This window comes from Benincasa hispida, chromosome 8 (assembly GCF_027475165.1).
Source record: "Benincasa hispida cultivar pf3 chromosome 8, pf3_genome.v1.1, whole genome shotgun sequence".
In the NCBI taxonomy this organism is placed as follows: Eukaryota; Viridiplantae; Streptophyta; class Magnoliopsida; order Cucurbitales; family Cucurbitaceae; genus Benincasa; species Benincasa hispida.
This window is the reverse complement of record NC_143485.1, coordinates 54,274,978-54,347,066: the sequence shown is the minus strand read 5'-3', so window position 1 is coordinate 54,347,066 and position 72,089 is coordinate 54,274,978. Positions and strand designations below refer to the sequence as shown.

Here is a 72,089-nt window from a genome sequence, read left to right as displayed (position 1 = left end):
TCTATTAAAAATAATTTTTAAATATTACAAAATGTCATTGTTTATCAATCATAAACACTGATAGACATATATCAATGTATATCACTATTTATCATCGATAGAAAGTGACATTTTACTATAATTGTAAATAAATTAGCTCATTTTTATATATTTCAAAACAACCCAATAAAACCTTATTATTAGTAGTAGTATTTTAAATGAATCACTTATTAAGGAAAAAAGAGAGAATTTGTTGACTATTTAATTTTTGTTATGAAAAACATTCATCAAAGTATAATTTCATTAGTTAATACATCTCTTTTAAATGAAGTAACACAACACTCAAAAGTGAATCCAATTATAACTTATTTGATTTTATTAATTTAAGGAAAGTTAAAAATAATTTTAATGCACCTGTTAATTATAGCCATAAATTTGTACAATTGAGAGCAAAGACAAGAAAATTTATATTACAAAATAAAAGGAAAAAGAGAATCAATATGATATAATTAATCACATTGCGATTTTTGAAATTTAAATTAGGAAGATTATTATATTCTGGTCACTCTTTTCATATTTTTTTCCCCTAAATTTCTCAAATCTTCTCTTTATATCTCCTACAATGTTATTTATTTTCATGTTTTTCTCACTCACTTCAACCTACTCTCTTCTATTTTTGTCTATGCTTTCACTGATTTAGAGGAAAAAACTCTAAATTTATAGGAGAATAACCCTTTTTTTATAATATTTTTTTTCTAAATATCACTTTTATTAGAGTAGGAGGAGAAGAACAAGAAAAAAAAAGGAAAAAGAAAAAGAAGAAAGAAGAAAGAAGAAAGAAAGAAAAACTCACACATGAAAGATGAGAGGATAATGAATATATAATTAATGGACAATAAGATTTTGGGAAATGAAGGAGATGAACGGTTGTGATATTAAACTAGGAAAAATTTTAAATGGATGAAATATCCTTATTTCCTAACTCCTTCCTCTATATCTCTTTCTTCTCACATTTTTTCAAATTCTTCCTCTACATCTCCCTCTTGCCTCTTCTTTATTGTCTCTCCATTCCCTTTTCAGTAGTTGAATTTAATATGAAGTATTCCTTAATTTGGCCAAATATATATATATAACAAAAATAAGCACTAACAATATTTTATTAGAAAATGCTTTTTCTAAAGAAGTTATTAGTAAAAGTGCCAGAGGTTAGAATTATGAGTTAAGAACTAAAAACACACTCACATATCGTGAGGGTTTTGATATGTGAGTTTAAATGTCTAACAATTAATTTAAGTCAAGGACATGATAGACATATAATTGATAGTAAGGAGCAAAATGAAAAGATAAAGATTCTCCTAATTTTACTCTTTTTAGATATGGTATGTAGATATAGATTTTTAAGCTACTTCTTTTTCTCTTTCTTCATCATCTTGCCACCGAAGGCACCTTTTTTACAGCTCTGAAACTTATTTATTTTTATCTTCATTCAAGGACTTCTTAATTCTTCCTGTTTCTTAACTAGCACCAACTCCACTCTTTCCCTTTTCAGGTTCTTTTTTCTTTTTAAAAGGAAAGCCTCCTAGTTTGTGGAGATACCGGAGGCGGAGTAGCCATAACAAAACTTTGATTTGGTACAACAATTGGCCGCCAGTATGATGGTATCAAACCACAAATGCTGATGATTCTTAGTAGCGCCATTGAAAACCTTGTTGTTTCTTTCCAACTATATGGACCAAAATAAAGCACCCATAATATTTTTCCTCAGCACATGATCTGAACTCTTTTCAGTTAGATCAAATATGAAGAGCCCAATCAAATCGTCCATTGATGTAGGTAGGTTCACATACTTGGATAATAGATTCATCCAGATCCTTGTCGTGTATGAGCATTGAAGAAAGATATGATCGACGAATTTCCCTTTTCAGTTCTTAAACACTGTGTTCTTTTAGTTTAGTTCCAGAAAGTTGCAGAGAATGAATAAAAAGTTTTTGAGTAAAGGCTTGCCGAATTTAACTTAGAAAAGATTTCTTTGAAGAAGCAGCCGAAGTGGAGGAGAGCATTGCATCCATGGTTAATTATCATACCATCAACATAAAGGAGTAAAAGAACAATATCCGAAGGAGTCTGACGGGTGAATAGTGATGTATCTTAGGGACTTGAAGCAAACCCAAATTGAGTGATAGTGAAGCTGAATGTGGCGAACTATGCTTGTGGAGCTTGTTTCAGATCATATAAGGCTCGATGAAGAAGACGCTTTTTAGGGTGGAGGAAAAGTGTCAAGGAGAGGTTTCATATACACCTCCTCAGATAAAGTGCCATTAAGAAAGGCATTTTTAACATCCATCTATAAAAGAGGTCACTGTTTGGCAGTTGCAACAACTAAAAGACTACGAACAGATATCAATTGAACTACTAGAGTAAATCTCTTTTCGTAGTCAATACCGTATTCCTAATAATAACCTTTTGCAACAAGACAAACTTTATATCATTCAATAGACCCATCAGAGTGCGTTTTAATTTTATAAATTCACTAGGACTTTTATCAAGAGACAAATCCACATAGTCCCATTCATGAGTCTTTTTTAGAGCATGAAGTTTTCTTCATTCATTGTTTGCTTCCAAAGAGTGTTAGTACTAGTTTCATGATAATATGAGGGTTCAAGTAAAGATATAATAATGGAGAAATAATAGTAATATTGGAGATGATGAGAAGGTTCTCTTACCCAAGTGGAGTGACGAATAGTTGCATGTTCAGGTTCAACACTAGAGAAAGATGTCGGATCTGTGGGAGTAGATACAGATTGATTGATCAAGCTTATGAATATGTAAAGAATTAATTGATTTGAGGTTAAAGTTGGGTCTCAGAGAATAGAGTTAGGGGTTGGATCATCAGACGCACGGATTGATTAAAGGTCAATCATTGGAAAAGGATCACTTGAAAGACCAGTTAAGAATGATTGGGAAATAGTGACAGATGCATGAAACGGGGAGAGACTAGAGAGCATACTATGTTCTTAAAAGGTAACATGACGATTGATTTGTAATCTTTTTTAGATAGGATCCCAACAACGATAACCCTTATATTCTATGCCATAGTCGAGAAAGTAGCATAGGCGAGCACATCGTTCAAGTTTGGTGAGCTTATGAGGTTGGAGTAGGACAAAGCAAACAAATCCAAATACTTTCAAGTGAGAGTAAGAAGGAGAAGTACCATATAGGGATTTAAAGGGAGAAATGTTCTGAAGAACGGGGGAAGAAAGGTGATTGATGACATAAATAGATGTGAGAGCAACCTCATTACAAAAATTTCCTGGACAGGATGCAGAGAGAAGTTAGGCATGAACAAAATCTAAGATATGACGATGTTTGCATTCTGCTTGTCCATTTTGTTGGGAGGTGTGAGGGTAAAAGCGTCGAAGAAGGGTGCCCTACTAAGCGAGAAATGAGATAAGGCTCGAATTCTTATACTTTATAGCATTATCTATGTGAAGATGTTTAATAGTTCGAGAAAATTGTATTCGAACCATATTGGCAAAGTCAATGTAGACTTGAACAAGGCAGAATGAAATTTAAGAAAATAGATCCAAGTAAAGCGAGAATAGTCATCAATGAATAAGAAAAAATAATGATAATCATTGATAGTTGGATAGGAGGAAGACCCCATATATCATAATGAATTAAGCCAAAAAGGTGTATCACAAGAAGATGATGAATGAGGAAAAGACAAGGCAGGTTGTTTCCCAAGTTTAAAATGAAAACAATCAAATGAGTCAAATTTTGAAATATTATTTAAATTTCCAAAAGGAACTAACTTGCGAATTTTCTCAAAAGAAGCATGACCAAGTTGAAGATGCCATTGATATATGGTAGAAGATATGTGAGCTCAAACAATTGCCCTGCTCTACGACCCGTACCTACATTCTTTCCTGTGTGTGGATCTTAAACCTTGAAGGGATGCTCTACGACTCGTACCTACGATCTTTGCTGTGTGTGGATCTTAAACCTTGAAGGGAATTGAATCCTAACAAAAGCGTGTGATGGCATTATTTGATTTCTTGAATGAATTAAAAACACAAACAATAAAAAAAAAGGTTAAGCAAAATACCTTTGTGTATCCAAAATTGCAACAAAATCTCTTTCTCGAACTGGTAGTCTTCTTCTTGAAATTCTTCTAATTCCATGAGATTTTCCTTGCTATGACTCTAGTAAGGATCCATCTTGTGGGAACCATTTCTTGAAAGAATAAAGGGAATAAATGTCACACCCCTTCTAGATCACATTTTTAACCTGGGAAGAAGTGTGAAGAAAGCAGATGCAGACTCTCTTATGACACGTACTGCCTGAACTCTCTCCTGAAACCTGTCTCCAAGGCATCTGTTGTACCTGAGATACAACTAATATTCATACATTCATTCAGATTCTCCAATATATAACAATGGCAAACACAAATGCACACACCATATATACATAAGCTAGAATAATTTACATAACTTTACATAATAGTGGTCCCATCTAGGGTTCTACCCTTGACACCTAATAAAAAATATGATGGGCCACCTAAACTTCTTCAACTTCTTTGGAATCTTCATGGATGTGGCAAACTGGCAGATCAACTAGACTCTGGGGAATTGACTGCTACCTGAGGGGAAAAAACATTTAGAAAATGTGAGCTAATTATGCCTAGTGAGTGACTTCCTTTAAAACTTGCATATGCTAAAAGCGTAATATAAAAATATAGTTACTGAATAAACATGCATTTCTAAGTCTCAGGGTTAAGAAATAGTTATAAAACATAAAGAATATAGATCTTTGTAAATACTTTCAAGACCCTGGAAAACTCAATGTTATCAAACCATTGAAAAAATCATCATCCTCTTACCTTAGTTGAGGGAGAGCTCTTTTGCTCGATCGCTCAATATCGATAACCTTAGCTGATGTAGAGTAATCTCTATACAATCAGCGTCAATATTACTATTACTATATGCATTTGGATGTGCCTCAAAGGCTAGTATAGTACGTTTACCCTAGATACCGTCATCCCTTAGGTATCAGGGGACTCAGATACCTTCATCTCCGATTTTCTCAATATAAACTTTGGAAAACTTGGTTTAAATTTAAAACTCATCACACTAAGCATTAAGCATTCTAGTATAAAACACATCATAGTAATGGAGGTCATGAGAAATAACTTAACTCAAGGAATGCTAACTAGTACATGGTTTTATTATGAAAACTCAAGTATGCTCATAAAACTCTTCTCATGGTTTGCCATGCTTTAGGCTTAAAACTTACTTTGAAAGTAAGGAAAAGATACTTAAATATCTTAGCATAAAGCTTACTAAAAACACGCCTCATCTTACTTCCAACACTAGCTTAAAAAAACAAAAAAGGAATCATGCGTCCACATGTAAGCTTACCCAAGCTTAGGCATACCTTTAGGAAATCACTTAGTAAAATCATGTTCTAGAAACACTTTGTACTTCAAAGATTCATGCATTGGAAACTTCATAAAGCATATGCCAAACTCATGGAAATCAAGTCAAGATAAACTTTTTATGGAAACTAGTCATTCATTGTCTTGTGCTACTCCCCCAAGGGTTATAAGCTTCTCTTACTTGCATTTGCCTTGTAACATGGAGAAGTACCCTAGGTTAACATTATTGGTTCCTTTATGAGTTCAACTTTAGTATCAAGCTTAACATCACACTTAGAAATTCCTACAACTCATCAATGCCTGGTCAATCCCAATGCATCACCATACATAGCCATTTACCTTACAACTCGGTTGGTTGGGCGTCAGCACTGGCACATAGGCACTTTGATAGGCGTTGGGACACACTTACCATTTTTAGGCGTTGGACGCTTGCACGCTCGACTCATGACACCTTCCACCACACAGCCTCATGCCACACCTCACACGCACACCATGGTTGACGCCTCACCATGCCAATGGTTATATGTGCTCACCTCGGCCAACTGCTTGCTTATCCCTTAGTTGCAGCTACTTGTTTATTCATCAAACTTCCATATTCAACTTCAAGCCTTAAAAACTCAAGTTCCAAATATTATCTCACAAAATTTCCTTCTAAGAACTTGTTCTTCAGCATCATAATTCTCTTACCATAAAATTTGAGCATCTAATTATTCTTGGTGAACTTAGAATCTTCCAGTCTTTCCAGCCTGCTCGAGTAATCCAGAAACTTGGAACACTTATCAAATTCTTCAAACTTCAGATCCAATTCATTGGAATGTCTTCTTGGTAGCACAAGACTACCTTAAGCACTATTTGAACTTTAGATTGGCAACAACTTCTCCCCTTTGGCACGAGTAAAATGGGAAAACTGAACTTCTTCACAACTTACTTTTATATTAAGTTGTGCATGATCAAGAGGCTTAATTGAGTGACACTTAGGCCACTAATCATTGTTTAATTCCCTTAATCATATCACTTAGCACACTAACTGAGTGATTAAGCTAAGTGCTTTAGCTTCACTCTAATGTATAGAGTTGACGTCCATTCAACCCTTCTTTTGGCCAATGCTTGCTACTAGCCAACGCCCATCACCTTGCCTCTGGCACTCTCCTTCAACCTTGCCCGTTTATCCTCGCCTTAATTAACCTCCATAGCAACACTTTACCGCTCCTCCAAGGCAATACCGCTCACCCATGCCAACGTCCAAGCCCTTCGGGTAGCCCCATTTTAACCTTTAATCTCCTCGGCCAACACACACCTCACAGCCTATCCTAGTTCCTTGTCTTGGCTCCCTTGAGCACTCACCTTGGCAAACTTGGCTACTCAAACGCTGTCCGCTTTGGCCTTTACTAACCTCTAGAGAGGCTAATGCATGCCCCTTCTATACTTAGCCAATTTTCCCTTTTGAGTCCTTGGACGCATGGCATGACAAGACTTCAATTCCCAAAGATCTACTATTTTTCTTCTAAGTAGTGTGTCTTCTTATTCCACCCGAGAGCCTTAAGTTTCATACTTAGAGAATTTCCTTCATTCTTTGGCCTAACTCTACACCTAACTTTCTTTTTGTCTACATCTCTTAAAATTTTGCTAAGCGTGGGATACCTCTTTATACTACCTGAGAGCATCCTTGCCTAACACTTAGAGAATTTTCTCCTTCTTAACACTTCGATGCATTCACATTACTCACAACATAATATGCAACTAGGTTCACAAACATAGACATTTATAACAAATAAACTTAAGCATAATTACTTAGTAAAGTAGGTTCTAGGGTTTACAATAGAGAAGACGATTTTTCTTAGAACTATCTAAGAAATTTTGGAGAATTTCTAGAGGGAGAGTTTCAAAGTAATCGTAGAGATTATTTTTGTAGAGAGTGTAGAGAGTGTGTTCTATGAGGGCTCCAATTAGCACTCTAAAAGTACTAATTTTCTCAACTTAATTCGAGGTTGTTATGGGAATTAATGTGTTTGTTATGCTGTTTTGGAGATAATTGAGCAACTAAGAGACAATATGGACCATCGGAGCCAAAACGAGATGAAAACGAGCCAAAATGGAGCTTCAAAACATCAACCGTGAAGAAAGAAAGAGAAATTACCAAAACACCCATGGACAGAGACAGAGCGTTACAATGCTAGCTTTATGCTTTGCCTTATGCTTGAAGGTAGAATCAACACATGGCAAGAGCAACGGAGGTTGCAACACTCTGGATGTTGACGAATATATCAGAGATGCGCGCGACTGGACAACATAGTAGTGAACATTGCAATGCTTGAGGTCTACACTTTGATAGCAGCACTGTGACACTATTCTCAGCATTGCAACATTCGATACTTTATATAAATTAATATTTGCCCGATTTAGGTCATTCTATGCTTGATTTTCTAAACGGAAGCCTCCATTCTCTCTGTATTTTCTTCCCAAAATTAAATTCTTTGTATTTTTCATTTATTTTGGAGATTGTAACTCGTATTGCCACATTATGAGTGCCTAAGGTATGCTATTTCTAGCTTAGAGGTAGGATCAAACTCATTTATTTTGGTTGAGAGACTTGTTTATGTTAAATTCATATTGGATTTTATTGATTCTTGAGACAATTTAATGCTCTATGCTTGAAATTTATGCTTGGCTTGATCAACCATGATATTTTCTTTGTTTTGCTAGAGATAGATGTGACTATTCATGTTAATCTCAATTAGGACTTGAATTTGTGGCTTGCTTATAATTAAGTTCTAAATTGCCTGAAGCAATTTCTTTTGTAGTATTCAAAGTCATGCTTCAAGAATCTAATCGATTGGTACTTTAGGCTATCCAAATTGCTATTTACTTAATTTATTTCCCTAGACTTAATGCGTCTTTAATTCATTAGGCTGCTAGAAACTAGTTAATTGAACACCTATATATATATATATATATATATATATATATATATGAGTCCAGTTTAGATTTCATCCAACCATATATCACTTGAGTACTGCTCAAATGTGTTAATGTTTACTCCCTTATGAGAGTAGGTATGATTGTTATATTCCCTCCTTTGTAAGGTAAATTACTAGTCGGAGGGAAAATAATTTGATTTATATCTCTAAATTTTAAATTACGACCATAAGAGAGTTTGGTGTTGTTGTGATTGAAATGAATTTAAATAGCATAAAATTAGATGCGCAATTTAAAAAAAATTAAATTAAACTAAAGGGACCTAGTTTAGGGAATTAGGATTTCGCTCATGCTCTTAATTGTTGATTGAACTCTAACGATCAATTGCATGCAAGATTTTATTATTGGTTGGTTAGTATGGAAGACCATAGCCTTAATGCACTAATTAATTAGCTAATTAGTCTAGATTTGTTTGTATATAAACTCACCAAACAGGTTGGTACATAAAAACTAAAATAATAACAATATTTTATTTACAAGTAATGATAATGATAGCCAAGGGAAATTTGTAATTGGGAAATAGTTAAAGGAAAAATATTTAGTGTTGGTAGTTGAAAACAATAGCAGCGTCTTTATCACCACGCCCACTGCAATTAACTACCACCTTGGAGCCGTCTGGCAGAGTGGGGCAAAGCTTATGAAGATAAGCAAAGGCATGAGAAGCCTCCAACGATGGGAATATGCCTTCCAACTTGCAAAGCCGTTTGTAAGCTTCTACCGCCTCCGTGTCGGACGCCGTGTGGAATTCAGCTCTCCCACTTTCTTTCAGAAAGCTCAGTTCCGGCCCTACTCCTGGATATTCCAGCCTGCGCGTTCAATTTCAATACCACCATCGATCAAATTACTTTTCCTAACTTGTTAAAATCTTGATAAGCCTAATTATCTCCATTTAATGCGAAATTGAGCACACCTCAATTAATTCTAATTAATGTGTATTCAAAGACGATATCCCTCACCTAAATGTAATTAAGAATGTTCCAGAAATGAATCTCAGTTTTTGTTTCGAAAATCTACTAATTAGGCTCAATTTGATAATTAATTATTTGTTATTTGAAATTTAAATTCTATAGTCAATACTAGTTTCATTTGCTCCTTTCTAAATTTTGTTGTCTGCATAGCTTTGAAAATATGCACCATTTCTAAAAACTAAAACTAAAAAAACCAAATAGTTATATAATCAAATGATGCTAGTTAAGTATGTCTTCAAATTTTAAATTTAAATCCTGCCCATTCTAGAGGAGCATTTTTTCTATATAAAAATATGATGTGACATCACTTCATATTTCAAATCAATCCTTTTGAAATGATAACAAACAACAAAATTCAATAGAAGATTTACAAAATCCAGAACAGTATATTATAAATTTTGGAATTTATTGGTAATATATAAGTTTTCATTTTCATTTATTAAAGAAGGAAAAAAATGCAAAAGATATTACTTTTAGGGTTAATTAAAAAGTGCATATCAATATTTTGAAAGAATTAATCATAAATGATATAGTAAATTAGTGTATCTTACTAATAATAAACTCTTATTAGTGATATATATAGTCTATTCAAGATAGATTTCAAATGTTGAATCTAAATTTTGCTATATTTTTTAAGAGTGGTGTTTTTTTCTTACCCTACACCAACGGAATGAGGGTTCAAAATCTGGCCTTCATCATCTTGCAAAAGGTAGCTCAAAGCACCATGGTAAACCCCAACATGACCTTTAGATAAAGTTGCAGAGTGCTTTCCACTGTCCAACCCAAAGCCGGCGGCCTCGACTCCGATCAGCCTCACATCTTGTTCTTTGATGAAGTCATGGAAGAGACCCAAGGCATTTGAGCCACTCCCAATGCAAGCCAAAAGCACATCTGGTTTGCCCCCCCATTTGTCCATGGCTTGTCTCCTCGTCTCTTTCCCAATCACGGACTGAAACTCCCTAACCATAACTGGACATGGATGCGGCCCTACCACTGTGCCCGTCAAATAATAGCTCATTTCCAAGTTCCCCACCCACTTTCTTATCGCTTCTGATGTTGCGTTCTTGAAATTTCCCTCCACAGATTTCACCTGACCCAAGGTGGATATCATATCACCCTTTAATAATTTAAAAACACACTTATTTTAAATTCAAAATCCATTGAATATGCACGGTTTTATCTCAAAGTCTAGAGGTTACGACGTTTCTCTTTATCTTTCAAACGTCAGATCCTCAACAAAATTCTTCAATTTCGTCATCTTTGACCTGTTCCGTAGAGATGTATCTCTACATCGTTAACCACCCCATCGACTAAATAGGGGACAAATCCATGAATTTTTTGTTACAAGTTTAACCCTTCAACTTTTTAGTTTGTACTTTTTATTTTTTTTTTAGAAAAGAAACTGTACTTATAAAGATAAGGTTTGAACTTTAAAATTGTTAAGTGGACTTTCAACTTTAAATTTTGTACGTAATAACTTATTTTAAATATACAATGAAATTGAAAGTATAAGATTTATTCGACAGTTCTCAATGTACGATAACTAAATATCTATAAAATTGTCGGTTCAGTACTAAACTAATTGTAGTTTAACCTTCACGTTTGTCTTTCTATATATTGTAACATGTTTGTGTACCAAATGAAATGTTATCTTTTAGGAGATTCTGAATTTGGTCGACAATCATTTAAACATTTTAATATTACTACTAATCTGTTGAAAATTCTCAATTAGATGTAGTGGTGGACATGTTTCTATCTTTCATCTACAAAAGAATAGTTTAAAAATTAGAAGTACCTGAGCACCCAGCAATTTGATTAAAAGGACGTTTGAAGATTGCTTCTTGATATCTTCAGAGCCCATGAAAATGGTGCAGTCTAAATCATTTTTGGCGCAGGCAGCTGCCGTGGCAACGCCGTGCTGGCCAGCCCCAGTGGCCGCTACCACGCTCTTCCGCCCCATGCGCTTCGCAATCATAACCTGTGCGATCGCATTGTTCATCTTATGCGCACCACAATGGTTCAGATCTTCTCTTTTTATGTATATTTCAGGCCCCTTTCCCTCTTCGTTTTTGTAGTGCTTTGTTAGCCTCTCCGCGTAATATAGCGGCGTCTCTCGCCCAACAAAATCCCTCAACGCAACCTCCAACTCCTCCTGCACACACACACACACACCCCACCATATACTTCAATTAACTTCTATATTTTGGAGATAAATTTGATAGATTACCCTCAAAAGTTTGGACCAACATGTTATTTCATATAAACAAAAAATATTTTACATATGGGTTTCACTCATTTTTGTGAAATTTGCACGTGACAAATTTTTTTTTTTAAAAAAAATATTTTTAAGGATAATTACAAATATAGCATTCAAGATCAAAATATTAACAGATATAACAAAATGAAAAAGAATTTGCGGTATAGCAAAATTTAGATCTAACTCTTAGAGGTTATTAATGATAGACATATTGGATCATGATTTGTCACTAATAGAAGTCTATTAACGATAAAGTCTAACACTAATAAATTTTTTATGTTTACAATTATTTTAAAATGTTACTATACACTTAATTATAATCTGTAAAAGTGTTGCTCATTGTAATTACTCTTTTTTTAATATCTATTTTTTAAAACTTTTTTTTAATATTTCTCTCTCTCATTTTTTATTCTAATTTTCTCTTTAAAACTCCCTCTCCTAGTTTTCCTCCTATCTTCTTTCTCGTTCACTTTTATGTGTTTCACCTAACAATGGGCAAAGTTGAGAGTGTAAGACAGCGAGGGAGATGAAGTTGTGCAAAAAAAAAATTGAGGAAGAGCAAGAAAAGGGCCAGAAAAGGAGAAAAAAAAAACTATTCCAAAAAAAAAATTGTTATGCCATGAAATATACAAGAAGTTGAGGGATCAAGAGGTGAAATACTTATAACACCTTCATCATGTCCCAAGCTAGAAGCGATTACGCCAAGAAAGGTTAGAAGACTTTGTTTTGAAAAAATTATTTAAATTTTGTTTTTTTTTTGAAAAAAAAAGGAATAAGTATAGTACAAAAGTTGTGTATTATTGTATTCAACAAAAAGAAAGGGAAAAAAAAAAATTAATTTTGGGACCTGAAATTTGGAATCGTTTAAAACCAAGTTGAACTCAGCTTCCAATTTGCCCAAGCAGGTGATTAGAGACTCGGGCACAAACTTGCCACCAAATTTCCCAAATTTTCCCAATTCCCCAATTGATAATTTTTGGGACTTATTTTTGGGGTCATCAGTTAGAAGCTGCATCTTTATTGTTGGCATATTCTTCTTTGTTGTTGCCAAAATGGCTGACCCAATTCCTAATTTCCCAAGCTTTACATGTGATCTGGCTATGCCTCTGGCTGCCTCTACTTGGTTAGTAAGCGCAGCATTCTTTACCAAATTGCATGCCATTATTTCTTGGCGATTTTTTTTCTTACTCTAAGAATATTGAGAGAAACAGAGAGAAGGGGATTTGAATTATGTGTTAAATGAGGGACATGGAGATTGTTTATATAGACCAGAATTTTACCGAGTCCCAAATTAATTTTTGTGGCACGTGTCGATGTATGGCAAGTTGAAAGAGGATAAAATAATATGTCGAAAGGGAACAGTAGTAACCAATGAGGGTCAACATTTAAATGAATCGGCCACGTGATAAATGGGATTGTTTGATCTCATGTATTTGGCTTAGTTAGACTTGGCTCCTTATACAGTATAGACGCGCGTTATTAGCTCTTATGCTTATGACCTTTTTATATGTATATATTTTAATTAGACGAGTGTACGAGGTTACTTTTCAAAATCAATTGACATAAAAAAAGATTAATCCAAGTTGAAGTTCATTGAGATATATGAAACATAACGAGCAACAAAACATTCAAGGAGTCACTCTCCTAATCGTAAGTTTTAACTGTAATATTGTATATACAATAAAACTCTAATGTTATATATAATAATAATAGTCAAAATCTTTGAACTAGATAGTTTTCATAATAACATGAGTTAAAATAACATATCTTCGTCATTATATTGGATCTAGTAAGAGATTGTGTTTCTCTGCCTTAGGTTTCATTTAGAACTTGATTAGGTTTCTAGATAGAAATAAAATATAACTACTTGATGTGGTAAAGAGAGAATTATTCCCGATGGTATTTAATTAAGTAAATTACTTTTTACTTAACTCAATAAAATAATAAAACTATAGATAATGTATTAATAACAAGATTAAATTTAAACTTAAATTTACTTCTAAACACAATTATTAATAACTCCTCTTTCTAAAGATTTTCCGAAATAGTGCATATCCTAACAAGCCATAAATTCGATCATTTTCGGAAAAAAGGCGGATTCAACAGAGGATGAACTTTTTTATATCATATCACTTTCATCTTCCTTAAAATAATCAATTTGATTTTTTTTTTCTTTGAGGTCAATTTTAACACATGGTGTGTACTCATTTAACACGTGAGAATGCAAAATAGTTAACATTATATGGATGTGGCCATGTTTGATTCACGGAATAGATGAGGGAGAAAAGTGAAACCCATTGAAAAAAGAAAAAGAAATCTAATGGAAAGTTTTTTTTTTTTTAAAAAAAAAAAACATTTTTCTTGAAAAAAATCCATTCTTTAAAAAAGAAAAAAATTAAAGGTTAGGATGTCTTACTAGTTCTGAGGCCTGGCCCGAGATAGAAATTTCTTGTTAATGTCAATAGAAATTGTCTATCAATTTTGGGACATGGAAGAGAAATACATTTTGGTGACTATCTCAAATTTCTGGGGCATGGATTAATTTAAATAATTATACTTTTAGTCTGGATAAATTTAATTATTATGAGGACGTTTGGGACAAGAAGTTGATTATTTTAAGTACATTTAGGACAAGAATGATAGATTATTAGAATATAATAGTATATGTTTGAGGTGTGAACTATTTTAATTTGAGAAGAAAATAGTAAATACTATATCAAATAATTAAAAAAATTATAAATATAAAATAGTAAATTGGGCTTTTTATTGTAGCTAATTAGAGACTACAAAAAGTATTTACCATAACAAGAGAGTTATTATAGTTTTAGGATAACCTTGTTCCAAATGCCTCATCTGAAATTTGTTTTTAGTAGTACTTTTGATTCTTTAGTTAGTATATATCAAAATAAAGTTGTAGAGGTTAAAAATATAGGGCTTGTTTGATACCCATCTCAAATTATAAACTACAAAACTAAAACTATTACTAATTAATTTATGAACTTGTTTTATATTAATTTTTTTTTGTATATTTATTTTTTTAATATCATATGATATAGTATATATTATACAATATATTTTAATTTTAAAAAAATAATTGAGTTTATAATATAAAATATTATATTTATTATTGTTTTTATTTTTTCTAATATAATTTTTTATTTTAAAATTTTGAATTCAAAATCTAAATATACTGAGAATATAAATTATTATTTTCAGAACTTCTACTGATTTGATGATAAAATTCGATAAACAGTTATCAACAACCAAATTCCCATCAAAGACATTAGCTAATCTGAAAATATTAAACAAACTCAAATGTAACCTAAACTAAATCTTATAGGTGAAAATTAAAGTGTACTTTTTTCTATTTTTATTTTTTGGAGCAAATTGTTAATGAAAGATGGTAGATATTTTCAAAAGGAATATTAACATTATGAGATATTTTTATTGATATATATTATTTAATTATTTCTATTCTTAAAAATAATTGAAAATTTTCCAATGGTGACGAAGAAAGAGAGAGGGCATCATCCTTCCATGACCCTGCCCCGTCCCAGTCCTCCTCACGCTACCCCTTAGCTAGGATTAAAATAATAAAGTTATGAAATAATGAGTTTTTATAACAAAAATATTTAAATGAAATCAATGACATTTTAAAACCGGATCTTTTATTTGAATATTGTTGTTTTGAAAACTAATTAGGAAAATATGGTTGTTTTCATCCGCAATCAATAAACCTGTATTTATTTGATCAATATTTTTTTTTTCTTTTTTAGTTTCTAGTCTATGAACTTTAAATAGTGTTTATTATAAAAATGACTTTAAATAATGGGCTTAAGTCTTAAATTTTTGTCCAATAAAATTATGAATTTTTAATTTTATATTTAATAGGATAATAGGTAATTAGCTATTCCATATTTTTAAAAATTTATTGATCTATTAAATACAAAATTAAATATTTAATTTCATTAAACATAAATGCAATTATAGAGAAAAAGGGTAAAAAGTTAGAAGAAAAGTTTGAGTTGAAAGCTTGACTCTTGGGTAAAGCTTGGAAAATTGGCTAAGTGTAACCCATGCGTTGGAGACTAGAAAATTGGCTAAGTGTTAGTGCCATGCGTTGGCCTTGCTTATTTGAGAGGTTATTTGGGCATTGAAGGAAGCTAAGGTATGACGAAGAGAAAAGTTATGCGTGGGAAAGCATGTGACAACCAAAGTCTTGAGAGGTTAGCAAGCATACGGCAGCCTTAAGTGTGCGCGAGCGTGGGCGCTGGGCGCTGGGCGTTGGAGTTGCGTGCGCTGGACAATTGTATAGCAAATGTGCGAAGCTAAGCGATGAGGTAGGCGATCGTGCGGCAAGGTGTGGCGCTAGACAATGCAAAGAGTCGTGCTAGACAATAGCGCTATGCGATGGACGATAGCGTTAAGCGATGGAGCGTTAGCACTCCGCGATCGGCATCAACATTAGACGATGAAGTTGGGCGATGGCGCTATGCGATGGGCATGGGCGCTAGAAGATAGCCATGATGTGCTAGATGATGGGCGTCAGCGCTACACGACGAGCATCAACGAGATCTGCACGATGAGCGAGAGTTGTGCTGTAGGTTGTGAGCTGAACTAAATAATTGGACTTATGTTGAATGGTATTAACCACTAATTAAAAACATTAGATGTCCTTAGCACCATATTTAACTCCATGAAAACTAAAGGTGTCATGCTATGCTTTAATGAGAAGCGGTGGAAAGCAGTATAAAAAGGGGGGAGGTCAAACTTCAAACGATCAGTTTGATCATTTCCTCTATGCAAATTTAGAGTTCTTGGTGTCATTTGAAAGTTTCGAGAGTCTACTTTCAGAGGTGACACTGCTGGAAGAAGTCTTCATCGGATTAAGGTTGGAGAAGGAGAAAAAGGACCATCATTAAAGAATTAAATCTCTAGGACAGACCACAAGGAGTTTGAAGTTGAAATTTTGAGGAGAGCTTACAGTGGAGTCCTGGACGCATAAGCAGCCTTGTGGATGACCATATGCAACTGTAAGAACACTTGGAGAAAACTGTTGGTTGCAGAAATGGTGTTACGTTTGTGAAGAGCGGTTGGAAGCTTTGCTTGACTGAAAGAAATTCCTAAGTGTTAAGATATATAGTAAGGTGTGTTGAGTGAAAGTCTTCAAAAGGGAAGGCTAAACACAAAGCTTACTTAAGGGTTAGTCTCAAGAGGGAGACTTATGCTAGTAGCTAATATATGCTTTTATGTCCACAGGATTGACACCAGTGATGGAAGCATATCGACCCTTGAGGAATAGTTCTAAAAGTTGTGAGTGACTAAATGTTTATAATGTTTTGAAGAAACCATGTTTTAAAGAAAGATTATTCTCATGCTAGCTAGTTTTACAAAGTAATTTCCAAGCAAACTATGAGTTATGTTTTGTACGCATGCCATGTATGAAATTTTATTGAAAAACTATTTATGTGTATTTAATTACACAAAGCATGCGTTAGTATCTTTAAAGACATGTTTTCTATGCGTATTGCTTTACATGCTTTAAAGAGTAAGTCATAGTATGACTAGTTTTACTTGAAGCTCGATACTGAGGAACATTTGAGAAAGTATCCGAGCAGCTCGATACAAAGGGACATTTTGAGAAGGTATCTAAGCAGCAGTACCTAAGGTATGACAGTACTTAGTTATGGCCACGTGCACGTTGGTAGTTAAAGTTAGAGATTGAGCAAAAGGGTTCTCTCTTGACTAAGTAGTTGACGTTGGGATTTAACCATAGCAGGGTTATTCTCAACTAAGGAATAGTTTAATGTTTTATGATGAAAAAAGCTTTATATGCTTTATGCTTGGAAAATGTTTATATTACAGTACAAGGTTACTGTAGAAATTTACATTTCAGATTGATCTCTTTATTGAGTATTTTGCATGAGAATCAGTTTTCTTTCTTAAGTCCTTCACTGGGCTAGCAAGCTCACCCCATTTTCAAATGTTTTTCTTTCCCCCAAGTAGCGGTGAAATCCTCAGGAGATAGCTCTGCATCTGCTTTGCCACTCAAGGACAAAGTTATCGTAATTTGTCTGTTAGGTGGTTATTGTAAATATTGTACACATATTACAGTTGTTCATATAGGGATTAAGTTTTGGGTATTGGGACTTGTGAAACTAGTAATGTAATCGCTGTAAATGGTTTGTGTTTAACACTTAATGTTTTTAGCCATAGAGGCATCCACTATGTGTGAGATTGCATGTTTGTATTAGAGTTATTTCCGCTAGAGTTATTAGGCAGTAAGTGTCAGCAAAAGGATTGATAACTATTGCAGTCATGTCCTTTCTTAGGCTCAGGGAGTAGTCTGGGAGAGGGTGTGACAATGAGTCTGTCACATTTATTGTCACCTTTACCTTTATCATTATCGTTACTATCAGAGTGAAGTAGTAATGCAGTAACGATAACAGTAATAATAAAATGTGATAGATTCATATTTCTAGGTACACTACAAGAAAAAAAAATTCTCTTCCGTCAGGAGTCTTGTAGTTCAATTTTGATAAGAGCCTTGTAATTCATAAGTATCCACCACACGTTGAAGATATGAAACTTGTGGAGCTATTTGTAAAGCAACAGAGGTTAGGGGCCGGCCGCAACGAGGATGACGTGACCAACAAAAATACGTACAAACACAAACCAATTGTGAAATTACACGTAAATGTTTTATTTTTAGTTTTATAGGAAGAAATATATATGTTTTTTTTTTTTTTTCCTTATAAATATATATATGTTTGTTATTGCAGGGAATCGCACATTTTAAATGCAAAATATTACGCGTCAAAGTTCGAAGACCGAAGCTTTCAACATCCATGTCAACGTTAATGCGCTAAAGATATTAAATGTGATGCCCGATGTATGTGCTTCTTTTAGGTTATGATTTTAATGTTTATAAAGTTTGACTTTTATTCTCAATATTTTCTTATCCTTATTGTTTAACACACACACATATATATATATATATATTTTGAGAATGAGAATGAGAAATAATTAAAAGCTAAAATTTAAACCACATGAATACAAGGTAAAATAATAACGATCAAGGATATTGAAAAAATATTGAAAAGAAAAATCAGGGAAACACTCTATATGAAAATTAAATAACTTTTATGAATCAATTATGATAAATTAATTTAATACTAATCAACATGGCTGCCTCATAGAGTAAAAAAATCCGTTTTTTTTAAATGTTTTTTTAAACTATGATGTTCTCTAACCTCTCATTTTTTCGCTTCACATTTATTGTTTGGTTTGACTTTTTTAACCGTCATTTTTTCGCTTTCATAATCAAAGATACTGAAAAGAATTGGAAAGAAAAAGAGAAAAAGAATGGAAATTTTGACAAAGACTATTTTGTAAATCAACTTTGATAAATTAACACATAATTTTATAGCTCTCAAGTGTGATTTATAAAAATTAGGATTGTTTTCTCATTATTTCTTAATTAAACTCTGTTTTGATAATTTGATTTAAAATTCAAATGTTGTCTTTTTTTTTTTTTTTACAATTTTCAAAAATCAAAATTGTTATCAAACGATATCTAAATTTTAAATTTTTAATGTAATAATTCTCTAACATATTCAACATCTTTTTATGATTAACAGATCTATTAAAGACAAGATTTAGTCATTTTTTGTCCAATAAAATATTAAAATTTTATTTTGTATTCGATAGACTTTTGAATGGTAAAGAATTAATTATCATCATGGATCAATTAGATATTAGATATATTAAAATCTTAAAAATTTATTAGACATAAATTCGAAAGTTAATGAGATTTAATAATCGTTTTTTTAGTACTTAATTATACATATTTCACATAAACTTGATAGTTCAACATTTCTATTGATGTTTTTATGTCTATGGTTCACAACTATGTAAGAGAAGAATTAAAGTTTTAATTCAATCGCTAAAAAAACAATTAAACTTTTTAAGAAAAATAGCAATCTAATATCACTAATTTTGAACATCTATTTATAGATTGCCCTTATGCTATTTTTATTTGGTCCCAACTTACAATTTTTCTCCTCCGTGGCTGCATATACTTCATTGGACAGCCTTGTTCACTCACTAATGCACACTAAGGTCCTTTCGTGCAATTCTATTAAAACTAGGGGTGTTCAAATAATCCAACAATTCAAACAACCCGAATTTTCCAATCCAAAATATAAGGGTTGGATTCGGTTAGTTTTGTTCTTGGGTTGAGTTTGGTTGAATTTTTCTATTTTTATTGGATTGGGTTGGGTTGTGGATTGGCTAAAAACTTTTTGGGTTGATCCAACCCAACCCAAATTTTGTATATATATTCCTCCTTGTTTAAAGTTTGATTTCTTTGTATTGATTAATTTCTTTTAAAATTGTTATGATATTTGTCTTTGTTTAAAATTTACAATAAATATCATAGATATTTTGTATTTAGTATCTTAGTTTTATGAGATTTTAGTTATTAGTTATGTGTTGTATATAAATTTACATATTTTTCATTAAAAATAAAAAAGTTATAACCCGACAACCCAACCCGAATTTTAAGGGTTGGGTTGGAAAGTCATTTGGGTTGCCAATTAAACCAACCCGAATTTTCGGGTTGGTCCAAAAAATACTCTCAACACAACCCAACCCAACCCATGTACACCCCTAATTAGAACTTCTCTTTGGTGCTTGTGGTCGGAAAGAAACAACAGAACATTTTACGATTTTAGACCTCAATTTTATGGGACAATCATTATTTTCGTTGTCCTTTGGTGTACTAAAGCTTCTCTTTTTTTTAATTATACCACTTTATCTATTGCTCTGAATTGGAAGACTTTTCTTTTAGTCTCTTTTGATGTTCTTGTTGGTTTTATCTTGTTGAGCACATTTCTTGCTCTCTGTATCTATCACAAACTCTTCTTGTACTTTTGGATATTAATAACATTTTATGGGAGTATGACGAGGATGCTAAGAATACATAAACCTAATTATGATATTTGGGTCCACCTCCTGATTCCTCCCATATTTTCAGTTAATAAAAACACTAATGTAAACCTACGAAGCCTTTTTAACGTGTAATGTGATAATTTCTTTACTTATATGTTTTCAATTTCTTTATTATTGTTGTTTTGTTTTTTGGTAAAGAATTTAAAATTATATATGTTTTATAATCTTTACAAGGAAACCCTATAATATTGAGATTTATAAACCTTGATTATCACATGCATTGCAAACACCATGAAATCGTTTTTTTCCCCCCTTTTTTAAGCAAATCTTGAAATAAAATTGGTTGGTAATAGAAGGGGCATTCTATTATTTCGTCGAGTGAGCATTATCTTAATATTATAAATTTGTTAAATTATAGGTAGGGTAGACGTCCATTATTAGTGTCCATTGGTCATTCTTTGTGATTTTATTTACTTTTTTTGTTATTTATTTTATTATATTTATTTTAATATTTATTTATTTTATTATATATAATTATCATATTATATTTTCTCCATATCCGTGTTCTCGTTGTGCGTCGTTGTGGTCCTCAAATTCACAACATGTTGTTAGCACGAGCTCCTATCATTTTTCTCGTTAAAGATAGGTCCTAAAGGTACGTTGATTTTTCTTTCTTCATTATAATTAATTAATTTAATGTTATTTTGCATATTTAACTATATTAAATTTCTAATATAAATACAATATTTTATGATAGTGTTACCATGACAAATCTCACAAAATTAGACTTTGTCACCCTTGATATTAACGACAGTAATTACTTGTCATCGGGAGTCATTCACGAACTCCCAACGCTGGATATAGTGCGTCGGGAGTTATGCGAATTTTTGTCGGGCAATGTACGTCGTCAGGAGTTCCACTAACTCCCGATTGCCTCTTCTATGCATCGGTATTTGATGCCAAAATCTACCTAGATGCTATGAATCTTTGAAAGACTATTCAAGAAGAAAATACGACATCCAGTCAAGACAAAGAAAAAACTATGATTTTTCTTCGTCATCATCTCCACGAGAGATTAAAAATAGTGTATCTTACAATAAAAGATCCTTATATCTTGCGAAAATTTTTGAAAAAAATGTATGATCATAAAAAAAATAGTTATTCTTCCTAAAGCTTGTTATGTGTGGATGCACTTGAGGTTACAAGATTTCAAATCAGTAAGTGATTATAACTCTGCATTATTTAAAATTACTTCGAAATTGTTGCTATGCATAGAGGAAATTACTGATACTGATATGTTAGAGAAAACATTTTCTACATTTCATGTCTCGAATATGCTCCTACAAGAGTAATATCGAGAGAAAGATTTTAAACAATATTCTCAACTAATTTCATGTCTTCTCGTGGCCGAACAAAATAACGAGTTATTAATGAAAAATCATGAATCTCGACCAATCGGGACGACATCATTCCCTGAAGGGAATGCTATGAATTTTAATAATAATTGTGTCGAGGTTGTGGTTGTGGTCGAGGTCATGATTGTAGTGGAGGAAGAAATAATTATTATTTTCATGGTGGTCATTCTAATCATTCAAATTTTAAAAGAACCACACAAATTGATGATTACAAAGGAAAAGCTCCACAAGATAAGAGTTAAAAAAATGTTGAAAATAAATGCTTCTGATGCGAAATGATTGGGCAGTAGTCACATACCTGTCGTACATCAAAACATTTAGTTGAACTCTATCAAGAATCCTTAAAGGAAAAAGAGAAAAATGTGGAAGCAAATTTTGCATACCATGATAATGACATCTTAGACCCATCTCATATGACAAATTTGGATGTGATAGACTTCTTTGAATCTCTTGAAGAGAAAATCGACATAATTGATGGAACTTCAAGTGTTTCCTTTTACTTTAAAAATATCTAAACTTAATTTTGTTTCTTTCCATGTTTTTTTCCTCCTAGTAGATGTTAACTTTTTTATATTCCAAATGTTGTTTTTCTTATTGTAATTATTTTCTTTTAATGAAGAAATCTGGATCATTTTCATATGTTGGGTGACTAAAAAAATGAGTAAATAAGATCTATGTCTGGCAGACAGTACAACTACAAATACAATACTTATAAGTAAGATATATTTTTCCAAATCGACAATGCTTGAAGCAAAATTTAATAAAATATCTGGTTCTACAAACCTACTTGAAGAGTTTGGAAAAGTAAATATTATTTTTTCTAGATGAACAAAATTTACAATTGACAATGCATTGTTCTTTTATCAATCAAAGAGAAATCTACTTAATTTTAAAGATATACGTTGCAATTTTTATCATATTGAGATTGATAGACAGAATAATATGGAATATCTTTATATCCGATCTACTATCTCATATAAAAAACGTATACTAGAAGAGTTGTCTGCTTTACGAATAATTGAAACATATACTGTAAGAGTATATCAGCATGCAGCGGAAGCAACAAAGATCAATAAACATTCTAATTCATTAATTTTGGCTATAAATAAAGTATGCTCATACAATAATAAGAGGGTTTCAAGTCATACCTTTGTAGAACTTCTTGCATCTCGATTCTCAGCTGCAATTCCTCTCCAAATCTCGTTGTGAATCACCTCAAGATCTTCCCCAATATTTTTTTGGAGCTTTAGTTTGAGTTGTGGGACTCAAAATAAGCTTGAATGAAGGGAACTTAGAGAAGAACTCACTGCAACAACCCACTTGAAGAACAGCTTCTTCAACTCGATTTTTTCAGCAAAAACTCTATTGATGCATGCCTCAATTCCATTTCCATCTTCTCTATTTATTGCAGGACTTTCATGCAAAGAAGATGGCTACATTTGATGCAACTCATGCTTGGAGATTTGAAACAAATGTTAAGTGGGTTTGTTGTGAGCTAGTTGAAAGTGTTAATGGAAAAAACCATAATTCCATTTTGTGTTTTTCAAACTTTTCAAATTTTACAAAATGATTAAAAAATCAATTTTATTTCAAAATTGAAAATATTGTTAATTTCACAGATTATTTTTCTAATAATTAATATAATTAATTAATTAATTAATTAATTAATTAATTAAATTAATTCTAATTAATTTAATATCCAATATTAAATTAATTTTTAAACAAATTCCACCTTCATGAATTTAATGTTTAAATCATATTTAAATATTAATTAAATTCTCCAATTCTGTTTAATTTCAAAATTAAACGCGTAATTATATCTTATATAATTACTAATTCTTTTATTTTTAACTTGAACGTTTCAAATTAATTTATCACGCGACTCTGAAACTAATCCATTTACGAGCTAGTAGAGGGACCTCGCGGACCTACAGATCATGGGCTCCAACGATCAGAGATTAATTGGCTAAACTCTTTACACCGAATTAAACCCATTCTTTAACTAATGAGTCGCTCCACTAAATCCCATAGTTGCACTCCCCTCACTGTAGATATATTATGTCCACTCGATATAACCATGATTAGTAAGTTAACCCTTCACAGGTTGTTTGTAATAATGGTTGGGTCAAATGTCTATTTTATCCCCGAGATTACCTATTATTCCTTAAGTCCCATTGACCCTCTAATGAACAATTGATTTGTGATCCATCAATAAACCGAGTCCCTCTTGGGTCAATGAGAGGGTCGGACCCCTTGTTCAAGACTCGGAGTCAGCAGTTAAGGAAACAACCTCTCTACTATCCCTAAAAGTAGGTAGGAGCGAATTTCATCTTGCACCCTATGTCCCCAGCTATCTTCCCAGTCATACCCCTAAAATGGAGGTTTATTGAGCCAGCGTTGTTGAGCCAACCCTGACCTATGTAAATCTAAGGATAATTTCGAATAAACAGGAGCTCATGTTAACTCAGGATTAAGGTCAAGTTACTTAGGTCATCACTTTGAAACAGTCGGTCAAAAATAGTAAACAACGTTATTAAGAGTGGCTAATTTCATGGTCTGATCTTGTACAAACCCATTGCATAGGATGCCCCAACTCCTCGTGTCATAACATGTACGAATTAGGATCACATCGTCTGTAGTACTTTACAACTCTTTGTAACAACTACAGAATGGGCCGCATCCGATAGTGTTATCAGAATAAGATACCCAACCTCATTCATATACTATAGATCATTTTGACTATTTACTTGAACCTGATCCACTTTTATGTCTCTACATAAAGTTCAAATACTCATGTAATAGTGATGGGACTTTTAGTTTATTGGATTTCTAATAAGCAATATATATATTAAATAACAACTTATTGAATTTTCAGAATAAGTTTTATTGTTTACAAACCACGAATTTTAGAACATAAAACCTAACATATGCAACAATGAACATAAAGTTCATGAATCCAAACATCTTTATAATTTGGCATGAGAAATTAGTGTTGGGCTTGGTTACAATGATAGTGGGCTTAGAATGATCCCACCGAGGCCCAAAGCTGAAAACACATCAACTTAAACCAACTGAAAAGAAAGAGAAAATAGTGGTCTTTGATTCTGTATGCTAAAAGCACAATCCGTGTGTTGCAAGATCGTGGCCTTACACGTTGATGGCTGAGATGTTCTTTATCCACTCACTCAAACAGAGTAATCTTGAATGACTATCTTTTGTTTTTCATTTCAAATATTTTAGAGGGAAAGACGGAAGCTCAAGAGTGAAATCTGAAATGACAGAGAGCGAGATGCTGCCAAAATCCAGAGTGATCTTGAAGAAGAAGAAGGGACAAGCTACTAGCATGAAGAATAAAGAGAAGGGGAAGAAAGAAAACACAAGTTTTTAACGTGGTTCGGCCTAAAAAATGCCTACATCCACAAAGAAGCTGGATTTAAGTTTTGGAGAGTTCTTGGAGAACTTTACAGATGAGTATTTTAGCTAGCTTACTCTTCTGTTTTCAGTACATTATTGAAGGATCTAGCTACATATGTATTTATACAGAACTTTGTTGAAGTAAATCAGTTACAACTGAATTTGTTTAAGTTGATTTCATCATATTTCTTTAACAAATCTCCACCTTGAAATTAACTTCAATAAGTTTCTTTCAGCTCCTTTTTTTGCTAATCCTTTCTTCTTCAACCTTTGTCTCTGAGCTTAAACCCAATGATGTCGAGGTACTTCTGAAGTTTGAGCTGGGTGACTGCTTTGGTTAACATGTTAAAGGCATTCTCAGAGGTATGAACTTTTAGCACTTCAATCTTCTTGTTTTCTATCTGTTCACATATGAAATGGTACTTAACATCAATGTGTTTAGTTCGATTATGATATTGTGGATGCTTTGACAAATGTATTGTACTTTGATTGTCACAAAACAATTTTACTGTATCTTGTTTAATACCGAAATCAAGTAGTAGCCCTTTAAGCCATAATCCTTCCTTAACAGCCTCTGATAAACATATTAATTCAGCCTTAGTGGTAGAAAGGGCTACCACTTTTTGCAATGATGCCTTCCAACTTAATACATAACTTCCATATAGGAAGATATAACCAGATAGGGACCTTCTTTTGTCTAAGTCCCCTGCGTAGTAAAAATCAACATAGCCTATTAGTTCTGCTTCATTGTTTAGTGTTTGTTGATACAGTAGTTTGGCATTCGTAGTGCCTTTTAAGTACCTCATGATCCACTTTATTGCCTTCTAATATCTCTTACCCGAATTATCCATGTACCTATTGATCAAACTTGTAGCATAGGCAGCCTTGTAGAAATCATTAGGTAAATAAGACTTCCCATAGCTTGGGAATATGGAATGGTTGACTTTAGCTTTAAGTGTTCAATATTTGTCTCTTTGGGCGAGTTCTCTGCTGAAAGTTTGAAATGATGTGCAATAGGAGTACAAACTACTTTAGCTTCTATCATGTGATATCTTTTGATTAGCTTTTCACAATATTGTGTCTGATCATTGCATAACTTGCATGATGTTCTATCTCTTTTGATATCAATACCTAATATTCTGTTTGCATTGCCCATGTCCTTCATTTCAAATTATGATTTCAGTAAGTCTTTGACTTATTTTAAGTCCTTCATAGTAGTTCCTGATAGTAGCATATCCTTTACATATAGAAGTAGATAGATAGGATGAGCATAGGTTTTAGTGTTTATATAAACACAACTATCATAGGAACTCTTAACAAACCCATTCTTTTGAATAAAATCATTAAATCTTCTATTCCAACACTTAGATGATTGTTTAAGACCATAAATAGACCTTTTAAGTAGACAGTAATGGTCTTCTTTCCCACTGACTTCATAGCCTTTAGGTTGGCACATATAAATGGTTTCACCTAGAAAGCCATGTAGGAATGCTATTTTAACATCAAGTTGCTCTAGCTCTAGGTCTTGTTGAGTCACAATGGATAGTAAGAGTCTAATAGATGTTTACTTGACTACAGGGAAAAATATCTCATTGTAGTCAACACCTTGTCTTTGAGTGAATCTCTTTGCAACCAGCCTAGCTTTATATCTAGGTCATTGTCCATTAGGAACACCTTCTTTGAATTTATACACCCATTTTGATGCAATCAGTTTGCACCCTTTAGGTAAGGGAACTAAATCCCAAGTGTCATTCTTGAATAAAGACTCCACCTCTTAATTTATAGCCTCTATCAACATTCTAGCTTTAGCACAACTCACTGCCTCTTCAAAGGTAGAGGTTTCTAGCTCATTATTTAGATCTGAGGCATTTAGAGCTAAGTTGATGTAATCATCATATGTAGAGGGTGGCATTATAGTATTCTCCTTTGCCTATCTCTTGCTAGGCTATAATCCCTTAGGTCTGGACCTTCTTGCTCAGGATCAGAAGAAACCTTTTCTATATCTTCTTCATGATGAGGCAGCTGATCAGTGTGAGTATTTGAGCTTGAGGGATCAGATGTAGGAATTAGAAACTACTCCACCTGAATTGTGTCAGTCTTTTCTTGTGGTGCTGAATCATTTGAATTAGGCCTTTGCATAAACATTTTTGTCCCTCTGAAAATGACATCTCTGCTTGTTACACACTTCTTCTCAGTAGGATGCCCCAATCAAAAGCCTTTTATCCCTTTAGTGAATCCCAAAAACATACATTTTACTGCACGAGCAATTAACTTCCCCTTGTTCTGGTGTACAAAACCTGTACACCTAAACACCCTTAGGTTGTTTAGGTTAGGAGGATGTTTGGTTCACCTTTCTTCTAGAGTGAGCAAGTCTAGTGAGATATGAGGGCATCTGTTGAGTTAGACTGTATAAGAGGCTGTTTTAGCCCAAAACTTCTCAGGTAGAATGGCATCTGATAGGAGGCTCCTCACTATTTCCATAATTTTTCTGTTTAGCCTCTCTGCCGCCCTATTTTGCTGAGGTGTGTACCTTACAATCCTGTGTCTAATAATCCCTTGCTGTCTACAAAAAAACATTAAACTCTTCTGCATGTAACTCAAGCCCATTTTCAGTCCTTAGACACTTTATTTAACAGTTAGTTTGCTTTTCAACCATAATTTTCCATTCTTTGAACTTCTCAAACACCATATCCTTAGTTTTAAGGAAGAAGATCCAACATTTCCTAGAATAATTATCAACAAAAGTTAGGAAATACCTGGCTTCACTTAAGGATTGGAAAGGTGAAGGGCCCCAAAGGTCTGAGTGCACGTAATCAATGGCCTTAGTTGTGTGCTGAGCCTTGACAAAACTCTGCCTGGTTGTGTTGCCTATCGCACAATGCTCACAGAAAGATAGGCTCTGATGAATTCCTTTAGGTAGAATTCCTTAGTTGGGAAGAGCTTGGAGGTCTTTGACACTAATGTGGGAAAGTCTTTGTGCCAAAGGTCTCATTCAGTAGGCTCTTTAGTAGTCACAACTAGGGTTGAGTGTACTTTTTGAACTCCTTGAACAACATAGACCCCATTTATCTTGATCCCTTTGAAAATAGGCTTACCATTCTTCAATACTTCACAATAGCCCTTTCCTCTGTATTCACAACCAATTGAGTCTAGTATGCCTAGTGAAATCAAGTTTCTCTTCAATTTAGGCACATGTCTGACATTTCTTAGTAATTTGACTGTCCCATCTTCTAGCTTGAGTGACACTGGGCTAATTTCAACAACTGGACATGAGTTATTGTTATCCATGTATACTGAACTTCCATCTAGATATTTGTATGTGTTGAACCAGTCCTTGTGAGGTGTCATATGAAAAGAACACCCTGAGTCTAGAACCCAATCTAGGTTCTTAGCTGATCCAACATCATCAACCCTTTGATTTGATGTAGCTAGGGCATCTGAATAGAAAAAAGAGTCCTCCCTTACTAAACCTTCTCCTAATTGACTTGTCTGGCTTTTCTGTTCTTGTTGTTATTGTTTGTTCTTCTGTTCATTTTTCCATTTCAAAGTTCTGCAATCCTTGATTAGATGCCCAAACTTCTTGCAATAATTGCATATAATCTTGGATTTTTCTTTACCTTCTTTGGTGGAATTTTGCTTGGCCTTTTCTTTGTTGTTTTGCTTAGTTTTGCCTTTAACAAATAAAACTCAGCACTAAGTTTCTCTTCTTTGTTAGTTAATAGCTCCATTTCTCTGATCTTTAGAGCTGAAATGATTATATCAGTTGTTATCGAATCTCTTCCATACTTTAAAGTTGTCTTAACATCTTTGTAAGAGTCTGGAAGTGAGTTAAGAAGCACAAAGCTCATTATCGACCTCAATTGTATGCATTAGGCCAGTATCTTATCATAAGTACTAATCATTACAATTAGCTTATGGCTATGAGCCAAAGATTTCTCATTTGAGAATTATTGGATGTGCATTATATGTTCCAATTGCTCCACTACAATATACTAAGATTAGTCCTCAAAGGAGGTTAGAAATATATATTGGATATGATTCCCCATCAATTATCAAATATCTTGAACCCCTAACGGGTGATGTATTTACTGCATGATTTACTAATTGTCATTTTAATGAGACAAAATTTTCAACATTAGGTGGAGGAATTAAGATGTTAGATAAAGAAATTACATGGAATGCATCGTTATTGTCTTATTTAGATCCCCGTATAGATCAATGTGAACTTGAAGTTCAGAAGATAACTCATTTTCAAAATATAGCAAATCAGTTACCAAATGCATTTATAGATGCAAAGAAAGTAACTAAGTCACATATACCAGTTTCAAATGTTCAATAAAAAATTGATATCCCAAGACAATGAGTCTGGAACAATGTAGGAGCATGGTAGACCAGTGGGTTCCAAAGATAAAAGTCCTCAAAAAAGAAAAATAATTAATAGTCAAGAAGAAATTCATGACATGATTAATGAGGAGGGTGGAATACATAAAGATGATAATGAGATTTTGATAAACTATGTCATGACAGGAAAAAGATGCAACCGAACTCATGTAGTTATTGATAACATTTTTGCATATAATGTTGCTTTTGATTATATATCTAAAACTAATGATTTTGAACCAAAATCTATTGAAGAATGTCGACATAGAAAATATTAGCTTCAGTGGAAAGAAACAATCGAAGGAGAATTAAACTCACTTTCAGAAAGTCAGGTTTTTGGACCAATAATCTGCATACCAGAAGGTGCCAAATCTGTAGGATACAAATAGGTATTTGTGAGGAAAAGAAATGAAAATAATGAGTTCACTAGATATAAAGCAAGACTAGTTGCATAAGTTTTTTTTACAAAGACTTGGTATTGATTATGAGAAGATTAAGGGGATCGGATCCCATAGTGGAAGCATTTTATGAGAACACCTTACATCCTGCAATTTGATTTTTACATAAACAAATTCATTATACTAAAAAAAAAATATAAACATGTAAATTAGCATGTTTTGGGAAAAGATTAAAATCATTCTTACCTTTGTAGATTCCCAAGTTCCAAGAACGATCCTCTCGAAGTTCCAACAAATGGCTACTCCTACGATCTTGATCACAAACGATTTCTTGAACAATCTCGAACATAGCCATGAGAGTAACCTCGTTATTCTCTAGGATTCCAAAAGGATAGATGGTATCCACCTATTGAGAGAGGGAAAGAAGAAAAGGCGTTTGGAGATTACAGAGGATTCTCTTTGTGGCTTAAAATTTTGTTTTGCACAATAACACTTGTGTGTTGTGTATTGTCTGCTGGTCTTTATATAGAGAAGGGTCAAGCCCTTTTCCTATTTCCCTTTTTCCACAATTAATTAATTAATTAACACTTATTTAATTAATTTAGTACAATTAAATAACATTTATTAATTTAATTTTTACATTAATTAAGTGACTATTTAAATAATAAATCCAATTTAATGTATATATTTAACTATCATAAACATCATATGTATATGTGCAATACCTCTCTATTAATTAATTCTTTGCGAATCTAATTCGCTTGAATTAATTAATTGAATCTTATTCAAATATTGCTTTCCAATTTAATTTAAATTTTAGATCATATCCATAATCAATTATATATTAATCACATTAATATATAGTTTCCTCAAATTAATTTGAACAATTCAAATCATCCCTCTTAAATATCCTCTAGTGAGCTAATAAGGGGATCTGGTGGACCTGTAAATCAAAAGCTCCAACGATATGAGATTAATTGGCTAAACTCATTGACCAAGTTAATTAATATTCGTTAACTGTGGGTACACTCCACTAAAGACTCACAACTACACTCTTCTCACTACAGATATATTTCTATGTCCACGAATATAGAACAAGTTAGTCCTTCACGAGTATTCGAAACTCCAACTAGGTAAAATTGCCATTTTACCCTTGGATTACCCTTGACTTCTTAAGTAACAATGCTCCTCTAATGAACAACTTGTTTATGGTCCAACCAATAAACAGAAACCCCTCTCGGGATAATGAGAGGGTAAGGGTCCTTTGTTCAAGTCCCAGAGACACCACTTAAAGAAACACTCATCTACTTACCCCTAAGATGGGAATGAGTGAATTTCATCTTGTATTATTATGTTCTCAGCTCCCCACTCAGTCTTCTCAAAATGGTAGGCATATTGGATTGGTGAACTAGCCACCCTAACCCATACAAATCAAAGGGAAATCCCTTGTGAACAGGAGTTCATAATATATTTAGAATTAAGGCTAAGTTTCCTAGGACATCCTTTTGAAATAGGAATCTAGCTAGTTAACAGTATTACATCTAGTGGTTACTATTTCGCGGTCTGGTCTTATGCAAACTCATTGCATAGGATACCCCAACTCGCATATCAACTACACGAACGCATTGGATCATTACGTTTGTATCAAATACAAAGTAGGTTGTATCCATAATGTTACCAAGATAAGGTACCCAACCTTATTCCTATACTATAGATACTTTAGGCTGTATCTTGAACATTGATCCTTGTATGTCTCCAGATATAGTTCAAGACTCGTAAGCCAGTCTTAGATGTTGGTTTATTGGATTTAGGGTTATTAAGACAAAATAGACAAACAACATAAACAATAACATTTATTGAATTAACATCTATGACTCTTTATTGATGATGATCAATTAATAACATTTACTATCAACGAGTTTTAGGGTATAAAACCCAATAGAGACATATTATCTGGTGGTGGGCGCAATTATGCTAAGATATTTAATTGGTCTGATTGTGTATGAAAGTCTGGATATGCATCTTATGAATGTAGTTACAACATATTTATATGGATCTCTTGATAATGATATTTATATGAGAATCCTAGAAGGTTTAAGGTATATGGAACATATAAATCAAATTCTCAAGAATTGTATTCAATAAAGTTACAGAGATTGCTATATGGATTGAAACAATCGGGACGAATGTGGTACAATCACCTGAGTGGATATTTGTTGAAAGAAGGATTAAAACAATCCAATATGTCCATGTGTGTTTTTATAAACATAGTCAGAATTTGCTATTATAACTATATATGTTGATGACTTAAATATAATTGGGACTTCTAAAGACCTTTCAAAGGCAATAGAATATCTTAAGAAAAAATTTGAGATGAAAGGTCTCGGAAAAATAAAATTTTATTTTGGTTTAAAAATTGAGCATTTAGCAGAAGAGATATTTGTTCATCAATCAGCTTAAAGGAAAAGTTTTGAAAAAATTTTATATGGACAAAACACATCAATTGAACATTTCAATGGAAGTTCGTTTACTAGATGTGAAGAAAGATATATTTCGACCTTGAGATGATAATGAAGAACTTCTTGGTCCTAAAATACCATATCTTAGTACAATTGGTGCACTTATGTATCTTGCTAATAATACAAGATAAGATATTGCATTTTCAGTAAATTTATTAGCAAGATATAGTTCTTCTCCAACAAAAAGATATTGGAATGGAATTAAGCATATACTCTATTATCTCCGAGGAACGATCGACATGGGTTTGTTTTATTCAAATAAATCGAAATTTGATCTATTTGGTTATGTAGATTCTGGATATTTATCTGATCCACACAAAGCTAAATCTCAAATAGGTTATCTGTTCACATGTGAAGGAACTACTATATTATGATGATTGGTGAAACAGACCATAACAGGCACGTCCTCAAATCATGCTGAAATTCTTGTAATTCACGAGGATAGTCGAGAATGTATATGGCTAAGATCAATGACTCATCACATTCGTGGTACATATGTCTTATCTTCCAATAAAAATCTTCCAACGATATTATATGAAGACAACACAGCATGCATATCTCAAATCAAAGGAGACTATATTAAAAGAGATAGAATAAAACATATTTCACTGAAGCTTTTCTACATTCTTGATCTTGAAGAAATTGATGACATCATTATACAACAAATTTGTTCGAAAGATAACCTGGCAGACTTATTTATAAAGATATTACTTACTGTAATCTTTGAAAAACTGGTGAATATTGGAATATGGCGACTCAAAGATCTCAAGTGATGTTTCCATGAGGGGGAATAAATATACTTTTTAAGAGTATTAGATTATATGAAATATGTACTCTTTTTCCTTCACTAGGACTTTTTTTCCTAGTAAGGTTTTAACGAGATATATTTCATATATAAGGGGTATATAACGGGGAGTATTATAAATATGCTAAATTAGATCTAATGTGGATATCCATTATTAGTGTCCAATGGCCAATTTCACTTATCCATTACCCAATGTGTTGTCCATATGTCTCAAGATTACGCATTATTACTGTCCTTGTAATTGGTCCTACTTACCAAATTGCCTATAAATAGTGGCATTTGGTGGGTTTTGAAAGACCACACACATATTGATGATCGATCCAAAAAGATTGGAGAAAGTGGAGAAATCCATTATTTGTTATTTTATTTAATTTTTGTTATTTATTTATTTTATTTTATTATATTTATTTATTATATATTAATATTATATTATATTTTCTCCATATCTGTGTTGTCGTCATACACGTTGTGCTTCTCAAATTCACAATAGGTAATATATTTATTATCTTTTTTCTTTTGGAAATTTTTTTAAGCATTTTTTCTTTTGGAGTTCATTATCTTATTTAAACATGTTTTAATTGTTTTCCAGGTTTATATCTTACACAAATCTTATCTAATTATTCAACGCATCTCCTCCACTAATGAGTGTGTAAATGGTTCGCCTAATTAAAAACTGAAGTGATATTGACTATCTTGTCCAGAATGAGTCCCACAATTATTGAATAACAAAGCATAATAGTTCATTTGTGTGGTGAAATTAGACAAATTTTAAATTTAATTAATTTCAAAACCCTCAGTTGTAAATTTTCAACAGCTAAAATGAATGAAATTGAAATCAAAATTGATTAGGGACGAGACGATAGAAAAAAAAAAATGGTCACAATAGTCTATTGGAGTTTGTGCCCGATGAAATTAATGTTAAGATTAAACGTTGTGAATAATATATCACTATCAAACTTTACATAATGACTCTAGCGACTTGAGTAAATTCCCTAAAATATCAAAAAGATCTATAAAATAATTCTTCAAGAAAATACGTCATCATAGGTAAGCAAAAATCTTCACTAAACTTGTACCTAATTCTATATTCATACATAGTATCAATTCATACACATAACTCTACAAACCAACTAAATTTTTCTTTGGTAAAAATATTTAATTAATAACAATATAAAATGTAAGAAATTAAAAATTCAAATGTGAAATTTGGAAGGAAATTAAAAATAAAAAAAAAATAAAATTGGTGGGTTGTTAGAGAGAGAGTGTTATACGTGGAGAAGAAAATTAAGGTTTAGTTTGGGGTAGTTGTAGCTTTTGAAATAAATGCCGACAATTGTGCTCCTAGAAAGAAATAAATTGGTGTTGGACAAATTTCAACTTAAACTTGAAAAAGTAGGTTATAGTATTTGTAAATAAATATACAAAATGTTATTTTAGAATATAACAACTCAAAATAGACTTCTAAATAATTTTTCTATTTTTTTATAATTTAAATTTTTAAATAATTGTTTAGAAAAATAATACTTTGTTTGTCATAGATCATCTTTATTTTTTTTTAAAAAAAAAATCAATATGATATATTTTTTTAAAAAAAAAATTGATGCATTTAATTCATAAAAATCATAAAATAGATTTGATTAGGTAAGAAATAGATGTATATATAAAATAAATCTTATTTTTAAAGTATAAAATTAAAAATTAAATATCCATTAAAAATCCTACGATTTTAGGAGAATCTAAAACTTAATAGGATAATTTTCTTAAACATGTTTTATAAATTATTTTGCATTTTACCAACGCAAAAAGCTATTACCATTTTTCTATAATAATTTGTATCTTTCCAAAAGCATTCGCAAATGTACGCTTAATAATAGTAATAGTAATTAAACACAAAAAGAAGGAGAAATATATCTAAGAGGAGAAATCGTGGGAGAAGAAAAATTGAGCCTTCAAACCATAATTAGAACTTTATGTTTAGAAATTTGGTGTGTGCCATACCTTAGCTTGGTGGAGTTATTGAAGCTTTGTGAGGAACTTTAATGGTGTTATTTCATTTTTTTTTCCTTTTAAGAAAAGTGAGGAGTAGGTTTGTTTATACAAAGAATTGAGTTTGGAGCCTAAGTGATTAAATTTCTCTGTAACATTTTTGTTAATCATAAGAGTTAGAGAGAGATTTGAAGCCTTGTTTGGGTTTTACTGGAAGTGTAAGTGTAAGTGTATTGGAGTAAGTGAGTTTTCTTTGTTTCCAATTTATGAATTACTATGGGTTTGTTCCTAAATCATGGAGATTTTGCCTTCCATTTAGGGGAAAAAAAGCAGAGCTTGAAGCCAGGGCCAGTGATGGAGGTTGTGTCCATAGAGAAAGAAGGGAAAGAGAGAGAAGTTGAAAGGAAGAAAATGATTGATTTGGGAAGGTGGTACCACAAAAGGAAAGGGTGATATTAATGAGAGAACGTGGGTGAACAACCTCAACGTTAAGGGTGTGCTTTGGGAAAAATATATATATATATATATATATTTAATTATTTTGTTGCTAAAAGTAAATGGTGAACTTGAATATAGGAGAGAGGAGACGGGAGAGAGAAGAGCGGTTCAAATTAGAACTAAAGGAGTGTTTAGCTCACCAATATGAGTTGAGTTGAGTTTATATAATATATCCAATTCATTGTTTGGTCCACCAACTTTAAATGTTTGTGGAGTTTGTTGAAATGTAAACTTGATTTTGGGTTAAAAGTAATTGGGCCTAGCCCAAACAAAAGCCTAAGTTTTAGAAATATCAAACATTAGAATATTCTAGAGAAATTACATGTAGGAAATATTAGAACATTTTGTAGGATTATTTAGAAAGTATGAGAAAAGTAAGTAATCATAGAGAATAGTCTAGATAAACATTTGTAACCATTAGATCATGAATGTGTTGGCAAAATCCTAGCCATAGATTTAGGTGAGCCAACTAGTATAAATAGGATGTATGTCTTAACATTTGTATCAAGCCAAAAAATTAGAAATGCTCAATAACACAAGTAGCCTCTTTCTCAATTCTCTCTTCACATTTCCTCCAACCTCCAAAATTTCTTTCCAACAAAGTGTATTAGAGCCTAAAGACTCTTTTCAAAAAGATGGCAAGCAATAGCATGGTTCCATTCCAAGTTCCTATGCTCAACAAGAGCAATTATGATAATTGGAGTTTCAAGATGAAGGCTCTCCTTGGCTCACAAGATGTGTGGGAGATCGTAGAGAAAGGATACATCAAATCGGGGAATGATGGTGGTCTTTCTCAAGCACAAAGGGATAGTTAGAGAGACTCAAGAAAGAGTGACAAGAAGGCTTTCTATTTAATCTATCAAGGATTAGATGATGATCCTTTTGAAAAGACTTTGGAAGGAAAAATGGCAAAAGAAGCATGGGAGAAGCTTTAAACATCATACAAAGGAGTGGATCCAGTTAAAAAGGTACGTCTTCAAACTTTAAAAGCTGAGTTTGAAACTTTGCATATGAAAAAAGGGGAACCTATCTCGGACTCTTTTTCTAGAGTCTTAACTATCACCAATCAACTTAAAAGAAATGGTACAAATATTGATGATGTTAAAATCATGGAGAAAATATTAAGATCATTAGATCCAAAATTTGAACATATTATCGCCATAATCGAAGAGACAAAAGACTTGGAGGTCATGACCATTGAGCAACTCATGGGTTCGTTACAAGCATATGAAGAAAAGAAAAAGAAGAAGGAAGGAATCATCGATCAATTGCTCAAGTTGCGAATTGATTCGACTAGTGGAGCAATTAGTTCGAATAATAGAAGTGAACAAGAACGAGAACATGGTGGGCATCGAGGATGAGGAAAAGGTCATGGACAAGGACAAGGATGTGGTTGGAGGCTCTATGAAGACAACAATAATAACTCCCAAAGAGGATCAAGAAACTCAACAAAAGATTGTGGACAAGGCAACTCAAGATCAAGGTATGATAAATCAAACATTAAATGTTATAATTGTCAGAATTTTGGGCATTATGCATCCAAATGCAGAGCTCCCAAAAGCAATAAAGTTGAAGAGAAAGTGAACTACATTAGAAAGAAGTCAAGAATGTGGCACTTTATTAATGGCTTACACGAATGATGTATGGAACAAAAATAATGCATGGTACCTGGACACTAGGGCAAACAACCATATGTGTGGAGAAAGAAGCATGTTCGTGGAACTTGATGAATTAGTGAGTGGCAATGTAGCCTTTGGAGATGAATTCAAGGTATAAGTAAAAAGAAGAGGTAACATTCTCATCTGATTGAAGAATGGTGATCACCAATTTATTTAAATGATTATTACGTGCCAAATATGAAGAGTAATATCTTGAGCCTAGGCCAACTCCTAGAGAAAGGATATGACATTCGATTAAAAGACAATAACCTTTTTATAAGAGATAATGCAAGTAATTTGATTACTAAGGTACTAATGACCAAAAATAGAATGTTTATACTTAACATTCAAAATGACGTCGCAAAATGCCTCAAGATCTGTTACAAAGATGCATCTTGGCTTTGGCATCGATGCATCTTTGATACGAGCATCTCAATTTTGAGGGATTAGAGTCACTCTCCAAGAAGAGCATGGTGAGAGGGCTGCCTTCCATAAGCCGTTTTGATCAAGTGTGCGAAGGATGTCTACTTGGTAAACAGTTCAAGAAAAGTTTCCCAAAGGAGTCAAACTCAAGAGATCAAAGGTCTTTGGAACTCATACATACAGATGTGTGTGGACAGATTAAGCCAAGCTCACTTGGTAAGATTAACTATTTCCTTCTCTTCATTGATGTTCTTCCGAGAAAAACATGGGTATATTTCTTAAAGCATAAATCAGAGGTATTCGAGAACTTCAAGAAGTTTAAATCCCTTGTTGAGAAATAAAGTGGTCTGGTGATCAAGGCCATGAGATCTGATCATGGAGAAGAATTCACATCAAATGAATTCCAAAAATATTGTGAAGATCACGGAATTCATCAACCCTTGACCGTGCTGAGATCCCCTCAACAAAATAGAGTGATAGAAAGAAGGAACGAAACAATTTTGAACAGAGCAAGAAGTATGCTTAAAAGCAAAAAACTACCAAAGGAGTTTTGGGCAGAAGCAGTAGCATGTATAGTCTACCTATCTAACCGATCTCCAACAATAAGTATATCTAGAAAAATGCCACAAGAAGCATGGAGTGGAAGGAAACCTGGGATTTCCCATCTCAGAGTCTTTGGAAGCATTGCTCATGTGCATATAGTAGATGAAAAGAGAAACAAGTTGGATGAAAAAACTGAGAAATACATCTTCATCGGTTATGACTCAATTACCAAAGGCTACAAGCTCTGCAATCTAAATACAGGAAAGACAATCCTGAGTCGAAATGTAATATTTAATGAAGAAGGAGAATGGGATTAGGGAAAGCATGATGAAGACTACAACTTCTTGCCCTAATTCGAAGAAAGTTACATGGAGCAAAAAAGTACAGTGCAAACAAGAGGGGAGCCTTCTATGCATCAACTTCTCCAACTTCAAGTTCTCAAGAGGATGGAAGCTCAATCTTAAGTGTTCAATGCTTCAGAAGATTACAAGAAATTTATAAGGTAATTGAAAATCAAGATAGTCTTCTTTGTTTTGTCTTTTTGTCGATTAAAGGGAAGAATAAAATATAAAAAAAAGGAAGAAACAAAAACTGAGAAAGAAAATAAAATGAAAAATGAAAAAATGAGGGAAGAACCAAAAATCGAAGAAGAGAAAGAAAATAAAATGACTAAAAAAAAGTGTACTACAAGATAAGACAAGAGAGTGCGAAATTAGAAATTAAAAAAAAAATCAAGATTGACTAGTCAACTCATCCATATTTGCAAATATTTTAAAGATGTATATTTTTAGATTTTTTTCTCTTATTCTACTATGTATTACAAATAGCTTTTTAAATTAGGTGTGTGATTAATTTAATTGATATTGAATTATTATTTAATTAATTAAAATTAAATTAATTTCTCATTTTATTTCAAATTTAAGAATTTGAACTTATGATTTTGATTTTGATTAATTTTGAATTAATTGAGATTTACAAAAAAAACTGAAACTGAGAAAGTGGAAAACATCCCAATTTTGACAAAAAGAAGGTGTTTCCTCCTTAAATCACCACTTAGCCAATTATCTTCATGATCTGAGTTGAATAAAACTCTTCATTTTGATAGAAGGTGTAAGGTTTTTTGCTATTGAAATTAGTTTCTGTAGAAAAGTTTATTCATCATCTTCAAATTTTTTTTCCTTCATAAATTTACTTCAATTTGAAGTTCCGCCACTCAAATTCAAGGCTAAGAATAGTAGAAAAGATCTCTGTAGTTCACTGTTGAATTGGAGCTGAAACCACGTGAAGAGCAGCTTGGAATTGGGGAAATTCATCTAAGGTATGTAGTTTAGAAACCCTCTTCTGAAGTTTCTATTTAAGCATGCTTTTAGATCTCAAATTAAATATAATTAGAGTGCTTATTGATTTTGTTTGCTTCCGTTACATGCTAGTAGATCCTAACAGTCATAGACTCGAAAACTAACTATAAGCTGCTATTGGGATGTCATGGATTCATGGAAATGGGGTCATAACATCAACACTACATCAATATTTCAAGTTCAATCAAAATGGGATTAGGAAATTTGAAGTAGACTCTAATCCATTTTCAGAAGCTAAGTCTCACTTCGTAGATGTGAAGTTTTATTTGAAGAGTGGGGGTGTTAGTGAGGCAATACATGTGGAGACTCTATTAATAAAAATATGGAGGTGAATCCAAGTCAAAATCACAAGCAGATGTAGGGAAAGAAATAGACGACAAGGCACGAGCCTCTGATCTTGCGCTATGTTCCTTTTATATGTCTCTACAGTCGAGTGCTTCACTAATCTCTTGTCTTCGACGCTCAAAATATAGTATTGTGCGATAAAATATTAGCCTAACCAAAGAAGTAATTGGTAATATTCTAGCACCTTTGAAAATAGCATTTATGCATTCAGGTGCATTGCTTGTCATCTACCCATAGCGGTACCCACTGTCATGTGATTGGGTCCATTTTTTCAAGTCAATATCAGAAAAATATTCAAGGCATTCAGGGTTCAATTGTTTCAATTCTTTCATGTACCTAATGAACTTGTGCCTTTGGTTTTGATTTCCTGCCTTAAACACTGAATCTTTTAGTTGCTTTGATTTATATTTCATAATATTGGCAACATGGCAAAGATAATATCGATGGTACGCTCTAGGTTCACTCCAACCAATTTTCTCATTATTAATTGTAGCAAGAATGCCCTTATGTCTATCAGAAATCAAGCAAATACCATCTATTTGGGTAACATATTCATGCAATGCCCATAAAAATCATGACCAACTAGACAAAATTTCACCTTCAACAATAGCAAAAGCAAGAGGAAATATATGCCCGTTTGTATCATAGATAAGACGGTCAATAATTTTTCCTTACACTTTCAATAGAGATGAGTTTCATCGATCTGGATTAGTGGTCTACAATATTTGAACTCTTCTCTTGTAGGACCGAAGGACCAGAAAATTCGACCAAAAATAGTCGTACCTGGCACATCAGACGGAAGGAAATAACAATCTGATCGTATTCCTGGATTGTAGTGAACAAGAGTACTCAACCAATATGGAAACTCTGAGTATGATTTCTCTCAATCACCAAACACAGTAGTAATCAATGTTTTTCTCTTGGCTTGCCACACCCGTCTATAATTAACATTATAGGCATATTGTTTTTTAATTACTTCTTGGAGTAGGACCACAGGTATCCCAGGATCACCTCTAACCAAATATTAGATTTTGATAATCATAAAATTTGAATCAAACTGTGAATGATTCTATGTCAATTTTAAATACAAATATGAGTGTTCCCCTTCAAGTTTGGTGATTTCGAACATCCCATGAGTTTTATGCCGACATGTCGATAACCTCCAATCACAACCATCCTTCCACTGTTTGCATCTCACATACCAAATATCTTGATTTGATTCCACTACAATAATCTCATAGTGTTCTAGTAATTTTTTTTTACAGTAAGTTGTAAATCTTCTTTAGTATTAAATAATATTCCTTTCTGTATTAAACTAGAATTATCTACACATATACTTCTTTCCTTCAAAGTTGACCCTCGTTCACATGTTGAATTAGTAATTTTCCAATCTATTTGGGTGAACATATTTGACGGTACCAACTTAAGATCATGTTCCCCACTTCTATCTTTTCCAAATAATTCATCAAGTTCAACATCAATATCATTGTCTCCATCATTTTCAGATTCATGAATATGAATGATTAAATCTTCAGGACGCATCGACATATTTGTTATGGTTTTTTGAACTGTTATAGTTGACAAAAAATATGTTAATATGACAAAAAGATATTATTTTTTTCCTTTTTAAGAAATTCCAAATATTTTCTTAAATCGACCCAACAAATAGCCCAACAAAATCATCCCAAAAAATAGCCCAAAAAAATCCAATTTAAGTTCAACATATAAGATCTCAAGATTATACATTTAAATCAACCCAAATCTAAGATCCATAAACTATACATTTAAATCAACCCAAATAAAAACAAAATAATATATCCATGAATTATACATTTAAATCAGCCTAAATGAAAACAAAATGATAGATATATGAAGCAATTTTGATTTTTATAAACATATATATATATATTGGGAAAAAAAAAAAAGAAAAACTTTACCCAAGGCGGATGAAGACAAAGATTGGAGACAATGGGTGGTAGATCTTGGCTCACGGCGGCAACAACAAGAGAGGAGAAAAAGGTAATCATGAAGACGGCGGACGACGACGGATTTGGCGAACGATGGTAGTGGAGAGGAAGAAAGGAGAAAAAGGTCTCGGATAGGGGGAAGAGGAAGGGATTGCGACGTTTAAGGGACCACTAATTTGTGTACCTAGTCCACGACTTAAGGTAATTGTGGACCCAATTCACGATTACCTTGGTCAACGTTGCATGACTTCCACATTGGTATTCTGCGTGTGCCAGAACATAGGACTCATGTAACAGGTACATGATTTAGTTCTACATGATTTAAAAATCTATTTTTGTCAATATTATCCATCCAACATTATTTTTGTTAATAATTATTAAAATAACATTATTTAAAAAAATTATGATATTAGTGATAACGGTGATAGAACTTTCTTAAATTGATTGCCATTGAAAATTGATAGCAAATTGAAAAATTATCGATCAAAGTATATCAATGATAGCCATTGAAAATTGATAGCAAATTGAAAGGTAATATTTCAAGTGTTACTATTTTAAGGTTGCATTAATATTTCTTAAATTGAAAGCTATCACTGATAGCAACTATCAATGATAAGAATTAATAATAGCTACATTTGTATTATTTTAGGTCTAATTATTATTTATGTAATCAAACCCTTTATTTAATTAAGTACCGCAAATATACTAGCATTCCATTTATTTAGAGACAGAAGAACCATACGTCTAACTGAGTTAAAATCATCTAAATATGCGAGGGAGAAAATTCAACGAGAAACTGTCTTAGTGGGATTTCGATTTCACCATACGGGTCAACAAATTTAATTAATTGAATGCAAATAGCAAACATGTAATCATTGAATAAGTCAAATACAATTAATATTTTTTTCTCATAAGGTATCTAGTTTCGATAACCCTAGGAAAGGAAAGACTTTCAATTAAATTACGTTCATAATTGGCCATTAACTAGCGAAAACATACATCATCTTAAAGCAATAAATTAAATTAACAAAATTTTATGAAACACCTGGCGTAATTCGAATGACATAAATTTGAACTATTTTGAAATCTAGTTTTGATTCCTCACTCCATATATTAAATATATATATAGAGAGAGAGAGGTCCTGAAAATTAATGATGACCATACTTGAATTTATTACTAAAAATTTGGCATATGAGAAGTCAATGTCCGAACCCATTACCATTACAAGCCTTGCAAGTAATGTGAATTTTGGTGCATTTGGTTTGGTTAGTCATTTCAGACAAACAAAACAACACCCACCAATTCACAAGGCGTAGGATAACACAAGGTTCGTTTTTGACTCCTCTTCCTCCCTTCTACTCTGTTTAATTTCTTTATATAGCTCACTCTTTTGAAATTAATTAAAGAAAAAAGGAAAAACATAAAATAGTGTCTATGAAAAATATAATTAATTCATGGGTTGGTCACACATGAGTGCAGCTCTAATCCGCTCCACCGTGCACTTGATGAGGCTGTTCACCGTCGCCACCGACCCAAGAGATAATTTGGCAGTTGGAACCGAGTCCACTAATATCTGAAAAGCAACGGTCAACAAGGAACCACCGGACCCGAATTCGAGAATTGCTGGAGGCCCATCAGGCCCAATGGGCGGCCCATCAGGGAGAATGGCGAATCCAGATGGCAAGAGAGCCACGTAATCAGGGTCACCGCCGCTTAAAACCACGTTCATGGCGACGGTGTCGACTGGGGCGTAGATTATGTAGGAACCGGTGATGTCGTCGCTGCGGCTCTCTTGTAGTATCAACATGTTGCTTTGACTTGAATTTGCACTCTGTGAATTTAATGTGAAATTAATTGTGTGAGTTTGAGGAGGAGGAGGGGAAAATGTTGAATAACAAGCACTTACATGAACACGAAGTAATGACACACAGTTTCCTGGGTTTCGATCGTTGCCAATTCGAGCCATTTCTTGAACTAACCCACCGTTTGAAAGTATATCCCACTGCCAAAACAAATATTTCGTCATTGAGCTCACAAATTCATCTCTTTGCTGTAAATTTCACGTTTAAATTCTAAGTAAAATTTCGAAAACAATATAGTTATCAAACAAGGACCTGAAATTAAAAACCTGATTGCGGGTGTTTTCGTCTCGGAGGAAATGGAAAACCCTATTAGGGAGAATTGGAATCCAGAAAGAAGTTGCTGCATTGAGAACAATTCCAGGAGGTCGACCTGGATCGTCGAGGCTCTTTCTCGCCATGACACGAACATCGTCGGAATCAATGGTGGATAATGTGGTCCAGTTTTGTGCAGTAGCAGCCCCAACGCCACTGCAGAAACTCCTCACCATTCTCTCTGCTAACTTCATTACGCTCTTCCTCCCCTCTTGCCCTGTTACCACTTCACAAAATTATTGCAAAATTCAATCATTATATTACTAATTTTAATTCCCTAATTTAGAAAATTGAAACAAAAAATGTGTTGATTAAATTTTTTTTTTTTTTTTTTAATTTACCGCATATGTCTAGTGCAGGAATATTGGTAGATGAGGAGTTGGTTAGGCGTTGGCATTGTCGATCGAGAGTAGCCATCCATCGTTTCGCGCCGAAGGCAAGACCACATGTCACCACTCGTTTGTACAAATTGTGTACTGCTCGATCATCCACTTCTACATGTTCCACCCATGTCACCTATAATCAAATCATCTCATTTTAATATTTTTGTAATTACACTTAGAAATTGATGTGTATTTGGTAGCTATTTAGACTCCGTTTAGTAATCATTTGATTTTTTTTTTTTCAAAATTAAGTCTATACTGTCATCTCCAATTTTTTTTTTCTTAATTATCTACTTTTTACTAATGATTTAAAAAAACCAAGCCAAACCAATAAAATCGTAGCTCCACTGGCATAATGTTTATACTATCGACTTCGAGTTCTGAGGTTCAATTCCTTCGCCCCATATTTTAGTTACAATACCTTTGCAGAAAAAAAAAAAACCAATCCAAGCCAAAATTTAGAAAAAAAAAATTATTTTTTAAAATTTATTTTTCTTTTAAAATTTGGCTAAAAATTCAATTATCGTAAGATAAAAAAACAAAAAACAAATTAATTAACAAACAACGCCTTAATGTTTCGCTTTTGAAGATTGATTAAGATCCGTTTGATTTTTGAAAATATGATTTGCTTTTTTCATAATTCTTCTAATGGTTTCCATAATTGGAATTCGTAGCTAGATTAAAAAAAAAAAAAAACAAAAAGCAACTTAAAGAAACTTTCAAAACCTGTTTTTTTTTTTTTTTAAAAAAAAAAACAGCCCATATAAAGATAGACAACAAAACAATTGAATCTTATAAATAGAAATAATGAAGTAAAATTAAATTAAAAACTAGGTAATTGCAATAAATATCATTTTTAGTAATAATAACTAATGAATTGTTTAGGGGCCATCATAGAATGAGTTTGTAATGTAATGTAATATAAAATCCATATTTAGATTGAGCATTTTGTATCCAATTTATAATACTAAACTCATTCTATTTCCAAAGTTTTCAATCAAACCCTCTTTCGTACCGTTTTCACGCTTCACAATCTCATTTCCGTTCCACCCTTGATTTCTCACTCATTCCAACACCCCTCATATTTTCGGTAATCCCCATTACATTCTAGTCTCCAAAACAATGGCACAACCCCTAAGTGTATAGCAACATTTTTTTAAAAAAATGCAAATATAGCAAAATCTATCAATTATACGATCTATCGTTGATAGACTTCTACCAACGATATGACCTACCACTGATAGCCTCCTACCAATGTTATGGTTTATCATTGATAGATTATCTAAATTTTTCTATATCTACAATTTTTTTTGCATTGTACTATATCTGGTAATACTTTAAGTTTGATTACTATATTTGCAACTGCTCAATAGTTATCAAACAAGATTTCAACATATTTAGATTGACCTTCTTGCACTTAGAACAGTTAGAAAGTTAATAATATCTACGTTTTGAAAAATCACGTTGAGTTTTAAAAACTAAAAAAAAAAAAAAAACCATTGCAAATATAACAATTAGACCCAAAATATTAGTAGATATAACATAGTATAAAAAAATTACAAATATAACAATATTTAGATAGTCAATTAGTGATAGATGTCTGATAGACTTTGTTATATTTGTAATTTTTTTTAAAAAAATGTTATTATACACTTGGTTATGATTTCTAAAGATGCTATTCATCGCAATTATCCTAACAAAAATAGCTCTAATTTTTTGTTTCTGTTTTTAAATTTTACAAAGAAAGCAAATATTTCTTAAATGAACAAATCACAATAATGAAAAGAGGATGAAACAAGCATAAAAATAAAAATTAGACAACTAAAAACCAAATACTCAATTATAGTCAACCTTTTGTTAGTAAACGTTTGAATTATGAACCAAATTTCTAAAAATATAAAAATAAGTTATAGTAACTTTCTTTTTGGGTGAAAATATAGCTTTGTATTTTGAAAAAAACTCTTAAAAAAGTAGATAACAAAATAAAATAAAGTATTCAAGAAAGAAAAATAGTATTTATAAGATTAATGATGAAAAATAAAGATTTAAAAAAAAAAATGAAGAATATACCTTTGAGTAACCATTGGGAAGTTCTTGGATTAAGCAACCAGATGGTCTTCTTCGAGTCCTTGAAGTAGGAGTGGGGCGTAAATAATCGAGTGAAACATCGACCACAGCCCAACTTCTGTCTGCCTGCTGCTTACAGTATCTTACGAAGTAAATTTCTCGAGTCGGAACCAAAGGAGAAGCTACTTGCAACTCTGCCGTCATCTTCACACAAACCACAACCAACTTACCATTATTATTACCCATTAAACTAATTTGCATCAACTTCCCAATTTGTGTCTGTTTAATTTTTAAATTATAAAAAATAGGGTCTTTTTAAGAAAAGGTGAGAACGTACGATTTGTAGAGCTCCATTATAGTCATTACCAACTCCAGATGATAAGACTTCCAGTGTCGATGCTCTTGAAACAATCTCGCAAAATACGGTTGACCATTGATTCTGAAATATGTCACCATATTAAAAAAAAAAAAAATTAATTTTATGTCCAATAAGAATATATAATATTAGTTTAAACTTATAATTTGAACTTACTACAATAGTTTTTAACTGGTGAGTAAAAAGGTAATTAAGTGAAACTCACCACGTCCATGAGAATGTGGACAAGTTTTAGATGATTAAAAGCAAGAATGGAAGTTTGCCTTGAAGCTTCAAAGCTTAGTCCCACAATTCTAGGGCCAATTCTTGTAGAATAAGTCCTCAAGTACTCATCTTCATTCAGCATTTCCATGGAGTTTTCACCAGTAACCCACAATGGCTCACCTGCTTGAGCCATTTTACACACTTCTTCCATGGCTGAAACTGCAAGCTCAACAATTACTGGCTTATCAATTTCAGTAGTCACAGATGATTTTAACGTCATCGTCTGATCTCCCACTGATCCATACATTTCCCCTAACAAATTATGATCATCTGCTTTCAACTGTTGGCCCGGCTTTAAATTTAATGATGATCTTCCAACCCCAAGATGATCAAGCTGCCCTCCACATGGAACAATATGAGAAGAATGGGAACCCCATGCCTTCCCACCATATTTGCTACTACTGTTTAATCTCTCTATCTGTAACAGTTTTACATTAACAAAACCACAATCAAAACAAACGTAAACAATACAGAGATTTATGTAGTTCATTATAATTAATTACCTCATCTCTTAAATGTGCATTGTCAATTCTCAAATGTTGGGCATCAAAGGACATCTCTCCAAGAGCAGCAGGACCTCCACAATTTCGGCAACTTGTGTTGCTTAGAGCTTCCTTGTACCTCATGTTTTCTGCTCTTAGTTTCTCGTTTTGAGATTTCAATATTGCATTCTCAGTCCGTTCTTGTTGAGCCTACATGTATTTTTTCAAACTTTACAAATATTAGTGCTTAATTTATTCATTCATTAATTCCACATAAATCATTAATTAATCATTAATTAATGATTTATGTGGTGCAATCCAACCTTCAAATTTTGAATTCATTAATTAATCAAAAGGTAGCCTTAAGGTGCAATCCAACCTTCAAAAGTAATGTTGTGTTAATTAATTTAGATCTAAAGTAGGAAAAACATCTTTTTGGTCCCTAGGTTTTGTGTTTAATTTTCTTTTCATCTATATATTTCAAAACGTTATAATTATAACCTTAGGTTTTAGTTTTATCTCAATTTGGTCTATAAATTCAAAATTTATACTTTTAATAATGATTTTTCCTTAAATATTCACTTTCTTCTTCGGCCTTAATGCCTATTAATTAATTTAAAAGAAATTATGAAGTGAAACTTAAAAACTAATTTCTATAATAATAGAAAAAAGAGTGAAAATTGATTAATTATAACTCTTTTAACTCTTTTAACTCTTTTAAATTAATTAGTAGACATTAACACTAAAAATTAAAAGTGAGTATTTTGTAAAACAAGTCGAGATTAAAGAGTGTAAATCTTGAAGTCTTAGGATTGAATCGAAACAAAAAATTCAAACCTCTAGAGTAAACTTGTAATATTTGGAAGCTTAGAAAACCAACCAATTATTTTCTCCTTTTTTAGGTATATGAGAAATCATAGTTTAGTGAAACTTGGAGGGAAATATTTTCCTAGGGCATACAAAACTTTTTATTGTTGTTCATCACATGGTGAGTTTCAACAAGTTAAAAAAAAAAAGGAAAAAAAAAAGGAGATAATATTTAAAAGTAGGTATATATATATATATATATATATACACGTTTTAGATGAGAAAGAAATTATTTATTTGGGAGCAGATAGGAAATTATTTGTACTGAGCTTCTTCTTTTTTTTTTTTCCAGCGAAATCATATCAATGGGACAAAGTTGTATAAAAAATTGAATACAGAAACTAAATAGAATTAAAATTTATTAATTGCGAGGATGAAGGATGAGAAAGGAATGGTGGGTTTATGGAAGTGTTTTTATAACAATGGATAAGACGCAGAGACAGAATGAACTGTCGGTGCAGGGGAAAATAAATATTAATTTGCAGTGTTATTAATTATAAGGTTCGTCTGAAATAAATTCCATTTTCAATTTGCATTAAAAAAAAACAACTTTCATCCATTTTTCTGAGAAAATATGAAGGAAAAAAAAATCAAGTGAAATTTTTATAGGTAGAAAAATATCAAATTATTTATCTAAATAGCAAAAAAAATACTGATGAACACGGATATATTTCTATGGGCGTCTATCATATAGTATCAATGATAGACTTGATTAAATTTTACTATTTTGTGTAAATAGTTTCTTTTATTTTTCTATTTTTAAAAAATCCCAAAAATTCAAATACTTAAATGAGTTTCAAAATAGTCTATTGAGTTTTGAATTTAGTTTCGATTTGGCTCCTCATTTTCAATATTTTATAATTTTTATCCCATAATTCTTACTAATGCTAACTTTTATATTTCGGATTACCTTTCAATTATTTAATCTAAAATAATTATATTGTGAAAATTTTAAACTAATTTCAGGAAATTAAAGAAAATTAATTTAATCATAAGGTAATTATTTTAAATGATAAAATTGTTAGAAATATTTTCAAATGTAGCAAAATGCGTCTGTCTACGAGGATAGACGCTGATAGACAGTGACATTTTGCTATATTTGTAAATAAGTTAGGCTCGTTTTCCTATATTTGAAAACAACTTTTAATCATAAGTATTTTAATTATTTTAAATTAGTTAATAAAAAATGATACTAAAGACTAAAAGTGAGTATTCATTAAAAAAAATCAAAGTCAACAGTATTTTTGAAATTGTAGGACTAAATTTAAGCAAAACTTAAAAGTTAAACATAAAAATGTTAACATTTTGAAACTTATGAATCAAATATAAATTAAATTTAAAATTTAGGATTAAAAATGTAATATTACATCTTTTGAAATCTAGTGATGAAATAGAAATTAAATCCAAATCTTAAGAATAAGAATATATATATTTTTAAAATAGGATAGAAGGGGTTGGATAATAGTAAAATAATGATGATTAGAATGAATTGGTAATGAAAGGAGTTATGAGTGAATGAGACCTTGATTTGGGTGCGCTTGTTTTGAAACCAGAACTTGACTTGGAGGGGTTCGAGTCCTAACTCATGGCTCAGCTGCTTTCTTTGCTTGTCATCTGGATGTGGACACTCCTTAAAGAACCTGAAACCATTGTTCCCACCCTATCTTTAAATTAAATCTCATATAAAACCTATTGTGCATACACACAAACATTTACCTAAAACAAACAAATGAAAAAAAAAAACATTTTACATGGTTGGATAACATTTACCCGTACTCATTCGAATCTCTAATCTTTTAGTCGATATCATATGAATCTAAATGAGTTATGTTCATATTGATTTAAGGCTACGTTTACCCCACTAAAAACGTAATAGATCAATGGAAATAAAAAAAAGTGAGCTCCACTTTATTACTTTTTGTTATGGACCCACATTCAAATCGGTTATGAAATGACAAAATCTAATTAATGAATAAATAGTACTCAATCTAATCGCATTTGAAAATTACGTCTTATCGTTACCGTTATTGTTATACTTACTGTTACAGCTATCATTAAGGTTATTGTTACAGTTGAAAATTATCAATTTTGACATTTTTACTGTTACCATTACTGCTCGACTCTCAGAGATAGAGGTAGAGGTGGCGATAATAGTAAATTTGACAAAATTCATAATTTTAAGTAAATGCAATCAAAATCAATTCTATTGCATTTGCGATCTAAATTCATTACAATTGGTCAATTAATAAAATTTTATTACGATTACGTTAATTTTCATTATGGTTCAATAAATGTGATCTAAAAATAATAATATCTATATAATAATTGTGACAGCATTCTTCTTTTTACTTCACGTGGATAATAATAGATCTTTGACTTTCTTTTTGAGAAAAAATCAAAAGTTTTATAAGAAATCATTTCCTAACCATTTTTTTTTAAATAATAAGTTTATAAATATTACTTAATTTTTTTGTACTATTTTTATTTTTTTTTATTTAAACTAAACCAAGAAAAAATTTGAAATAAAGAAAATAGTAATAAGAAATTGAAATTTTGTTTTTTTTTTTCAAAAAAGATTTCTTTTAAGGACGGTGAAAAGCTCAAAGATGATGATAATAATAATAATAATGAGGTGAGGTCTCCATGCATCCCTATCTTTTATCCACAATTTTATTTTAATTAATTTTTAAAAATATATTTATCACATGACAAATTTTTATTAGACAACTATTTGGAAGCTGCACAAATATAGGTGTAACCAAAGCAACACCTAAACTTTTCTCAAAAAAAAAATTGAGAGAATATAAGCCTAATTTTTTTATTAAAAATAATTAAAGTGTTATCAAATCGTGCCCAAATTATCTATTTTATGTTTTATAGATCACGAATTTTAAAATGGACCAATTAATTTTTTTTTTTTAATTTTCAATTTTAAAAGTAAATTTAAAATTTTAGAAAATTTTGAAACATTTTTAATACATAACATTCTCTTAGACAGCTAAAATTTTAAACTTAATTAAGCACCAATAATACTTAACGATGGCCAAGAGAGCTTAGTTCAAGTAGGATTTGTAGTGGTTGAGGACCAAGAAATCCGTGATTCAAATTTTTTTACTCCCATTTATACTAAAAATAATAGCAAAAGTGATTTTAATCAATTGAGAATATTTGGCAAATACGTCGAAGTAAAAGATTTGAAGATTCGAATTCTACCCCTCAAACTAAAACGAAACAAAATTATTCTAATTATTCTAAAGTTGTCAGCAAGCCTTAATTAATAAAGAGAGAAGAAAGAAGAAGATACTCACGCTTCCATTTCCTGGATTTGAAGCTGAGTATGGCGATGGTAACGCTTCCTCTTATTTCTCTGATTAAGAACACAATGTTCCTCTCCCAAAGAAGCTTCCATGGCGTCGGTCACCGATCTACTCTCGAACTCATCTTCTCCAAATTTTTCCAGTTCAGCTTCAAAGTTTTTCTGTGTCATCTCTAGTAGTAGATCCTCATGATGATCTTCAAAACCATGTCCTCCAAACATCTCTTCCTTCCTCAGTATTCTTAGCTTCCTAAAATCTACAAACCCATTATGAAATTCAAGGGAAAGTTCAATTTTGCTGAGAGGAATTAAAGGCTCAAAACTAATGATATGGGAACTTTTATTAATTACACATTAATATTGATACAGCACATTCTGAACTCTAAGGAAAAATAAATTTATATGACGGTATTAATATATTTAACATGCAGAGTGTAAAATTTAATGCACTCCCAAAAAAGTTGTAAGATTTGAATTTTCTTGTTATATATATATAAAATTGATTTTCCTCTCCAGGTAAATTTCTGTCCCAATCCACAATGAGTTAGCTAAATAAAGTATAGAACATTAAATTAAGAAAATTGGATCGATGAAGGCTTTTCGTTTAAAAAACAAGCAGTGAAATCTTATTCAAACCTTGTTGGTCTTTTCATTGTGATAGGACCTAAATATATCGGGATATAACTACCGACGAAATTATAAGATAAACCAAATAATTTAAGGTTTTTAATCTTCTGTATCTCTTGAGATCACTCTCAAACCTCCTCTTCCTCCTTCCCTACTTATTGTATTTATAACAAACTTTTACCAACTATTTAGCTAATTACTAATATATCCTTAATTTCCCTCTAATACCATTCCTATCATATTGTTTGAAAGATATTTGCTTTTTTGCAATTTTCTCAAGTACAATAACTGCACAATATAAGATAGCGAATCTTCAACCTTTTAGGAAAAAAAAAATCATACTTATTATTGTCGAACTAAATTCATTTTGACCTTTTTTTTTTTTTTTTTTTTAGCTTGGTTGTATATTTCTCACATACTAGTTATCAAGTAAGAGTCTCATTTTTAGTTAAAAAAAAAAAAAAAAAAAGGAAGCAAGAGTGAAGATGGGGGCAGTAAATGACTTTCTTCCAAAGTTTAATACTCATTTTAATTTGATAAACCAAACCAATCTGAACTTAACTCAAATATCTTCACACAAAAATATATATATATATATATATATATATACATGCATATAAAGAATGTTGCGAGAAGAAAATAATTTAGTAGAAAAATGATATTGAAACTTCACCTTGTTGAATTGAGATGGGAGGTGAGAGAGTGAAGCTTAGTATTGGTTGCCATGCAATGTGAATAAAGGCTTCAACAAATAATCAGCACTTGAAGAAACCCTTAAATAAAACCCTCTTTTTTGCTCTCTTTCTTTGAAGTTGGGAAGACAATTAAAGATAGTTGGCGTTGACAATAAGCTAAGGGAGAGGTTTTGAAACAGAATGAGGAAAACAAGGCCAAAATAGACAAAGAGGTTAACGTAGTAAATAACAGCAACTGAAAAAAAGAACATAAGGAGGTGGAGAAGGATGATTGGGGACAAAACAACAGACACCGACAACTTGAGTTTTTAAGAAACACAAAAACCAAGACACGAAAACTAAAACGTTCTAACGCTTTTCCCCTGAGTTTCAGTACTCAAGATTCCATTTAAACTACCACCTTTGATTTTTGATTTTTGATTTTTAAATTTTCTGATGATTGATTATGGTGAAGAGATGAATAGAAGAGAGAATTAGGGCCCTTTTCTTTTTCTCTTAGAGTTATGGGGGAAAATGCAGAGAGAGAGAGAAGAGGGTCAGAGATTTTGATGATTGAAAAGTTGGGTTTTATAAAGAAGGGAAAAAAAGGGTTCAGAAGTGGGTGTGAGGAGTAATGGTGAAAAATGGTTAGAATTAAGAGAGAGAAATGAAAGGGTTTCAGAGAGAAACAGTTGGGAAGACGAGTGGAAGTTGTAGTGTGACAGTAAATAAGGACTGCAGAGACAACACACAAGAATAAGAGACAGATCATTTGTTTTTTTCTTTTTTCTTTTTAATTTTTATGTTTATTTTTTTAATTTTCATGTCTATGCCTATTTGCTTAATAAATGTCTTAATTTTTAATTTAAAGATGAATTTTTTAACTTTCAATTTTGTGTTTATTATATTCATGAACTCTAAAAACGATCCAATGGAGTGTCAAATAACTCAACTCCAATAGTGAAGTTTGCACATTTGTCGAGTAACTTCATCTTTCTCTATATTTCTATATTGTACATTTATCGAAGAATTTCATCTTATAACTTTTCATTTCGAATACAAACTTACTAACTCTAACATATTAACTTCAGATTTTATAACTCAACTCAGTGCCCCAAACGCCTCTTCAATTTTTTTATGTTACGTCCATGAAGTTCCTAAACTTTAAGAACCATGTAATAGAATCCTATTTTCAATTTCATGTCCAATAAATCTCAAGGCTCTTAGATAATCGTTTGGTTATTTTATGGAGTTTAAATCGCAAATATGTAAGTCTTTATGTTTTATTATAATTTTCTGCTTTCTACTTAAAAGAACCAAGCCCAAATTTTGAAAATTAAAAAAAAGTGACTTTCAAAAACTTGTTTTGTTTTTAAAATTTGACTATAAATTTATATTTTAAAAAAGGAAAAAAAAAAAGATGAAAACTACAACAAAAAATGAGAGGAAACAAACATAAATTTCAAAAATAGAAAACTTAAAAGAAATTAAATTGTTACCAAACAAGATCTAAAATTTTCAATTTGTATCTCCAATAGGTCATCGACTATTTTGATATATATTTTTTAAATTCATGTATCTACTAAACATAAAATTGAGAGTTTAGAATTTTGTTAGACATAAACTTCAACTTTATATCTATTTAATTTTCAATTAATTTTATAGAAAAAAAAATATTCAAGAGACTTATTATATACAACATAATTAAAAGTTTAGATAGTTATTCAACATACAATTTAAAGTTTATAAATTTAATTAGACACTAAATTAAAAGTTCAACCCCAATATCTTAATAACATTGAAAGTTTACCTAAAGGGAAGCCAAAAATTACTTCCAAGTCTAGATACGATGAAAGTGTAAATAATATATCAACTTAGATAAAATATTTCATGCATCTACTAATCTTTTTATTTATAAATATCTTTCTTTGAAGAAAAAAACACCTTTTTGAAATTTTAAACTTGTAATTTATTTTTAATAGAAAAATGGTTTGGTCAGAATGAGAACACAGACGGCCGTACCTACAAAACATCACCTTTGCGCAGCTTTTCCATTAAAATCTAGAGAGCCCACCCCCATAACTTAATTTTGTATAACGCTTTCTTTCCTTTTCCATTTCCTCAACCACGATAAAGCTGCGTAATTCACTCAACATTAATTAGAGAAGATAACATTGCACAGGTTAAACACGAATTCTTTCTGGATTCAATTGTTTTGATATCATCTTAAATTATCGATTGAACAAAAAACTTATGCGATAAAGACAATTACTAAGCTTTAAAACGCTTTATTGTTTAAGATATGTTTCCTTCATCATCATGGGTTCAAGTGTTCTTTTGCTTCAACAATGACTTGTAATGTAGAGATTAGAGGGGGATTAAAGAAGGGGCCATGAGGGGCATGTGTCATCTCAGATCCAACTATTCTCATATATGTATAGAGTGTTTTCACCGTGATGTTACGATATTTAAGGTATTTCTTAATTTGATATTTGATCAATAAAATTTATTGGCTTTTTTATAAAGATACAATGTAGATTAGTAGGTGTATCAGAATATCTTAACTAAGTTGACACATTCGTAGCATCCTCATCATATTTTGATACACATATCATTAGATAATAAAATTTGAGGTACAAAAGAAGCATCAGGGCTAGAGGAAAGCCCAAAGAAAAGCTGAAAATTACATTGATGGGCTGACCACTCTTCTCAAAGCCCAAATACTCAAGATCAACGCTGGAAAGATGAAGAAATGACTCATAAATATTCTGCCAAATCCTCGATACTTGAAACTCGATGCTCGACGTCTTCCTACTCGATCCTCGATGAGAATTCCCTTCTTTGTCTGACGAGTCTCTATTAAATCCTTGATGGAACTTGATGACAACAGAACTAATACTCGATCGTACTTGACGGTTCTTGAACGATACTTAGTGCGACTCGAAGTTGAAAACGATGTACTCAAAGCTACTCGATAGCAAAGAATCGATGCATGATTGACTCGATATTCATATTACTCGATGCGATTTGAAAGATAATTGAATGGCGCGTAATATGTAGTAAAGAAAACACTCATATGAACAAGAAAGATAAGACAAGAAGATGGAGACACGGTATTTACGTGGTTCGATAAGATTGCCTACGTCCACGGGAAGATCTGAATTCTTTTACTGATGAAGATTGCATATAGATTTTGTTGTTTACAAAAAACTTAGGAAAATGATGATAACTCTCTGTTTTGAATTTAAAATCAGTGGTATTTATAGAGTATACCAGCTAACCATTTTCAACGTTAATTATAAACAAACAAAAAACTGAAGTATTTGAGTCAAAGCTTGTTCAAATTCTCCACTTTAACTCTAATGCCTTGCAGTCTTCTGATTTTCCTGATTCTGACCGGTTTGTCTACTTTGTGTCTGGAAGCTCAAAGCCAATCTATTCTAAACATTTAAACAATTTAAGCTTTGAAAAAGGTTTTGTTAACATGTCAGCTGCATTGTCTGAAGTATGAACCTTTAAAATTTATATCTCCCCTGTCTCAATTTTATCTCTAATGAAATGATACTTGATATCAATGTGCTTAGTTCTAGTGTGGAATTATGGATTTCGGGACAAATGGATAGTACTTTAGTTGTCATAGTAGAGTTTCACTACTGTTTGATCTATTCCAAAGTCTTTCAACAATCCTTTGAGCCACAATACCTCTTTGATTGCTTCTATTAAAGCCATATATTCAGCTTCCGTTATAGATAAAGCTACTATAGGCTGTAGTGATGCTTTCCAACTTATTAGATTAGGACCAAAAAGGAAAAAGTAACCTGTTAAAGACCTTCTTTTGTCCAAATCACTAGCATAGTGAGCATTCACATATCCATAAAGCTCTAGATTTAGTTTAGCTGACCTTTGGTAGACTAATTTTGAGGTTTAGACCAAACCAGGTACCTTAGGATCCATTAGTAGCCTCCCAGTGTCTCTTACCAGGATTGGACATATATCTATTAACTAAGCTAGCTGAATATGAGAGATTAGGTCGGGTAGAAATCATTAAATACATTAAGATTCTGACTACTTGACTATAGGGTATGACATTCATCCGTTTCTGATGTTCTTGGTCAGAATCCTTAGGTAGTTGAGGAAAGCTTAAAGTGCTGAGCAATAGGTAAGCTCACAGGTTTAGCATCATTCATGTTGAACATTTTAAGGATCTTCTCACAATAATTGGACTGATTAGAATAGACTCCTCTTTGTTCCTTTGAATTTCTATTCCTAGGACCTTGCTTGCTTCTCCTAAGTCCTTCATATCAAACTCTCTTTTTAAGATATTTTTAACATATGTTAGATCTCCTTTGGACCTACCTGCCAACAACATGTCACCTATATATATGAGTAGGTAAACTTTGTCCTTGTAAGAACCTGTATTTACATAAACACATATGTCAAATAAATTACTTTTGAACCTGATGCTAGAAATATAGTCATTGAATCTCTTATACCAATACCTAGATGATTGTTTTAACCTATATATAGACTTATTGAGTAAGCAAAAGAGATTTTCTTTTCCTTTTACTTCAAATCCTCTAGATTGCGTCATACAGATTATCTCCTTTAGATGTTCATGAAGATAGGCAGTTTTGACATCTAGTTGATATAATTCTAGATTATTTTGAGCAACTAGGGATAGAAGAAGTCTTATGGAAGTCTGTTTGACAATAGAAGAGAAAATCTCAGAATAGTTTATTCTTTCCCTTTGAGTAACCCCTTTGTAACCAATCTAGCTTCATACCTAGGCTTTTGATCACAGGATACTCCTTCTTTAAGTTTGAAAATCCATTTAGAGGCAACAGGTTTATAACCCTTTGGTAGAGGAATTAAAGACCACGTGTCATTCACTTTTAGTGAATGCATCTCCTCATTCATTACTTCAATCCAATCCCTTGCACTAGCATAACTTGTTGCTTCCTCAAAGGTAGTTGGTTCTTGGTTAGTAGAGGCTACCACAACATTTAAAACCAGATTCATATAATTCATTTCAATATATCTAGCTGAAGATGTGATAGTTCTCCTCCTTTGTCTATCCCTAGCTAAGACATACTAGCTTAAATCAGGTTGCTCACATGTTGTCTCCTTATGTTCCCCTATATCTTCCTCAGTTTCTCCTGTGTCACTACGTTGGTTAGACTCAATTGGCTACTCAGTTGGTAACTCTACCTCAATTCCTGTGTTGGATGACTCTTCTTCATCCTCAACCTTTTTCTCCTTTTGCATAAACATCTCCTCTTCCATAAAGGTGACGTCTCTGCTCATTATGAACTTTCTCTCAACCAGATGCCACATTAACCCATTGACACCCTCTGTAAGCCTACAAACATGCACTTGATTGCTCCGACCTTTAACTTTTCCTTATTTTGGTTTACAAACCCTACACATCCAAAGTCCTTGAGGTTATCTAGATTAGAAGGATGATCAGTCCACTTTTCCTCAGAAGTAAGCAACTCTAAAGATGTATGAGGGCACTTATTCAAGGTATACACTATATAAGCTACAGCTTCTGCCCAATAATTTTCCCCTAAGATAGCATCAGAGAGAAAACACCTATCCCTTTCCATTATGGTTCTATTTAACCTCTCAGCAATCCCATTTTGTCGAGGTGTATACCTCATTGTTCTATGCCTAGTTATACCATTCTCACTACAAAATTTATCAAAGTGTTCATTGCAAAACTCAAACCCATTATCGGTTCTAAAGTATTTTAACCTTTTAAATGTTTGATTTTCTATCATGGTTTTCGATTCTTTAAACTTCCCAAGAACTTGGTCCTTGGTTTTAAGAAAGTATATCCAACTCTTCCTAGAAAAGTCATCTATAAAGGTCAGAAAATACCTTGTGCCACTAAGGCTTGGTGTAGAAGATGGTTCCCATAGGTCAGAATGGACCTAATTCAATGTTCCTTTGATGGTGTGCTGAGATTTTGTGAAACTTTGCCTGGTTGCTTTACCTAAAATGCAGTGTTCACAAAAGGAAAGGTGCTCACTGATACCTTTGGATAGAATTCCTTGCTTGGACAGTGCTTGCATCCCTTTTTCACGAATATGGGATAGTCTTTTATGCCACAAGTCAGCCTCTGTTAAGTTTACTGTTGAAACCGTGTAGACAGTTGTCATCATCTCTACTTCTCTCACAATGTAAAGGTCATTGACCTTCTCACCAACCAAAACAACCTTAGAATCCTTGATCACCTCAAGAACTCCACCTTTTCCTCTGCATTCGCACCCAATAGAGTCCAACATGCCTAGAGATATGAGCAAAGGTACATGTCTCACATTTCTTTGAAGCTTGATAGATCCATCCTTTAGCTTCAAGGATACTGAACCAACCCCTTTGATCTTGCAGGCTTCATTGTTTCCCATGTACACAGATTCTCTATCTACTTCCTTGTAAGTATTAAACCAAAGTCTGAAAGATGTCATATGATAGGTACAATCGAAGTCAAGTACCCAGTCATGTTTCCCAAGAGGACTAATTTGGTTGGTTTGATTTCTGGTGGAGGCTAAGGCATCAGAATAAAAGTGAACCTTTAACCATTGAAGCTTTTGGTTGTTTTCCTTTCTGATTCTTCTCTTTTTCTTGGTTTAGCAATCTCTCATCAAGTAACCTTTCTTCTTGCAGTAGTTGCATCTCAGCTTGGTCTTAAGTTTGTGCTCTTCACCTGATTGGTTTTTATTCCCCTTACACTGGTTATGCTTGTTCCTAGGTTGCTCCTTCTTGACTGACTGAATCTCTAACTTTCTTGTTCTTAATGCTGAAATGATGGCATTAGTGGTAACTAATTCTCTACCATCAAGACATTCTTCACCTCCTTATAGGCTTCGGGTAAAAAGTTTAATAGCACAAAAGCCTCATTCTCGTCGCTAATTTTCTCACCAAGGCTCTTGAACTCTGAGACTTTCCTCTTGAACTCATCCAAATTATCTGAAAGAGGCTTGGCAGAATCCATCTTGAACGTGAAGAACTTCTCCCTTAGATACATCTTGTTAGGGAGATCCTTGGTTGCAAAAAGACCTTCCAGCTTGACTCACATCTTGTAGGCCGTGTCTTAATCAGTTAATTGCTTCAAAATACTGTCACTGAGATTCAAAACCAAAGTTTCATATGCTGTAAGCTCCATGTCTTCTCTTTCTCGTGTTGATATAGTGGATGGCAGAGTTGATTGGTCCAAAAGGGCCTTGTATGCTCTCTGTTGTCCAAGAATGACTTTGATTTTGGCCTTCCATAGGCTAAAATCACCCTTCCCATCAAACTTCTCAACCTCATACCTTGCAACAGCCATTTCTAATCTGATCGAGTATCGAGTCTTGATGCTTCAAAAATGTTGACCTTGATGATATTTAAAAGCTTTGATACCACAAATTGTTGGGCTGACCACTTTTCATAAGGCCCAAATACTCAAGATCAATGCTGGAAAGATGAAGAAATAACTTATAAATATTCTACCAAATCCTCAATACTCGGAACTCGTTGCTCGACGTCTTCCTACTCAATCCTCGATGAGAATTCCCTTCTTCGTCTGACAAGTCTCTGTTAAATCCTCAATGGAACTTGATGAGAATAGAACTAATACTCGATCATACTCAACGGTTCTTGAATAATACTCGGTGCGACTCGAAGGTAAAAACGATGTACTCGAAGCTACTTGATAGCGAAGAATCGATGCACGATTGACTCGATATTCAAATTACTCGATGCGATTTGAAAGATAATTGAATGGCGCGCAATTTGCAATAAAGAAAACACTCGTATGAATAAGAAAGATAAGGAAAGAAGATGGAGACATAGTGTTTACATGGTTCGACAAGATTACCTACATCCACGGGAAGATCTGAAGTCTTTTACTGATGAAGATTGCGTACAGATTTTGTTGTTTATAGAAAACTAAGGAAAATGATGATAACTTTTTGTTTTGAATTTAAAATCAGTGGTATTATATAGAGTATACCAGCTGACTATTCACAAAGTTAGTTATAAACAAACAAAAAACTGAGGTATTTGAGTCAAGACTTCTTCATACATAAAAGCAACCAAATTGAGAGAAATAGAAAATGAGTTGTAACCCTTAAAAAGATTAGAGCGATAAGGCCAACAACCAACCATGGAGCAAATGGTCACCCAAATACTCAGATTATTGTCGTAATTCTCATTAAAGTTACAATTGTTTATTTCCATTCAGATTGTCTAACAAGTCGCGATAGTAGTGTTAAAGATAATAATGTTTCTCTTTGATGTCATACTTATACCACATAGACTAGTACAAAGAGAAATGATGTCAGTAAGTGGATTTAAGACTGTTCCTGGAAGATTTTGTTGCCTGTTCCAAACAAATTTGGCCAATCTACATTGGATGAAGGGGCGCTCTATATTTTCATTGCTTTCTTTGCACATGATGCACCAATTCAGATTGAGAGAATGATGCAATAGGATTAGGATAATTTAGTAAATTCAAACTAATCTTCATTAATTTTTGATTAATTACATTTTAGTTTCATAATTAGTTTTTAGTTTCCTTTTATTTATCATCTTAGAATACTATCTTACATTTAGTTCTCTATAGATAAAGGATTCTTCTCTTGTATTCAATAACTTTTGATTCTAATAAAATATTCACAATCTTGATTTTTAGAGGATTACTCCTTAAGAGCACTTAGGCTACACAATTTTGGTATCAGGGCAAATGTTTAGACCAATATTGACTGCTGTCAGTGGAAGATCGAAATTTTTTTGGTGACGCTGATCACAAGAGGTAGTTTCGTAAGAAAATAGTAATACTAAGCGAGATTAGGTTGAAGCATCTCCAACGTGTTCAAACCCCCTTGAGGAGAGGATAGTCCATATGGAAATTTTCCATGACAGTGGAAATGTCGAAATTACCATTTGTGCTTAGCTACTGTATTGATTGGTCTACTCCTCTTCCCTGGTCAGAATTGGGGAGCTGAATTTTGATAACGTTCGAGGTGGTTAAGTCCCCGTCCGGCAGGGGCCTACGCCGGTGTAACTTCCATTCCTTAACAACCGGATTTCATGCTCCCTTCACTCTCAGATTATTTATTGGCTTTTAAAATTCCCAATTAATTTATTTGTTAAAAATATATTTACTCCAAATTTATTAATGGAAATCTAAAGCAATTATGTTAGTGTTTTTGTAAACCTAAAGTTATATGTGAAAGTGATTTAATATCCTATATATTACTTTTGAAAAATTAAATGTAACGGAGTCAATCCTACTATAAAAATGATTGCGACATGAATTAGTTTAGAGACTCAGTATTTTTGGCATAAATCCTTAGTTATCAAGAACTCAATAATCAACCCTTTAAATTTATCATTTTTTTTTTCTTTTTCCATCTTTTGATAAGGCCTATAAGAGTCAACAGGTTTTTTCTATCATCTCTGATTTGTACTTTAAAGTCTACCTTAATGGTAGAGTATGGTAGATCCCTACATGACAACTCACTAACATGTGAATTTAAAAGGTCTAAGGAGATAATTAAAATATTACAAATATACACAAATTAATTAAATCAAATAGTCAATCATCGAAAATTTACGTGCATTCATATAAGCAATTATTTAATTACCTACTACCATCATTAATCACTTAAATTCAATTGGAACAATAAATTCATAATGATTAAGAAATCAAAAAAAAAAAAAAAAAAGAAAGAATTAGATCCATTCCAATGAGAGAGAATATGCCAAATAATTAAAATAATTGTTTCTTTTTAATTTTTTTCCTCCCTTTTTGAATCATGTGAATTTCCCCCTCTCTTCTATATTTTATATTTAAAATCATTCCTATATACTCCAAAGATTGATTATATTCAGGAAATGAACCAATTTATTTACAAATATAATAAAATGTCAATATCTATCAATGATCGACATCGATAGTCACTAATAGACATCTAATAGTGTCATTGACATCTATCAGTGATACTAATAGATGTCTATCATTATTTGTCAGTGCTTATCAGTATTTATTATTAATAGATGTCTATTAGTGTCTATCACTTTTTATCATTGATAGACAGTGACATTTTGTTATATTTGAAAATATTTCCAACAGCTTTGTCATTTAAAATAATTACCCTCATAAAAAAATATCTCTAAATTATGATGTTGGTTTCAATTACACTCTTGACTTAGAAAAATTTCATTTTAACGTTCAAACTTAGATTTTGTTTCAAAGTAATACTTGTAAACTTTTGACCGTTAAATTTATAGATGAAAACTTCGTATCTACTTATATGAACAAATCTAAATACATACATGAAAAAAAATACATGTACATGGCTCGCATATATGAGCCATCATTACAAGTTTTCTTCTTCCTCCTATCAATCTCAAGTCCTAACTTTTTGTTCTTTCATTTAGAATTTTCACTAACCTTAACTCCCAAATTTATTTCTCTCACATGTGTTTAGATTTGTTCATCAAAACAATACATAATACATAAGCATACACAAACATTTTCGCCCATAACTAATGGCAAAAACCTTCAGCGATATTTTGAAGAAAAAAAATATATCAAACTTCGAGAGTTAAAAATAAAATTTTTCAAAGTGTAATTTAGAGGTACGATAAAAAAAAAATTCCATAATGTATTTTTTTTGATAATTTAACCTAATTCTAAAGTGTCTTCCTGATCACCATCGATTTCTATTCTTTTTAATCTTTTCTAATTACATTTTCTCATCCCACCCCTTTAATTCTTCTTTATACTAAAACATGTAATTTTATAAAGTATATGCCTTCCTAAAATGTATAATTAACCCTCTTCACAAGTTAATACCGCGCAACGTTAATTATTAATTAATCATGATTATTTCTCTAATTTCTTCCTTTTTACGTAAAGGAAGTTAAACTGTCCAAACAACACTGATACTGGCAAAATAAAGGGTAAAGTAGTATGAGGATATTAAGCTTAAAAAATAATTCAACAAATTTATTCTTCAATTATTTTTCCAATATTACTCTAAACTAAAAAGAGGGAAAAAAAAAAAAAAGAAGATATTTTATGGTAAAACATGTAATAGTTCGTACTTATTCTGGTGGCCCTTTATTTGATACGTTTGGTCCACACATGGAAGCAGCTACCTAACTTGTTATGTGCTTGTGTCCGTTAATAACGATTAAACTACCTATTATAATATAGATTATACGATGAAATATATCTTTTAACTTTATTTATTATTAAGCTACTGAGTTTGGCCGATTTAAACTTCCCTATAGGCTATAGTGTTAAAAGAAAAATATTTATATATCTTTGTTAAAAGTCGATGGGTGAAGATATCCAACAAGTGGAAATCAATGTTAATTGGAGAGAAAATAACATTGCCTCCCTAAATCACCTCTCTGATAACATCTTAAATCATCAATTGACTTAAAAACTTAAGTTAATAGATTAATGTAAATTTAATATTATATCATCTAACAATCTTAATCTATCAATTATTTTTTAAAGTAGTAGGTAGGTTCAAATATCTCTGCCTCCACTTATTCATCTATTTTAAAAGACATACATTTATTTTTCCCCTCTTTCTTTTGCTTTCTATTGTAAATATACAATAATATTTCCTTATTAAGTTTTTATTTCTTGTATTCTATATTCACATTTGTTGACATCAAATTTTAAAGAAAATAGTCAAACCTTCACGTGACATATCGGTATAGTGTTTGCTACATACACTTTACTACTTAAGTCAGCGAGTAAAATAGTGTGAAAGTTTTAAAATACGAGAGTGAGAATTGGTTTACTTCTCTTAAAGTCATAATATTGTATTTACAGGAAAAATCTGACCTACAATAGCCATATTAAGATTTCAAAATATGATTAGGCTGAGGAATGCATTAGACATGCTCTATTTACGAAAATGGGAGCCAAGACTTGGTCAAGGCCGAGCATGGAAATTTCGGTCTTCTCCTTCAAGTCCATCTAGTTCTCGAGATGTGGTTTTTGAACTCGAGTCTTGCCATTTTTCTAGTTTGTTTGCTTATAAATTTCTTCAAATGTCGATTATATCATTTGGTCTAAAATCATCTATAACACATCGTCCAAAATTGTAAATTGTCTTTCAATTTTAAGAGAGTACATATATATATTTTTTAAAGAAAAAGGTTTAAAGGGCATGTATATATGCTTGCATTTTTTTCACCACACTTTCATGCATGCATGTATATACATGTAAGAGTGTAATTCGTAATTCATTTTAAATCATTTTAAGAAAAGGAGCACGAGTTTAGACTTTAGAGCATATAGAAAATCAATGATGGATCAACAAATTCCCTTATAAATTTATAAGGCAAATCACTATAAATTTATCAACGAAGTGTTATGGATATAAGTGCTCCTTATTTCTATATCAATATAATATTTCCTTTCAAAGTTTAAATTTATATGTATGGTTTTGCTTTTAAACTTCACTCAAGCGACCATTAATGTAAATGCAGAAAGTAATTTAAAATTCTCACATGGTCATGATTTATCTCGAATAAAATAGAATATAATCATAAGGCACTCGTTATCTATTACAAGAAGCGATTTTTAATGAGCATTTAATGTCAGAATAAATGATAATACAAAAGGAAAAGGTAATATTCTTTTCAATAAAGGGGAGAAAAAAGAAATCAATAATTCAAATAATGAATTTTCAATTTCACCCCATGTTACATATTAATGTCAACCAACAATAATTTTCATTTATTACATAGTTATAAATAAAATGAATTATGCCCTGCAAAAAAATTCTTATAATTTAGGTTATATTAATGAACTTAATTTGGAGTCAAGTTGGGAAAACAAATTTGTGGACGGAGTTGCAGCCAAGCTTTAAAGTGGGTTGTCCTTCAAAAGCCCATCCTAATTAAAACAAAGCAGCTTAACTCAGTGCCCAATATTGCTTTGTTGTTTCTTGCAAGCATTCTAAGCACAAATATACATTGACTTTTGCCCACACATTCAATCAATGTGAGCATTTCCCATTCTACTTTTTCTGATTTTCAGTGCCTTTGTTTACTGTTTAAGCACATCCATTAATGTCCTTAGTGGCAGCAAAAACATAAAATAATTGCTTATAAAAAAAAATGAAAAACTAGATCAACAAGTACTGATTGCTTAGTTTTTTCAGTGGTTTATTAAATGAAGTTATAAATTAAGCTATATTGTTTTAATTTAATATTGTTGAGGGTTACCCCAAGCAAGGCCTAAAATTTGTGAAAAGGCCCAAATCTAAAGAAAATTGGGTGAGAGCATGGAGAAACGCATGTCTTCAAAGAGAAAAGTCAAAGTCTCGAGTTTCATGCTAATCCACTTAGTCGGAGAAAATATATTAATCAAGAAATAACTAAACCAAGCTTGACCTTTGCAACCTACAACCTCGAGCGTTGTAACCATCCTGATTCATCGACGTTACACATAACCACAAATAAGTGTCGGAGAAAGGGCATTATAAATAGCTACATTCAACAATCCCCAAGAGGAAGAAGTAAGTAATTTTCAGAAGAAAACCCTAACCTTATTCTCTGTGCTTAACTAAACTATACACTTCTTACCAGGGGTGTAAAAATCTTAACCAAATCGGTGGACCAAACCAGTTTAGTCCAATTTTTATTAAAAGTAAAATGAAATCAAATTGAACCGAATCGAATCCCAAAATAGAAAAAAAAAGAAAAAAAAAGATCTCTCGAAGTTCAAATTGGGCTTGGAAGTAGAAAAAATTGAGATCCACTTGACTCAACCTAGCCTACTTCAAACTCAAAATGAACTGAGTCGGGTTCATCCGAATAAAATCGATCCAAGTCTGGTCGGCTCAGTTACAAATAGAATCTAACATGAACCGACTCACTCACACTCCTACTGCTTATACTAACAAATACTAACATCAAATCAGGTCGGTTTAAAAAAAAATCTTACCCAACCCGATCGTCTTACACTTCTACATCTTGTACTAATTTAGACATAAGAATGTGGTAGGTTCAGCATCACACCAATGAGAGTAACTTTTATGTAGGTTAGCTTGAAAGATGAAATCAAATTAGAGAAACAAGACGACAATGCATGCGAGTTTTCCATGCCAATAATTATCAGATGGACCATTGATGTGAGGTTATTAAGGGATGTTGTTATACAAAAAGGTGAAAATAACTTCAAAGTAGTTACAAATTTGTTACATTCAAGTTACCTTTAAATACACTGTGTAACTAATTGTAAAGAGCAAGAGAGAAAAGTTGTACAGAGTGATCAAGAAGCTTGAGACTTATCTTGTAGCAATCTTGTAATATTCCCTAATAAAAAACTCCCGTCAGGTTCTCCATGGACGTAGACTATTCTTGACCGAACCACGTAAACCATCGTGTTCATCTTCTTCCAAATCTTCTTGTTCTATCGTGTACCTTTGATCCACCGATCGTGTAGCTTTTAGCCAACGATCGTTTACTTCGACACCCCTATCGTGTAGACGACCATCGCCTTGAGCCTCATTGTCTAGATGATATTCAGTAAATCCTTCATCGTCTAGACGACTCTTCCCCTATAGTCTAGATGACCTCCAACTTTACATCCCTTCGCCTAGACGACTAAAGACTCATCGCCCCTGCGATTTTCGGCAACTCTCCCTCCGGTTCTCTCTTTTCTTTTCTCTCTATTTTCTCTGCAACAAAGAAAAGAAAAGTTTAGACATTCGAAGTCTACAATCAGTAGAAGTGCCAAGTTCTAATCTTAGCCATCAAAGTGTATGGTCGAGATCTCTCATCACATAGATTGTGCTTTCAACACATTGTTTTGTGTTTGTGTGAATAAGCAAGGTGGTATCCGGTATTCGTATAGGGCCTGAGTTTTTTCAAGCTCAAAGATCAAGTGCAGTATGTTATTCCAGCCCATATTTCTCTTATCAAGCCCAACAGATGTAAACGAAGGAATTTAAGAAATGTTTCACTTTGGTTTTAAGAATAATTTGATAGACTTACAAAATCAATTCTTGATGAGATTTGACTTAATTATTCAATGAAGATTGTTAGGTGTGATAACATAATTACTTTATATCTATATCGAATAGATAAACCTTAGGATCATTCATGCCAAATTATCAAGAATATATATGTACTACAATTGGCGAATTGATAATGACTCCAAATTGACTCCGAATTGATAATGGCTCCAAATGGCTATTGTCTTCCTCAACCAAAAATCTAAATGCCCTAAGTGAGATCTTTCTTTAGATGGAATTCAAAAAAGATTGATTGCTTATTGTTTTGGTATATTGGGGACCATAACCTCATGTCTCTTTATATACTAGTTCAATTAGGGTTACCATTAAACCCTAATTAACTAGGAATGAGCTTCTACCTATTAAGTCTATATTCAATTAGGAATCTAGGGCCTTAATTAATTAGATCACATAATATGACACAATCTAATAAAATAACCTAATGTGATAAATTATTAATCCACATACATTGCCCATACTTTAATTAAATATATGATCATTTAAATATATTTAACAATCTCCCACTTTGGTTATGTGTATGTACCTGATATAATTAAACCACATAAACTTTAAGCGCGCATAAACAGGTTATTTCAATAATAGAATTCTAGTTCAATCTGGTCCATTTCCTGTATTAGCACAGAATCAAGACGGCTTTTGTCACTACCCTCGTAACAAAACCTTCCTTCATCACCAATTCCAATACATTTAATGACATAGATCAAGTATAGATGGATACATGGAAACTACATGCAAAGTAATCTAGATCATGCCTGTTTCCAACTGGTCCAAATTCCTTAATGAGTTCATTCTTACAACTTTATGCTAAACTGCATTTGCAAAACCGCATGCATGATAAACAAGTTCAAATAATAGAACTTAAACCATCAACTTTATTCTATATAGAAAATAAACAAATTAAGGTCAAAGAACATCCTTAATAACAAACTCCCATTAAACCATGGAATCAGAATAGTGACTAACACCCATGTGAGCAACATGCTCATGAAAAACTTTAGGTGTTAAATCTTTTTGTCAATGGATCTACCACCATAGAGTTTGGTTCTATATGTTCTATCGAAATTTGACCATTCTAAACTCTTTCTTTAACAACTAAAAACTTTACGTCTACATGTTTTGACTTTGGATTGCTTCTGTTGTTGTTGGAATACATTACTGCCGACTTATTGTCACAAAATAATTTTAGTGGTCTTTCTATGCCAACCACTATCCGCAGCCTAGTGACAAAATTTCGCAACCATATTCCATGATTAGATGTCTCATAATATGCTCATAATATGCTATAAAATTTGTAACCATAGTATAAGAAGCCATAATTGTTTGTTTAACACTTTTCCAGGATAAAGCTCTTTCAACCAATATGAAGATATAACCTGAAGTGGATCGCAAAGTGTCTTGACATCTTACATAATCGAAATAAGAATACTCAATGATCTCCAAAACTTCTGATCTCCAATAAATGAGCATATAATCTTTTGTTCTCTATAAATACGTCAGAATCCGTTTGGGTGCTTTCCAATGATCCATCCCCGGGTTGCTCAAATATCTGCCTAACACTCCAATTATGAACGTAATATCTGGACGCGTACACTCTTGAGCGTACATTAGACTTCCACCAATCAATGCATAGGGAACCTTTTGCATCTCCTTAGTCTTGAGTGTGGTTTTGGAGCATTTACCTAAATGAAATTTATCTCCTTTAGCGACCGGGGTATCTCCTGGTGCACAATATTTCATGCCAAATCTATTCAAAATCTTTTAAATATAGTTCTTTTGTGACAATCTCAAAACACCTTGAGAACGAACTCGTAGTATTTCAATTCCTAATACAAAATAAGCATCACCATGTTCCTTCATCTCAATTTTTTTTTTTTGAGAAAACTCTTAGTGTCATGCAATAAACCTAAACCAACACCAAAAAGATTGATTTACTCCTACTGAACTTGTGATATATACAATCTTCCACTATAATCACCTAAAAACCAAAGGAGGTTATGACTTTATGGAATTTTTGATACCATTGACGAAAGGCTTGCTTGAGACTGTAGATAGATTTCTTCAATTTGCACACCATAGACTTTGAATTACCATACACAAAGTTTTTTGGTTACACTATATAAATCGCCTCATCAATGTTCCCATGAGAAATGCAGTTTTTACATCCATCTAGTGTAGCTCTAAATCAAAGTGAGCTACCAATGCTATGATTACCCTAAATGAGTCTTTCGATGAAACTGAAGAGAAAGTCTCTTTGTAATCAATGCCTTCCTTTCGAGTAAAACCCTTTGCAACAAGACAAGCCTTATATTGCCATGTGAATCCCTTTTGGTTTTAAATATCCATTTACAACCTATAGGTTTCACTCATCATGGAAATTCAACAAGTTCCCAAACGTCATTGTCTTTCATGGATTTTATTTCCTCTTCCATAGTATTTATCTACTTTTGAGAGTTAGAACTTTGTAGAGCTTGTTGGAAGTTGATTGGATCATCTTCCATTATGCCCACATCATCCTGATGTTTTTGAAGAAACACAATATAATCATCTGGAATTGCACTTCTTCTCTCTCTAGTAGATTTCCTTAGTGGCACTTCTTGAGCTTGTTGAGTTTGAATCTCAAGTTCAATAATGGAGACTTTAGTGTTGTCTTCTTCTATAATTGGTTCAATAGTGAAGTCAGGAATTGGAGCTTGAACATCATTTATAACCAAATGAGGAAAACAAACTAATTCCTCTTTTTTTTGTTTACATCTTACATTTAGGAATTTATCCATCTCTATAAAGGAGCCGAATGAAACCAAATGGGAAAATTTTCTCTTGTTACATGAATCCAATTTGCATTTCATCTGGGAAAAGCCATCTTTTTCTCAACTTTTTATCACTCTTCCCTACTTACTACCAACCTTGTTATTTCGGGGGAACTCGGTAGGAACTTCTTGGCATGTTGAACAACACAGTGACTAGCTTGCTGAGACAATTTGCCTTATGTTATCTCCTCCTTCCCAAACTCAACATCCTTAAGGAATCTAATATTTCCTGGCTCAAACAATAATCTAGAAGTGGGATCATAAAACTTGAAACCCCAAGATCGCTTAGAATACCCAACAAAATACCAGTTAATATTTCTTGAGTCCAATTTTCTTTCATTAGACTTGTAAGGCCTAGCCTCAGCTGGCAACCCCATATGTGAAGATGCCAAATACTAGGCTTATTTCGTGTCCATGGTTCGTAATAGATTTTAACTATTACTTTACTAGGTATCCTATTAAGGATATATACTACAGTCTTTAGTGCCTCACCCCAGAGAGATTCTGGTAAAAAAGAATGACTAATCATACTTCTTACCATATTCTTAAGTGTTCTATTTCGTCTTTCCGCCACACCGTTCATGATGGGTTTGCACCACATAGTGTATTGTGGGACGATTCCACATTCCTTTAGGTATTTCGAAAAGGGCCTTGGACGTTGTTCACCTGATCCATCATATTTACCTTAATATTCGCCGCCATGAATTTTCTTTCCAAGTT

At 32.4% G+C, this 72,089-nt stretch overlaps 2 protein-coding genes and 1 pseudogene across 5 annotated transcripts; 1 reads left to right on the top strand and 2 right to left on the bottom strand.

Moving 5' to 3' along the window:
* Positions 1–8,840: 8,840 nt before the first annotated feature.
* LOC120082612 (tryptophan synthase beta chain 1-like) lies at positions 8,841–12,853 on the bottom strand. Its single transcript, XM_039037863.2, has 4 exons — positions 12,462–12,853; positions 11,153–11,509; positions 10,014–10,447; positions 8,841–9,195 (listed from the first exon to the last, which is right to left on the bottom strand). The coding sequence occupies exons 1-4, from the start codon at positions 12,774–12,776 to the stop codon at positions 8,928–8,930; spliced, it is 1,374 nt and encodes a 457-aa protein (XP_038893791.2). The 5' UTR covers positions 12,777–12,853; the 3' UTR covers positions 8,841–8,927.
* A 23,645-nt stretch (positions 12,854–36,498) lies between these two features.
* LOC150034677 (uncharacterized) lies at positions 36,499–41,628 on the top strand (annotated as a pseudogene). The gene is made up of 2 exons (XR_016531165.1): positions 36,499–37,464; positions 37,661–41,628. The product of XR_016531165.1 is annotated as an uncharacterized LOC150034677 (transcript).
* Positions 41,629–43,330: 1,702 nt separating this feature from the next.
* Positions 43,331–54,121, bottom strand: LOC120082847 (homeobox-leucine zipper protein PROTODERMAL FACTOR 2-like). Of its 3 annotated transcripts, none has more exons than XM_039038185.2 (11): positions 53,506–54,121; positions 52,198–52,455; positions 50,412–50,529; positions 48,044–48,232; positions 47,482–47,958; positions 47,238–47,339; positions 46,904–47,104; positions 44,792–44,966; positions 44,405–44,667; positions 44,183–44,278; positions 43,331–44,107 (listed from the first exon to the last, which is right to left on the bottom strand). In XM_039038185.2, the coding sequence occupies exons 1-11, from the start codon at positions 53,556–53,558 to the stop codon at positions 43,724–43,726; spliced, it is 2,316 nt and encodes a 771-aa protein (XP_038894113.2). In that variant the 5' UTR covers positions 53,559–54,121; the 3' UTR covers positions 43,331–43,723. The 3 variants fall into 3 exon arrangements, with proteins under 3 accessions (XP_038894113.2, XP_038894112.2, XP_038894114.2); XM_039038184.2 differs by having other exon boundaries at positions 43,334–44,107; positions 44,405–44,676; positions 53,506–54,119; XM_039038186.2 differs by having other exon boundaries at positions 43,335–44,107; positions 44,405–44,676; positions 52,198–52,462; positions 53,506–54,118.
* Between the last annotated feature and the right edge of the window lie 17,968 nt (positions 54,122–72,089).

Bases quoted from the DNA above. Each gene is read 5' to 3' on its own strand.
- LOC120082612 (XM_039037863.2), bottom strand. From the start codon at position 12,776: ATGGCATGCAATTTGGTAAAGAATGCTGCGCTTACTAACCAAGTAGAG. The intron at 11,510-12,461 runs GTCCCAAAATTA...GTGTGTGTGCAG, and splicing joins TAAACGATTCCAAATTTCAG to GAGGAGTTGGAGGTTGCGTT. The intron at 9,196-10,013 runs GTAAGAAAAAAA...TTGAACGCGCAG, and splicing joins CCTCATTCCGTTGGTGTAGG to GCTGGAATATCCAGGAGTAG.
- LOC120082847 (XM_039038184.2), bottom strand. From the start codon at position 53,558: ATGGCAACCAATACTAAGCTTCACTCTCTCACCTCCCATCTCAATTCA. The intron at 47,340-47,481 runs GTGAGTTTCACT...GACATATTTCAG, and splicing joins TCCACATTCTCATGGACGTG to AATCAATGGTCAACCGTATT. The intron at 44,279-44,404 runs GTTTTTAATTTC...TTGTTTTGGCAG, and splicing joins ACGAAAACACCCGCAATCAG to TGGGATATACTTTCAAACGG.